This window comes from Ornithodoros turicata, unplaced genomic scaffold, assembly GCF_037126465.1.
Source record: "Ornithodoros turicata isolate Travis unplaced genomic scaffold, ASM3712646v1 Chromosome23, whole genome shotgun sequence".
NCBI lineage: Eukaryota > Metazoa > Arthropoda > Arachnida > Ixodida > Argasidae > Ornithodoros > Ornithodoros turicata.
The window spans coordinates 467,124-539,212 of record NW_026999342.1 but is presented as its reverse complement, the minus strand read 5'-3'; the positions used below and the strand labels follow the sequence as shown (position 1 = coordinate 539,212).

The following is a 72,089-nucleotide window of genomic DNA, read 5'->3' as shown; positions in this document are numbered from 1 at the left end:
GAGGACGGCACGGCTTGGAGCGCCATCAGAACAGCCACTAGCTCTGCAAAGTAGATCGGGATGTAGTCAGGGAGGCGGATGCTCCTGCGCACGCCCATGGATGGTATGAAGAAGCCAATGCCCGCTTTCTCGTTTACGACAGAGCCATCAGTGAAGATCGCAAGGTGAGAGGAGAGTGAACTAACGTGACTGTCGAGGAGCGCGGAGAGGACTGCAGGGGGAGGAAGGTTGGCGCGACCAGGGTTGGATAGGGGCACGACGCGGATACTGATATCCGGAGCGGGAGCAGCGGGCGATGGAATCAACCTGGATAAGCTGACCGGCATCGCATAGAGCTGGAGGAACAAGCGTTCGGCGAACGCCAGCTGCGGGTAGATCCTGGGGGTCCACCGGAGGGCGCGGAAGGACGCGATACTGGTGACTCGGAAGGCAACGCGAAGGAAGTGCTGACTAGAGAAAAGAAGTAAAATACAGCGGAGGGTTAGGGTGTTGAATCGGGAGGACAAAGGAATAAAGCCACTCACAGCATAAAGGTGCGATATGGGTGTAGTGATTGGTACGCCCAGACAGAAGCGCAGCGCCCTGCGTTCGAGCAGCAGAAGAGGTCGAAGCTGCGTTTGCGGACGACTGGAAAAAATGGGACAGCCAAACTCCAGGATAGGGCGAACGTACATCTTGTAAATATGCAGGAGCACCGGACGGCGGAGGCCTGATCGCGTGTTGCTGAAAGAGGCCAAGAAGTTTAGGGCCCGGGTAGCCCGGCTCGCGATGTAGGTAACATGAGCCGAAAGGCTGTAAGACGCATCATACCAGATCCCTAAATACTTTAGTTTGGGAACCTGGGGAAGAGCAGAGTTGCCGAGCAGCAATTCGTACGAGACGGAAGCCGGAGTTCGCCAAAGGAAAGAAAGGATTGCCGACTTTCCAGCGTTTATCGAGAGGCCGAGGGATAGAAGCCAAGAATTTAGCGTATCAAGGTAGTGCTGGAGCAAGGCTTGCAGCGCGCGCGGAGACGACGCCGACGCCAGAAAGGCAATATCATCTGCGTACACGAGAGTCACAATGTCAGGGTGAAGCGGCACGGAGCGTAGGAAGAGATTAAACAAGAGAGGTGAGAGGATACATCCCTGCGGAACGCCCCTGCACTGCCGATGCTGAGACGAGGAGTACGAGCCATCCGAGCAAACGAACATGCGGTTTGACAGAAAGCACTTAATCCAGCGGCCGATGTAAGGAGGAAGAGCACACTCTAAATCGTTTCACAACTTTAAAGGTGTAAAATAGATGTATTAACAAAGATCACACCCCTTTCACACCCTACAACTTTGTTTTGGAAGTTCCTGATGGTGTAACAATGGTGTACTACACCCTCAGGTGAAATATGGTGATAAGTGTGTCGCCTGGGTGTAGGAAGGGGTATGTTTATTCTCGTTCACATGAACAAAAGTAAATGTATACAACAACCGGGAACGGGAAGTTGCATTACAAAAGTGCATGGCGTGGATTTACAACACGTCTACCATCTACAGATTTAGAAGATCTGTTGAGATAGTGCCTAAATTTCTTAAAACACGTTGCTCCTCATTGCAAGACAGAACAAATGCATGATAGTGCTCATACTCAACTGTAGTTAATGTTTGTATAAGAAAAATGGTATCAGAGTTAATATGATATATGTCTGTAATCTCAACGAACACGGGTAAGTCCTCCTCGGAAGATTATTTGGCAACAGCACAGCCAACAGCAAATGTGTTATCGTTATGATCTGCACTTTTTACATAGACAATAGATTGTGCGTGAATATCACGGTCATGAATATAACTCTGAATTGCTTCTGGGGCATGTTGAAGTAGTATCTCCTTGGAACCATCAGTAGATGTGGCATTTCTGATGAAGGGCTGCGACCACACATACTTTTGATAAAATTGATGTCTTCTTGCTAATAATAATAATAATAATTTTTATTAGTGCCCAAGAACGGCCGCTAAGGCCTTGGTGTTGGCGCACACAATACACATAACTCACAGTAGATACAATACAGACATATATATAATACATATACAGTGGGATACAAACAGAGGTACATTACAAACATAACAGGCATACGTACTTACATATTTACAGACAAGTATACCAGGCAGTACATGCAATGAAATTTCAGTAACAAAACTACAATACATAGATTACGCGCAGCACATAAGTTATAAGATGGAATGAGACGATATACTGTACAAAACAAAGGAAATAATATCACGATTGAAAATTCACTGATGAAGGAAAGAAATAACGTCGCGTTTAAGGGATGCGCTGGAGGCGTGGAAAATATCACATGTGGGGGGAAGCGAGTTCAGAAGAATTTGGCATCGGGTAATTGGATCGCTGGGGCAGAAGCGTTTAACGTAGAAGACTGGTGGATTACGAAAAGCCGCGCGAGGAATACAAAAGTTTAGGAGGCTCAGCAGGAGTGGCGAATCAACACGGGCATGAACACATTTGTACAGAAATAGGGCGTCGGCGATAGAGCGACGTGTGGCAAGTGAGTGAAGGTGAAAATATTGCAATAGTGTGTCATAGTCATACAATAACTTTTTCGTAAAAAGCCATTGTGTATGATATGGAGCGCTCGTTTTTGTACAGCCTCAAGACGCTTTGTATCAGTACCTGAAAGTGCGTTCCAAGCAACAGAGGCATATTCAAGCCTGGGAAGAAAATAGGACTTCTAAAGTTTAACGAAGACAGCAGGAGTCTGAAACTCCTTGCATGTGTATGACAGGAGGCCCAGCGTGCGAAGAGCGGAAGAACGAACCGCTGCGACACGTTCATGGAATAGCAGCTTGGCATCAAAAATAACTCCTAAATCTCGGATACTGTCAACACGACATATCTCAATGTCGGAGAAGTATCGAAACACAGAGGTATTTGTCTTGCGTGTGAACGAGACAACCTTCGTCTTTGCGCTGTTAATTTTGAGACCGTTGGCACTGCACCATGACAGTACACTGGATATATCTGCCTGTAGCTGTAAGCAGTCGGAAACCGAAGAGATCGCTTTCATTAATTTGGGGGGTAAGGGGGGGAAAGGGTTATGTTCTTAAAATGTTGAGTTTTTCTAGCAACATCTTAAAATGCTGGTCTTTCCCTTCGAAACGCATACACGATACAGCTAGGAGAGGACCAAACATCCTGATGAGTCGCGGATAATGAACAACGTACAGGGGTTAGGTATTTGTGGGTACAACACTGCAAAGCCTTGAAGAAACGCATAAATGCAACGTTTTAAGTAATGAACATGCATATGCGGAAGGTGCCTGCTCATGAGAAGGTCTACGGTTTCACGAAAAGCTATATACAGCTGCCATGCTTCATTGCCATGCACAGCTGCCACGCCATACATGATTTTCTGTATGTCGGCTGCGCATGTTTACACACACATTTAATCAGCTTGATATACATACATATATGGACCTCAATGTGATTATATGCAATATGCTGGTAATTGTGAATACACGGTTACCAGCATATTGCCACGAACCCAGCAGTTTGATTCGGCGTTACAACCTTTACACCCCAGTTGCCACGAGGGTGTTAAAATACACCTTAAAAGGTGTGCGCCATGAACATTTTGATTTACACCCTTTAAGGTGTAAAAAGATTTAGAGTGCAAGGGAGTCCAGCGAGGAAAAAAGCAGGGACAGCTCGACGGAGTCGAACGCCTTCGCGACGTCCAGTGTGACTAAAGCAGTATACTCAGAGAGGAGCCTCGCCTTCGAGAGGTGGTTGTTGATGGCCACGTGGGCTATCCAGATAGAGCTTCGCGGGCGAAAGCCGATCTGAACCGGCGAAAGCACATCGTGCGCCGTCACAAACCGCATGAGGCGATCAAAAACGACGCGCTCAGCCATTTTGGCGAAGAGAGATGTTAGTGCAATAGGTCGCAGGTTGCCCAAGGTGCAGTCTTTCTTGGGATCCTTACGAATAAGCGTAATCCGTGATAGTTTCCATATGGGTGGGATCCAGCACTGACGGAGCGATGTCTCCACCAGAGAGATCAGCAGGGATGGATACGTGTTCCACAGCAATTTCAACATGCGGACAGAAACCCGGTCCGGACCCGGCGCCGAGGATGCAGGCAAATTGCGAACGCGCGAGTCAAGCTCATCGAAGCTGACTGGTGCAAACTGAGCGTCATCAAAACTGCCACTAGGAGCATCAGGTAGAGGCGAAGCGTTCGTGAAGCGCACCGCAAGACCTTCCGCACTGCGCTGCAGCAGATTAAGAATGTCAGAGGGGATAGACAGACGGTGAAAGGACTCTGGGGAGGATCTGGTTCTTCGCAGAAGGCGGTAGAGGGAGCGCCGGCGAGCAGGCTGCGAAACAGCCGAGTGAAGGGAGGAAAGGAAAGTTTCTTTCGCCGTACCAATGATTTGCTTAAAAGACGAACGGCGGGACTGGTACAGAGACCAGTTGCGGGGCGAACGATTACAGCTGTACTGTTTCCAGGCGGCCTTTCTGAGGCGGAGAGCGCGTGTGCAATCGTCATTCCACCAGCGCGGGAAAGTAGAACGCGTTCTTTTTGGAACAGAGAAGGAGGACGTCGCGATGGACTCGTCGATGACCGAGAGAAGTTCTGTACAGGAAGGCGGCGAGTCCACAACGAGATCCTCCAGGTGGGCAGCCAAGAACGTGGCGGCCTTCTGGTGGTTGATAAAGATAGCGGAGGAGAAGTTCGGGCCAGAAAGAGCCACAGGGGTATGGCAGATGAAGTAGAGCGGAATGTGATCACTGCAGTAGCCGTGGCTGAGAGGGGACCAGGTGGAGACTGAGCATCTCCCCGACGACAAGGTTAGGTCTATGGCGGACTGATGGCTTCCTCTAAAAAATGTGGGCGAGCCAGAATTTGCTACTGAGAAGCTCCTACCTGTGAGCCAGGAGAAGAGACGATTGCCGCGAGAGTCTGTACATGCTCCCCAGGACTGGTGGTGGGAATTAAGGTCGCCAGCAACTAGACAGTCATTGGAGCACCGAAGCAGACAAAGATCCAGTACGGCCGCTGCTGAAGGCACACAACCTCTGGATAAGTACACGTTCAAGGGATATGCAGGCGGGCCCTGCGAGGCCGCAATGGAAATGACGAGTACCTCTGCTATGTGACTGTTATAGGCATAAGCTACCCCACAGCGAATCGGTAGAGAGCTTCGAACGAGCGTTAGCAAACCACCACCTCGAGAGGAGCCGGAACATCAATCCAGACGAAATACACGAAAACCAGGAATAATAAAATTGTCATTAGGTCGAAGCCAGGATTCCTGTAGCAGGACAATATCAGGAGAATTGGAGGCAATAAGAAGGTGCAAATCAACTAGAGACGATAACACGCTACGGCAGTTCCACTGAATAACGCTAAGGCTGAGAGTCATTGACGATTGTTGTTTGGACTAGCTGGGTCAGAATATCCTCAGGCTTCCCTGCCTTATCCCTGCGTTTCCGCCTTTTACGTCTTCTACACGATGGAGAAAGCTGACCTGCCTGACCTTCAGCCGAAGGCGAGGGGCCCGCAAGGTCCATCTCAGAGTCGTCAGTAGAAAGAAGAGATGAAGCATCAGGAAGCGGCCTATCCGGCAGCTGCACTCTGGTGCAGGCTACACCTGATGCGCCTTCCTGGGGTCGAGGCTCGTTAGCAGCCGGCACCAAAGTCGACTGCAAGGCACTAGCGACGGCAGCGGTGGGAATGAGAGAGCTGAAGAACTTTTCCAGCGCCTGCGTAACACAAGTCTTGATGAGATCAATGAGCAACGACTGATTAAGGGCTACAGGGACAGTGCTAGCGGGGCTGGCCGCGGACGCATAGGATGCGCCGCGCCCAGATACCACGCGTATGGCATCCTGCCTCGAGCAATGCCGCTGGTCCATAACAGACAAGAGGCATTGCTCGGACTCTCTAGCCGGGCATGAAGGAGAATCCGCAAAATGTGATTGGTGGCACTGACAGCAGGTGATCGTTGGGGACGTACAGTCGGGTTCATTGTGCTCACCTCCACACTTTCGACATCGAGCCTTGGAGCGACAACTACGAACGCCGTGACCGAAGCGATAGCAATTGGTACATTGACGGGGGTGCGAAGTAAAAGAGAACACGGGAAAGATAAGAGGCCATACTTTACGTAAAGCCACCAAATGAGACGATGACTGTGGGCAAGGAAATGCGCTGCCCCCCGTCCACTTTAGAACAACGCTGCACGGAGATGGCATGCACAGAGGAGAATGATTCCAAAAGGTCTCCAACCGCAAGTGAGGTGTCCACACCGCGAGTGCATGACGCGCGAGCAATGACGCCCTTAATCTAGACAAGGTGAGAGGGGATGAACGACTTCACCGCGGAAGACCCGAAGTGGGAGCACGACAGGAAGTCGACGGCAACACGAGGGCTTTCAGTACGGATCAAGACGCCGCCCGACAAGTAAGGCTTGGCCTCAGCCACATCGCGGTATGATGATGAGATTGCTTCCATTTGTGAGTGCAGAAGCCTATGGTTTCCCAGTCGGACCCTCGAACCGTCGGTGGGGACCAAGGCCACTGGGATAGAGTGGACGCCAGCTGTCTTCAAGATGGCCACATCTTGTTCGGATGCAAAGGTCCGCGATGCTGTCCACGAACCGTCAAGACCGCCCACAGGGGGCGTTGCCATACCGGCAGCCTTCGCTGCTTTCACAACTCCCGGCAAGTCCAAGGGGAGAAGTAGGCACACCCAAGAAGAAACGTAGCCGCCCTTTCCGGGAGGCTAAAGAAGAGCTCTTTGCTCGCTTAGCTGAGCCCAAGTCCGTTGTCTGTTCGACCGCTGTCACAGACCGCTGTTCGACCGCTGTACGGTGACTGTGTTCTGTTGACTTCGAACGAACGAACGAACGTCAACGCGTCGTCGTCGTCGTTTGCTTCCAGAACAAGGGGAATCCCACGTCATTCTCCTCCTGCTACACTATTGGCTGAGAGCGCGGCGTCTCGTTCCCAGACGTCTTAACCTCTAACGGCAGTCAACAAACCAAGCGCACTGTCGTTAAAAGCGACATGGGAATACCAAAACTGGCAAGTATCGCTCCTGGCGCTCGTTATCGCCTTCTACCGATACTCCTCTATCGACACCGTCGCTGGCGCTCGACAGCGGCACGGAATAGGGCCCCAGGACCAGCCTTACGACTGCCAATCACTCCGTTCCACACGCTACGAGTAGCAGTCCAGAATTCTGAGCAGCAGTACAGCAAAGAAAAGCTTGGCGAAAGTTATCAGAGCTGATTGATGACGTTTTTATTCTGCACTGGGCAATTGCTGCTGATAGCCGGGCACCGCGCGCCCGATATCTGATATAGAAATTCCATTTCTCGTCTGCCCACGCCTATTTCCATCTTCTTTCCTCCTCACCTGATACTTTTCTTTCAAGTTGGCTTTCTTACATGTTCTTCTACTATCAGGCAAAACATGCATCAGAGGAGGTGTCCCTGAATTCTGGTCATGGAAACTTGCTAACTTATCAAACCGAGATGGAAAGGTCTCTAGGCTCACATGTTTACTGATCAAGGCAAGGGAGTGGGTTAACTTAAAAAAATGTTTGCACCCACTTGACCCAATCTTGATCATACCCACACCATCACAAGCCGTATGTATGTATGCACATAAATTAAGCTTTAAATGCAACACGTTGCTCGCAAATGCAAAGGCACTGCAGCTCTGAAAAATAGTAACATGCACTGCCACGCTATGAAATAAAAGGGGTAATTTATTCATGTGACTCGAATAATACTGCAATGTCGCACAGCAGTGTCGTTTCCACAAAACCCCCACATGTTGCAGGATGACCCCCACAGGAAAACCCCCACATCTGCTTGGCCTTCATGAATGTCGTTGCACTTGGACGGCATCAGTGATGTCTGTGATTCCGTGTAGTAGAAAAACTGTCTTCCCCATGTTTTGCCCCCAATAATGGCCTTTTAATATTTCAGTTTGCTGTGCGCAACAAAACATATGACTTATGGTAGCACTAAGGTTAGCACACTAGTGTTACAACTTTTTGGTTTTTCCAATAGGCTCTGAAAACACCTGCCAGAAAGCTTTAAAACGATTAGATTTTTTGAAAAGTGTTGATTTTTCTGAGCCTGAGAGCATGGTGTTGATGAATTTCATGTCCCACTCACTGCTATAACGTTCACACTGTAAGGGCAGACTCGAAGAACAAACAGACATAGACAAACCCAAAGACATATGTTGGTTAGCCGTATAAGGCCACCAAGGGGGGGGGGGGGGTGTTTATTATACAGAAAAAAATACGAGGGAAAGGCTAGCCTGCGCTACGGCGGCTTGCTGTTACCAGGAAAAAAAGGGGAAAGGAAAAGAAAGACACACAAAAAGAAAAACGAACAAGCAAATCACCAGGGGCAATGTGATAAACATGTACAGTACTATGGCTATCAGGTAACAGCTGTGTTAGTGAGCTTGACATGTCTTGAAGCGGGTCATCGTTGCACAAGCAAGATTAAATATGATGAAAGAAGGAAGTCACTGAAAAGGTTAGCCAGCTGTAGGACTCGAACCCACATCCACATGTTCCAGCCTCAGAACATCAATTGTCTCATGTTCAAGAGTAAATATATTGCGATTTGCAATGTCTGGTGCTAACGCCAAAAAAGCATCGTCCAAGTTCAGGGCAGTTAATAAGATAGACCTCAAACAACCGACAACAACTTGTCTGGTACCTGCTACATTTTAAAGGGTCTCTGACCAGAACCTGGTCAATGTCTTTGTTTGTATGGATACCGAACGTACATGGTGCCTCCAAGTTACAACTGAAACGTTTCGTCTCTGCGGAGCCACCAACTATTTCATACAAGGAGCCGAGAAGCGGTTTCGATTTCTGCCCTCAACTCGTGCGATCAGCGCAAACCTCTAGCTATTATGCAGTGATTTTCCCATGTGTATGACGTAAAATGCCCGCGACGTTTATTGGTGGAAAGTCCACACCAGAAGTTCGGGTTGTTTCCGCAACTTTCGTATTGCTGGGTGGTTTTTCAATATGGACGTGGAAGCACAGCGAAGTCAACAAGTCAGTTTTTCAGCTACCTTTCAGCAGCTGAGAGGCACCTGCTACGTGCAGCAGAGTTTGGAGGCCTTGCATGCTTTCGAAATGTTGAGCCGCGAATCTACTTCAGCATGAAGAGGAAGTTCCAACGACAGACTGTTGGATGAACTTTCAGCATCCATCATGATGAAGCACATGAACAGTTTGTGTAAATTTCGTGTTTGACGGCGCCGCATCTGTGACAGGAACTTGATTTGGCTTCACCTATACACTCCCGGGTTGTGCAGGGTAGCTATGCCTTAGGATAGACTGATGGTAGCAATGAAAGCTGTCGGCTTTCCGTTCGCGTAAGTGCCGCCTTGGGAACGTTTCGTCTGAGCGACGTTTTCACACAAAAATGTGAATCGTGCGTATTTGTATGCCCGAACTAATGTCAGTGAGTAGAACGCTGTGCGTTGAAGGGCCGGACAGTTGTCTGTGTTAATAGGATGCATTGAATTAACATAACTTAAAACTAGTTTCATTCCTGTCGGTGATGAGGAACCCCGTATACTAGTTGTAACGTAGCATTTTATAGAAAAGAAAAGAATGCATGAGGTAAAAGTTGTAACCCGGTTGCATGATGTCAAGTTTTATTTGCGACCCAGACCGCTGGTGTGCATAAGCTATTATCAGCCGAATTATTTATTTCGGATGAATAAATTGCCATACCCTTAGGAACAGTTTTCAATGCCTTTCAACTCTTTTACTATCAATGTTCCACACCTGAAACCTCACGCCTCTCAGCAATGCACTTTCAGATTTTCTATCATCGCAGCTGCCGGCTTCGCGCGAAGGCACACGATCGGCTAAAGGAAGCAGCAGCGAGAGAGGTGCTAGAACACGTGCTATCACCTTTTCACCTTCACAAGCTTATCTCTTGGCGGCAACTAGCAGGCTATTTTCGCCTTATCATGCTGGAAGCTGAAAAATCAGCACGCGGGATGAGCGGCGATTGTCAGCGGCAGTGTTAATTTTTTGTGGATAACTTCCGAAAACCGCTTACTTATTAGTGAAACGGTGTGACCGAAAGCTGGGGCTTTCTACTTGAAGTAATAAAATACATTTTCCTCACTTTGTAGATTTTTCTCAGCCTAATTAGGTCAAATGTACCGAATAATGGAGTGCAATGATGCACACTACTGATTTAGGTGGCAGACGCTTCTTAGCTAACGCGTTACACGCTTCAAATTTTTATCTTGTCAACTGTCCCGTTGTCTTCGTTTCAACTTGACAGTATCACGTACAACGGCGTGTTTGGACATCGAAACACTCGCTACACTTGTTGTTACGCTCGATAAGTTACCGAAGACTTTCAACACCGCCAACTTAGACACTGTCACTCAGTGACCGTCGCGGTACCGGGAGCACATTGTTCATGCTTGAAGTTGTTCAAGTAATGCAGATATTTTCGCATGCTCGTGGACGCCATGGTATGACTGACCCTAAGGGGCGAGCAACAGAAACCGGCCGATAAGTAATGAATAACTACCGATCCGCACCTTGCATGTCTCTCTCGAAAAATGCAGTTGTACCCGTAAAACTATTTATTTGCTTATTCCGTGTATCCAGCATTGCACGCAGCGTATGATTGACCACCAACAACAGCCTTCTCTTGGACAATAGTCCACAGTAAGATCCACTTTAACTGACCATTCGGCCATATTATGTCAGAATAACGCCACGCAAGCAGCTTCGATACATTCCGGGAGTCCTTTCAAACACGTACGCACTTGTCAAAATCAGGTTGCGAGGTCTACTGCTATAGCCTGTATCTCCTTCGTGACACGCGCTGTAAAAAAGCTCTCCAAGATTTCAAGTCTCAATATCCTAATGTACCTGTCGTCCAAACAATTTCCACCTACCATCGGAACTGTCGGTTCCCGGAATGCACGAAGTTGTCGAATGCACGTGAGGGGAGCTATTTCTGCAGCCGATATCTCCCACGTTACTCGCGTTATGAAAAAGTTCTTCCGGATTCTGGGACTACATGACTTAAGGTACCTGCCGTCCAGACCATTTTACTGTAGACGCAAAACTGTCGGCTCCCTAGCGGTCACCTTTTCCCCATAGGGATCAATGTGTTAGCGATAGTCATTGGGGAACCAAGACGAATGGTGCTATCGCCATGAAATTTTGTGAAGGTAGTCACCATGAACCCTTCACTTCATATCCGGGAGAACTTTGCCGTCCTACGAACGCGAACAGAATTATAGGCAACATTGTCTGCCAAATACATGTATTTCTACGGGGCCTGTGCTTCAAGCTTCCCCTGATGCCCAGACGAATATGGTGAAGTGTGCTTTACGTTTTGGCACAGATTGTTGGGAATGTGTAAAGCGGCCGGAGTGGTTCATGCATAATAATGCCGAAAGAAGACGAGTGCTTATGTTGCAAGGAGGATCATATTTAGAACTTCGAGGGCAGCACGAACCTAGCGCTCATATTCACAAGTAAGACGCGTGTCTCATGCACAATCATGCTCGTTGGTTTCAATACAAAATAGTTATTCTGAACTTTTCGTTATTGTTCGTCACATATTCAGAAAGAGTGCAGCTGAATTAATACTCGGCGTCCTACTAGCTTTAGCTTTGTTCAAAGCTTGCGTGTCTCATACAGGAAATAGATACACTACATACCAACAGTTCGTGAGATAGGTGTTGCACAAACTTGGAAAAAACAAGACCATCGTTATACCAGTCTGCGCGGTGAACAGGATACGCAAAGCCTTTCCCATAGTAACTACTACATGCTTTAAATACCCAGGATACTAGGTGGAAGTACCCCCTACAGGGGGTGCCCTTGCAATTCCAGCTGTAGACACATGTCGGTAATGATGTAACTATAATAATGACCCCCCCCCCCCCAACTTTTTTCAACACCCCTCCATGCTTGGGATTCTGGATAAACCACTGTGCTGATCTCTGACACAAAGCACCACTCATTAGCCTGCTCCACCTGGTAAGAATTACATTGGGCTCTCAATTCCACCACAGACACAAATCCAATCCTGTTCTGACACATCCTTTGTCCACCCCTTCAGTCAGTAAGTCGTAAGTGTTGTTCGAACTCTTACTGTCTGATAGCACCCAAATAGTATTGCTTAAGCACCTCAAGTATTTTAATGACCGTTATGTGGAAGTAAATCAGACTGTTATGCAGGTTACCCTGTGTGTGACCTCCGGTTCTTGCTCTCAGTCCTCCAGAAGTGCTCACTACACAAGTTGACTATCAAAAACATCAATCTTCCATAGATGATGTAAAGCACCAGCTCGCTTGCTTCCTAGCCATTTTTTCATTCTCAAACTTCCTTTTGTGTGCAAAGTGCGCACCCAGTTCGAGTAGGATGTCGACCTTGTGGAACCAAGCTTTGTATCTTGGGCTGCTCAAATACTCAAATCGGCATGTTGTAGTCAAAGATGATGTAACGTGAAATGTGGTCCATATAGTTTGTTGTAGCACTCAGATAACATCTTCATAATATGTCTGCAGAGATTGTTCCAAAATATCATATGTGATGCAGCGTCATACATTATTGGGCTTCTGGGAAAAATCATGATCCACCTGATACAGACGGCAGCATTTGTAATGGTGTCTGACACATTTTTAGCAGCCACTGTTTTAAAATATGCATTAAAAATGCTCCAACTATGAAAGTATCACGAAGTTCTTCATTTCATTTGTTTACTTTAAACACCCTTGTGAAGGGATTTACATAAAGGGGGGAGGTTTGTATCCAAAAAAGACAAATACCAAAATGATGTACACAAAAATACACAAAATTCGTTCACTCACCACCATGAAATTCATTCGATCTGAAAATGATCATAGCACTTGGAAATAAACGACGATATATTTTGTTCTGATGCTATGCGGGCAGGAAGGTCATTTCAGTTTGACACCATAAGCTGGTGCGGAGTGTAGAAGATTTGTGTGTGTGTGTGTGTGTATAGGTGGAGCAAGTACTTTGTGCGGGTCATCAAGTTTTGGAAGTAACTTGTGAGGGGATTGACAGTAAGTGGGGTGGGGAGGGAGGGTGACCGTAATATAACTTATGAAAGAATGCCAGGCCTGATACCTTTCATCTGGTAATCAAGGAATAAGAAACATTTGGGCTTTAATGGCTGAGACGCTGGAAAAAGGATGATAATCACGAGCAACAAACCGTGCGGTTCTGTACAAATTCTACTTTGTCGGTTAAGAGATGGGTTCCAGAATGCAGAGGCATATTCCAGTTCTTTTGAACATGGCAGTTGATGTTCCGAGACTGGAACACATAGAAAGGACAAATACATACAAAGCATCAAGTGCCTAAGAAATGAATGATGAAAGAAGGCAGTCACTGGAAAGGTTAGCCAGTAGTAGGACTTGAACCCACATCTTCTGTATTACCGATCCAGGGCTCTTACCAATTGAGCTAAGCTAGCACGCCTCTCCAGTGACTTCCAAGGGTGCGGATGTACCCTAGGAATAGGTTTATGGGCAGGAGAACATTAGTCACTGTCATTATACAGGCATAGCTCTCTGTCCAGTATGGTCACCGCAGAGCACATTTCCAGGAACTCACAGGCACAAAACTTGCATAATAAATATGTAATAGCCTGAAACAGCTATTATATATAATAACTAGGACATGGAACTCCAATAGCAGATGGTCTGGCAGTACGCCACGGGTAATCTTGCCATCACTATATATTTCCCAAAATGCTGGAAATAATTAGATAGAACCACTGCAATGAACTGCTCAATTTCCCACCTCAGATATATTTTTAGCACCCTGTCTTTCATGTTTCAAAATATACATGCATCGAACCTGCAGAAGCTTGTGTATGTAAGTAGAGTCACACATGTCATGTGCAACAGGCAGGTCTAAGTTGTATTGAGATATGTCGAGTCCTTACGCGTGCTCACCACCTGTAGATTCCTTTAAAGGGAACAAAAAACTTTTTGTTAGTAACAACTTCGCGCTATATACCACATTTATAAAAGGAATTGGTCCCGTACCTGACAGACAACTGTCATGACCATTACAGATGTCTTCCTCTCCTGTTCCTTCCACATCCATGAAGTCATCACCCTAACATTGTTAAAAAAAGCCATATAAATTTATGAGGATCTCATTTCATAGAAAATTAAATGAGGCTACCATGCACGAAAGGCATCAGCCTGATGAGGTGCCTAGCACCAATACAGTGTGCGTTAACTGAGATATTACAACTACGAGCATACAGCAAATCACAACCACATAAATAAAATACACAATTGCACCGAGCTGTGCACATTTTCACACACACAAAAAAAATACATAACAGAGTGGCCTGTCTTTAATAAGACAAGTTTGTGTAACTCTGTTTTGAAACTGGACACAAGAAGGCCATTTCCAATGAGCTGAAAATTTTTTTTTCGGAAAAGGAACGGTTTCTGCTGATTTCCATAGTTGGCCGTAGCAGTGGAACCTTGTAAGGTGGTACAGTGATGGATTTCATACCGTAACGGCAAGTGTTTGGGATGGCGCTAAAAGATCCTGAATTTGCAAGGCAATTTTGTGTAAATGTCTGATTTCCAAGTGAACACTTTGTCTACTTTATTTTGCATGTCTTGAAGGAGCTGAGGGGCTGGATGGATGGATTGATTGTAGTGGCACCCCTGGTGGGCCTCTTTGCAATTAGGGTCCAGCACATTGCAACTGTAGACATGGTTGTCGTACACCAGGCTTTCTTTCTTTTTCTCTTTCTTTTTCTTTGTGCACTGCAATTTTATCGTAGTTGCCCTCTGTGGTGTTAATTCAGATTAGACAACAATAGTACAGCGTGGGGTAAACTAAGGATTTCAACTGCGTTGGTTTAGAATCCAGAGCCCTTCTTTACTATGTGCTGTATGCTGCATATTATAAGGAAAACAAATAGAAGAAAACTTGTACCTGATCCCTGCCTTGTATTTCCAACATTTGGCTCCACATCTCGTCCAAAGAAGTCATGAACTACATTGGTGCGCACTGCTGTGACAATTAAAATGTTACACCTAGATGCGTAATACACAGCTTCATTTTACGCACTGTGGATGTTGCTTACTGCATTGGCATGGCTGCATTCTGAACAACACTCGTAATTGTACAGTATATCTTTTGATTTAGTGCGTGAACTTCAATTTTCTCTAATCCTTATTTTTCTTTGTTGCGTAAATGGTCTCCTAACATCTGCATGCCACAACGTAATTCTCACAAGGAGAGTAATCACTGTATAAATTATACAGCAGACACTAACCTCGTCACGTCCAGATGCAACAGTCTTGGAAGATAGATTCAAGGAAAGCTCTGCGGACTGCTGCAGGCGGAGGTTCTTTGTACTCAAACTGAGGGGTCTGTCTCATAGTCTGCATTATTCAAATACGATTGGCAAAATCCGCTACCAACAATACCTGCCGCTGCGGTTGAACGCGCAGTATCGTACGGAATGAATGAATGCCCGCCGAGAAATCTCGCTTAGACGGCACAACCAAGGCATGTCAAATGAAGTCTGTGTACCTCGACAAATTGGTCGTTGTTCCAAAAGACATAAATAAAGAACACTTGGAAATACACACACTACACTAACGCTGTGAAACAGCGCGCTGGATCCCGAAAGTCGTCGTAGGTCGTAGCTCGTAGCCTCGTAACTAGTTCCTCTTTCCACGGGAGTCGCTAATTGGATTATAGCAGTTATGAAACAGGTCGCAGATTTCGAAGCATATACATACTTTTTATTTCCAGACATTGTGACAACAGTACATCGGCGTAAAAATGTTGGTTCCTGCTGAAAGTTGTTGTTGTAGTGCTCGATGACGTGACTGCGTTCTGCGCGCTGATTGCATGGGCGATTGACGTCATTCCAGTGGGATGACCAGATGAGTTTTCTATCATGCCCAGCAATTCGGGACAAAACGTAAAGCAGGCTTCACCTGATACTGCTCCCATAGACGCCATGTATTAGGAATAGAAAAACGCGTGCAGCACGTTCCGTTGTTACCGCTTTGCATTCGTTCTCTAGTGGGACGTTGCCTGTGTCATAGCGGAACATTTGGTGCAAGTTTCGTTGGCGAATGTTTGGGTCTTCGAGGTTCCATTTCGGTTCCAAATTTCGTACATGTAAAGAAGGCTTCTCGTGATGCACTAATGCGCTGGTTGGAGCCCTCGACCAGGTGAGTTAGCGCAAATGCACCATGCATTTTGCAAGAAACGTGTGAGTTGAATGCTCTGTACGGCTTCTCATACACCCAACAAGACAGATAGGTTCACATCATTTATTGTGGATGAAAACAAAAACAAATACCATCTTGCTATCGCGAGACTTTTCCTCCAATACAGGTAGCATACGAGAAAATTGGCCAGTGGCGCGCAGACAAGGAATGTGGTGATATGAGCGGTGGTAAAGAAGCTCTGAGGCTGATATTAGAACACTCGGTTGATTTCTTTCACCTCCCAAGAATTTGGGACTAAACGTATAGAAGTCATCACCAACTTGCTGCGGTGGGACGCCCGCATTGAAAATCGAGGGGCGCGCGTGCCACATTTTGATGACACTGTTCTACATGGATTCTGATTCTCGTGTGTTTATTGTGAACTGAGAATGCCAAAACCACAAGACCAGGAGGCCAGGCCTGCCATTGGAGAGCAGTGTGTTGTTTTTCTTATGGTAATACTTTCAAACGCAGATTTGTGGTGAATCTTGTTGGGTCCCTTCGAGATTCCTGACTTTTCTGCTTGTCGAGGGACCTTCACTTGGGAGCCCCAATGTGGGGGTTCTTCTGCACACTTCAGCATGAACTTCACGCGCTCCAAATTCCGATTGCGTGGATTCGAAATACGGAACAGACCGAGCTAATCCTATAGCACAAATTCCTGAATAAGGTTAGAAAGGGACAACGAAAATCAACTGGAAAGATGGTGATATGCAATGGGTAATGGTAACATTCCACCTGTATCCAAAGGCCCGAATGCACAGAACCGGCCTCGACACCTTTAATGATCCTAATGATTTGTCCTTGAAACAGCTGATCTGCGCAGCTATATTTGCGTAAGGCAGATGACTTTCTGTTTGCGCCACCTGGTTACGCGCGTTTCGGAACGTTTTCCCTCTGCTTGGTTGATTGCACCAATTACCCAATATTATTTATGTGCCCTTTGTCATCCATTGTCCATCCTCCCGTCTCATTTTGTACATTCTGCAGCTGCACGTAAAAGAAAAGAAAGAACGAAAGCGTTTCAGCCATATGTGCGCAATTGGCACATCAAGCGGAAGACCGGCTGTCCAGCATCGTACAAGAATCCTTAAAAGTCAGTCATCATAGTGCAGCAAACAGACCCAGTAAATTTCTTTGAAACATATCTCTTTGCATAAAAGAGATATCGAGACGCTTTTACAGCATCCTGCTGTGTGCTATCAAGGAGTTTCACCAGTGTATACATAACGTGTTGTGGTGGATCCGCGTCATTTTTACCTCACCAGTCAAATGTCAACCACCTGCAGTGCAACTCCTGGGGCCTGCGCATAAGCATCGTGATAATGTTAAGTAAATGTTGAAGCCCTGTACGAAGACCGGTTGGAGCTTTCCAGATAAATATTACTATTATCGCACACACGATATTGGCAACTCTTGAAGAATGATAGCGAAATGTAAAGTCAGCAAAAGTAATAAATAGCGTAGTGCTTTTTTATGACAGTAGTGTTGGCTGATTTGATTACAAATAAGTCGAGAGGTGCATGTTTTCCGCATAGCAACCTACTACAACTACACCTACAGCAATTTACCTGCTGAAGCGTGAGGTGCAGTTCGATTATGTTTTATTATGTTTCTTCTTTTATGTGTGAGCGATATGGATCAGTTGGCACCACAGTGTTGAGGCGCCTCAGCCTGAACTTCAGTTTGGTTTGCTACAAAAAATAAAAATAAAACACATTTTTGCGTGGCTAACCTTACAATGGGCACTCTTCTCCACTATGTTGTCAACAGGAAAACAGGATAGTCTCACTCCCAAAGAAGTGTTTTATTGGGCTTCAATGCACGAACGGTGACCAAGGCAGCAATAAGCATGTATGTATAAGGATGTAAGAAGAGAAATGATTTTTTTCGGTTTGGGTATTGGACGCGACGCTCTGATCACGTTGGCTTTCGCAGTCAGTGAAGCTGCAGACTGAAATCTCAGTATACAGAAGATCACTATACAACGAAAAAACACATGTCGAAAAAAAAAGTCGAAACAAGAAATGCAGCGTGGGCTCAAATTCTGTCACTGAACGTACTCCGCAACATTTGGCTGCGCTTCGTTATGTCCTTCGACGTTGTCAATACGTCGTTTGCCTCGAGTTCCGTGCACAGTTCATCGTGCGTCATGGAGTCCACATGTGCTGCAGTAGCTTCATGATGCAGCAGTTCCACGATGAATCGCGGCCTTTTTGTCCTTGTTGCTTGAATACTGCCTTCTTCCCAATACGCGTTGTCACTCTTCTGATACCTCTTCGCAGCAGGTGTCCCTGAGCTTTGTTTTGTTCTTCTTTGGCATTGAAAGTATATGATACTAGCTCAATCCACTGGCTTTCTTTGCTTCTTTTTCGTTATCAGCTCTTACATCCCTTCCAGAAGAACAGGGCACAACGAAATCACGCTGAAATAGCTGTCCGAATTTCCTTCTTTCCTTTTCCTTCGTGAGTTTGCTCTCATGACCACAATTATCTTCTGCCGCAGTGCTCGCAATCAGATTTTGCTTTGGTGGCGGACATACGCGCTGGGGATCAGACCCTAGCACATGCACAGCATACGCCCCTTGTACTCCTCCTCTCATTATTGAACCGTATGTACTCTTCTTGGGGTACCTTCTATGCGAATTGGTACGTAAGGGAGGTGTGAGCCGCTGCAAGCTTTCGCACCTTGGTATAGTTTCGGTAGTATGGTCCCCGTCATTAAGGTCGGGAGTTCGCATTCAGGCTTTGACGAGCGGGAGAGAGACGTCCCCACATTTTCTTCAGGCCGCCTATACGCGGTGGAACGAGTCATCACGAAAACGGTGAGACACTCCCTGTTACATTTAAGAGAATGAATCTAATTTTGCAATGCTGCTTTTCTGCACAGAAGAAAGGATATCTGATTCATTGGAAAGGACGGTCAAAGTGGGAGTGCACATACGAACCGAGATCCCACCTTAATAAACTATGTCTGGATGCACTACGGAACCCTCCACGGCCAATAGGTGACCGCCTGCAGGCTGCAAGAGACGAATTTCTCGTGTGTCTCCGGCAAAAACTTTGCTACACGCGAAACTCCAACGGTCTATTGAAGATTCCTTTTGAACTGGACATTTACCGCTACGTGTTCAAAGGGAAAGGAACGCCAGTTGGAAGAGGATGGACATTACTTCAAGATCCGAACGACTTCGAGCGTCTGGAGCTTCCAACCGGCTGGACGGTATTCGTAAGGTCATCTGGTGAAGGAACGCAACTTCGTTTCCCTGTCCGTGTGAGACCAGTCTTCAGATTATCAGCACGGTGCGCGTTGGCTGACTGTGCATTCCCTCTGGAGAGGCTGCACATGTACATAGCAACAGGGGTGTTCCGAAAGAATTAAATTTGTTGCCATGGACGAGGGCAGGAATTTTCGTTATGACATGGTGGGGGGAGCAGTTGTTGTTCGGGGGAAGCTGGAGGACTTTTTCTCCCTGATTGGGAGCAAAACCAATACAATGGGGAACATCTTGGAAAAACATTCGCAATTGGTAGAAAATGAACTTGCAAACACAATGTTCCTTAAAAAGTACGAGCCTTTGCTGCGTAAATACAGAAGACTAAAAGGAAGAAAAAAGTATACCTTTGCTCAAACAGAAAGTAGCTTTTCGCTGCCCCTTGTAAAACAAGGTGTGCCGTCAAACACTAACACGGAAGACAAGGGGACTACGAATGCAGAAGTTCAACAGTTGAAGTGCGCACTGGAATGTCTAGAAAATAAGAATAGACAGTTGCAATTGAAGCTAGACGCCATGTCTTGCAGTGTTCAGGGTCATGAACCTCAGATCGGTAGCTCCAGCGCTTTTCCAATTTCCAGTGTACCGCAAATCACCAAAGCCGTTGCAGAAGGAAGCAACAAAAACGATAGGCGTATCCTGCAAACCTTGCTGAACCCCGTTGAGTCAAGCGTTGAACCCATTTTATCAGACGCTGGTCTAGAAATCACAACAACAACTGTGAAGGACAGAAGTGGACGCTATCACCAGTTGCATCACACTGACCATCGCATCTGTTTGGACGTAGGCGCGCCAACTCTTCCGTGTTCTTCGTACTTCAATATGACAAGAGCGGAGCAGCAAAACATTGAAAGTGTAGTTTCAGTTCTCGATGAGTACACTGTGAGCAACACGGCGTGGTCACATTTGAGGCGGGTATTCCCTCAACTGCCTTCGCGGACCTGCATTAGCGAGTGTCGCGATTTTTTGGACTTCTCTGTGCGTATTATGCGAACTCCCGGCACTGACCCAGGGGCACAGGTGTCGTTTAAGGCAGAAATACGACGACATGTTTTGAACATGTCCGAGGACTGTGGACTACAGCAGTACGCATCTGCAACACAGTTGACAATCAAAGTCGAGGGTGATGGGTGTAATATGAGTAAGACCACAACATGGACAACGCTTAGCTTCCTCATAGTTGATCAGTCTCTGCCCATGCAAAGTCCTAAACTACATCGTCTTCTGGCAATCGTCAAAATACCGGAAAACTACTTTGGAATTCGAAACACGATGATCCATCTTATAACAGAAATAAACGATATCGCAGAAAAGGGTGGTATCGACGTAGACGACACCTTTGTGAGAGTGCAATTGCACTTAGGGGCAGACATGAAATTTATTTTACTTGTTCAAGGAATGCAGTCAGCCTCTTCAAGTCATCCATGCCCAATATGCAATGCCGATTCCAATCAACGGTGTGACACCACTCTCCCATCTAGCGTGTTCAATAATCCTCCACTCTTAAGGTCCCTGGCAGGCATGAAGGAAGACTGCGACCAAATGAGAAACTCAGTCCGCCATCCCGCACTTCTGTCCATAGAACCTCGTTATATCATTCCTGACGTTCTACACATGAAAATAAGAATATTAGAGCGACTTCTTGAAAACGTGCTCTGGGAAATGCAAGATGTAGACGCCACGAACAAAGCGCGTGACCCCAAAGCAAAGGACGAAGCCGTGGCAAAGCTGCTTGACATAATAAAGGACTGTGGTGCAAATGTTAAGCTGTTCCGCGAAGGCAATGCAAAGCTCCTTAAATTTACTTCTTTAACTGGAAGTGATGCAAATTGCTTGCTGCAAAACCTCCCACAGCTCGTAGCTCCTCTCCTCTACGAAGACACTAAAGATGAAGTCGTCGAGTTGTGGGAGATCTTCCGGACTGTAATCACCGAATTTGAAACGGATACAACAGGGAATGACCTGAGTGAACAGACGTTGAAGTTCTTAAGCATATTTGTGCATTTGGGACTCAACCGCAAGGGATACGGACCGGACCGTGTCACTCCATACATACACACTTTTTCTCGTCACGCTGCAATGGTCCATAAGCAACAAGGCTGTTTAGGATGGTTTTCCAGCCAAGGCCTAGAAAGAAAAAACAGCATCCTAAAAAAGTTGCACCACAGCCACACAAATAAATGGGACGCTGCGTGGGATACCCTGAAGATATGTAAGCGAATGGAACAAAGTTCAGGGCCACCTGTTGCGAAGAAGTACCAGAAGCGTGACAACGCATATTGGGAACAAGGCGGGATCCAAGCAACAAGGCGGAAGAGGCCGCGATACAGCGTGGAACCGCTCCAGCACGAGGCAAGTTCAGTGGACGTGGACTCCATGACGCTCGGTGAACTGCGCACGGAACTCGAGGCCAACGGCGTAGCGACAACGTCGAAGGACATAAGGAAGCTCAGACAAATGTTGCGGAGTACGTTGAGTGACAGGCATTGAGCCCACGCTGCATTTCTTGTTTCGACTTTCTGTGTTTTTTCATTGTCAAATTTTTCACTGCGAAAGCCAACATGGACAGAGCTTGGCGTATAGTACCTGAACCGAAAACATCATTTCCCTTCCTACGTTCTTATACGTACTTGCTTAATGCTGCCTCGGTCATCGTTCGTGCATTGAAGCCCAATAAAACACTTCTTTGGGCTTGTAACTTCCCTGTTTTCCTGTTGACAACATAGTGGAGAAGAGTGCCCATTGTAAGGTTAGCCACACAAAAATGTGTTTTATTTTTATTTTTTGTAGCAAACCGAACTGAAGTTCAGGCTGAGGCGCCTCAACACTGTGGTGCCAACTGATCCATATCGCTCACACATAAAAGAAGAAACATAATAAAACATAATCGAACTGCACCTCACGCTTCAGCAGGTAAATTGCTGTAGGTGTAGTTGTAGTAGGTTGCTATGCGGAAAACATGCACCTCTCGACTTATTTGTAATCAAATCAGCCAACAGTACTGTCATAAAAAAGCACTACGCTATTTATTACTTTTGCTGACTTTACATTTCGCTATAATTCTTCAAGAGTTGCCAATATCGTGTGTGCGATAATAGTAATATTTATCTGGAAAGCTCCAACCGGTCTTCGTACAGGGCTTCAACATTTACTTAACATTATCACGATGCTTATGCGCAGGCCCCAGGAGTTGCACTGCAGGTGGTTAAATTGCTTACATTGCTTGAGACCCGTGTGCTTCGAACTGTTGTTCGATCAACCTGAAGATAAAAAGGAAGATATTGTGGGATCTGATGGTGTCTGAGGCAGCGTTGCTTCCCTCTTACGCGTCACTGATAAGTGATAACTTTACGAGGGCGTTGTATGTTTCCTGATTGACATTTGACTGGTGAGGTAAAAATGACGCGGATCCACCACAACACGTTATGTATACACTGGTGAAACTCCTTGATAGCACACAGCAGGATGCTGTAAAAGCGTCTCGATATCTCTTTTATGCAAAGAGATATGTTTCAAAGAAATTTACTGGGTCTGTTTGCTGCACTATGATGACTGACTTTTAAGGATTCTTGTACGATGCTGGACAGCCGGTCTTCCGCTTGATTTGCCAATTGCGCACATATGGCTGAAACGCTTTCGTTCTTTCTTTTCTTTTACGTGCAGCTGCAGAATGTACAAAATGAGACGGGAGGATGGACAATGGATGACAAAGGGCACATAAATAATATTGGGTAATTGGTGCAATCAACCAAGCAGAGGGAAAACGTTCCGAAACGCGCGTAACCAGGTGGCGCAAACAGAAAGTCATCTGCCTTACGCAAATATAGCTGCGCAGATCAGCTGTTTCAAGGACAAATCATTAGGATCATTAAAGGTGTCGAGGCCGGTTCTGTGCATTCGGGCCTTTGGATACAGGTGGAATGTTACCATTACCCATTGCATATCACCATCTTTCCAGTTGATTTTCGTTGTCCCTTTCTAACCTTATTCAGGAATTTGTGCTATAGGATTAGCTCGGTCTGTTCCGTATTTCGAATCCACGCAATCGGAATTTGGAGCGCGTGAAGTTCATGCTGAAGTGTGCAGAAGAACCCCCACATTGGGGCTCCCAAGTGAAGGTCCCTCGACAAGCAGAAAAGTCAGGAATCTCGAAGGGACCCAACAAGATTCACCACAAATCTGCGTTTGAAAGTATTACCATAAGAAAAACAACACACTGCTCTCCAATGGCAGGCCTGGCCTCCTGGTCTTGTGGTTTTGGCATTCTCAGTTCACAATAAACACACGAGAATCAGAATCCATGTAGAACAGTGTCATCAAAATGTGGCACGCGCGCCCCTCGATTTTCAATGCGGGCGTCCCACCGCAGCAAGTTGGTGATGACTTCTATACGTTTAGTCCCAAATTCTTGGGAGGTGAAAGAAATCAACCGAGTGTTCTAATATCAGCCTCAGAGCTTCTTTACCACCGCTCATATCACCACATTCCTTGTCTGCGCGCCACTGGCCAATTTTCTCGTATGCTACCTGTATTGGAGGAAAAGTCTCGCGATAGCAAGATGGTATTTGTTTTTGTTTTCATCCACAATAAATGATGTGAACCTATCTGTCTTGTTGGGTGTATGAGAAGCCGTACAGAGCATTCAACTCACACGTTTCTTGCAAAATGCATGGTGCATTTGCGCTAACTCACCTGGTCGAGGGCTCCAACCAGCGCATTAGTGCATCACGAGAAGCCTTCTTTACATGTACGAAATTTGGAACCGAAATGGAACCTCGAAGACCCAAACATTCGCCAACGAAACTTGCACCAAATGTTCCGCTATGACACAGGCAACGTCCCACTAGAGAACGAATGCAAAGCGGTAACAACGGAACGTGCTGCACGCGTTTTTCTATTCCTAATACATGGCGTCTATGGGAGCAGTATCAGGTGAAGCCTGCTTTACGTTTTGTCCCGAATTGCTGGGCATGTATATGCGTACGTTTTCTTGGTTTGACGCTAGGTGTGCGAGCGGCGGCGTGAACCGCGACGTTCAAAATTCGAGTTTACGAAAACTACGAGGTGTTGAGGCATGCATTTTCGTATGTGAAGTTGCTTTTGTGTATTCTATCGGTAGCCACTGCGGAAAAGTCTCTCCAGCTTCTGGTCAGAGATCCCTTTAATGTAAGTACTCTTTCTCTCTACCCTCTCTTTCTTACTTTCTCTTTCTCTACCCTACTTTCCGACGTAAGTACTGTAGAGACCTGTAGGGGCGCCACCGGTTGGCCAGCACCAGAGCCATGTATGCCAAAAGGAGTCTGGCCATTAATGGAACATGCCTATACCTGGAGCTCCACCCACTTTTTGAGCTCTCTGGCCAATCACGAGCCAAAATACAGTTCGCTATTAACCGCAGGCTATCCAAGCTATATATTACCTGTATTAACTGGGTGCCGACATTTTCGGGAAACTGGATTGGATTAGATTGAATAGGATATTCCCTGACGACCTAGCAACATAATGGATTTTGCGTCCACTTTTAACGGCGCCATCTGGATGGTGAGGGGCACGCCGGGAAGACGCAGAATAGCAGAAGGCAGAAGGCAGAAGTAGCAGAAGCAGAAGTGCTTGCTAGCAGAACTGATTGCCCGGCAGAACAGCTAGTTGGAACAGACTGCCGGTATTATACGTATTTTAACTATGAAACATAACAAGACTGAACCAAGAACGGGCAAAGGTGTGTATATGAATAAAAGTATGTCATAAAATGAAAATTTTTGGCCATTTGTAGCGTTTTTCTCGCTATTTGCCTGTGATCGCTGCCGTTACTAGGCCTAACAAGGACGACGAAACATATTATTTTCAGGTAAACATCGACACTGGAGTGTAATTTAAAGGTGATTTGCAAGATAATTGCAACAGAATGTACACTTACGGAATAACATTGACGTAATTTGTGAAAAAAAATTGTCATGAAATCCTCGCTTCGCCGTTCCAAGCTACGCCGCCATTTTCGGGAAAATTTTGGTGTCATGGCGGCCCGTATAGAAAACAGCAGTCATTGAAAAACGCTCAATTTGATTGACAGGTCGAGCCCCTTTTTTAGGCTCCTCCTAATGGCCAGACTCCCTTTGGCATACACGGCACTGGCCAGCACGAGAGTGCTGTTGTGAGAGGGCGCCGCTGCCAGCGAGTGGCAAGGAGGAGTCCGGGGGAGGAGGACAGGAAGCGGATTAAAAAGGGAGCGCGGCGGGGTTAGAGGGAAGGAGAGACGGGACGTTGACCGGGAACGACTGCTGTAACTTAGTTGAAGGTATGAGATAAACCTTTGTTTTGTTATTGAGTTGGCACAGCGTTTCTTCACGGGTCGGACGGCCGAGCACGACCCGAGAGTGGGAATGTATCCCACAACTGGCACCCAACGTTTCTAGGGATATGCTCGTACGTTCGGTGGCGGAGGGCCAGGGTGAGCTTTGTTTTCTTTATAATTCTATCCTTTTTGGGACGGTTTAAACAGCGCCGTGCTGTTGTCGCGGTGCCGGTTGGCTTCCCTATCTTGGCGATAGGTTAGCCGGAAAACCGTGGTATTTTCTTTTTGAATTTCCTTATCATCCGAGTCTCATGCCTGCCGCACCACCGGAACGGGTGGGTATGCCCTATGTTGTTGAACTTGCCCGTACGTCCGGCCGTGTTCGGAACGCAGTGTGTTGCTTAAGCTTATGAGTTAATGGGGATAGCGGGTTACGTTCAAAATTGTCAGGTAGGGGATTAGTATCGAGGGTTTCTTTTTGTTTTTTCCGGTATCGTGGTTCTTCATGGTGTTTATTGTGAGTTTTGCAGTGGTTTCACTAGCTGTCCAGGGCCTGCCTGGCGCCCAGCATGCTCCTCACAGCTATGGGTATGAGTCCCGCCCCCGTGGAGATGCCTCACCGATCGGTCGCTTCCGTCGGATGGAGGCCTCTTAGACGGTAACCCGTTCTCTCAGGCCGTCAACTCGACGGGGTTATGGTGTCTGCAGTGCCTTTCCCGCAGGACGTCTCTGTTACGGTGCCTGCAGGGCCGTAATTTGACGCTGCATTTATCGGTAGAGTCCATTAGCAACGTGCAACCGAGCTGTGCACGCTAATGACGCAGTGCTTCGATGCTAGGTTGGTTTCGCCGCCGTAAGCATAGCTGCACGTGCCGTTAAGACTTGAATTCTGGTGCCTTCCTTTCAGGGGCACGCAGACGATAAGTCGTTATCAGACTTCCTAACCAAACGGCCTATCAGACCGAAATGGAATTCGAAATTGATGTCATAATGACGTGCATCCAGCAGGTTGCAGTGATAAGTCACGCGTTGCACGGGCTATTCCCGCCAGTGCCACACCCCCGCTTTCGCCCATATCTTCTAGCAAATCGCTTGCATAGCTCTGAAGCGATAGCGTGGAAAGATCGTACTTTCACGATATCTTTCTACTCAATCTCGTGTCTGCTAGATTGAGTGCCGGCTTTTAGCTGGTTGGAATGAGCAAACCATGCTCCTAGCCTTGATGCAATGGCGTGGGGAGATCGTAATGCTTACGATGACTTCCTTACCCAAAGCCCCGCTTCGCCAAAAACTGGCGTTTGGACCGCATTCCGCAGGTCAGCAGGTGCCGTCTCGGTTGACTGCCGGCATTCAGCTGGTCTAAATAAGGTCGAGCATGATTGCAATGTCTCGTTAGCCCCCGAGCATTTGATCCCTTTGTATTCGGACAGAGGATCACCGGAGGTAAAAGATTGGCCCATCCTTGCCTTAAACATGCGGACACTGCTATTTAGCTAGTGGATTTCCGCTAACTCCCTATTACGGTCACCATATCCAGGTGCTCACGTTATAGTACTGTTTAGTGTGATTGCCGTTACGCGGTATTCCACTTTTATATTCGGGGAGTGCTTTTTCAGGCGCTCGCAGTGTGGAGTTTTCCCTCTTACTGCTGTTCCCTTTGTTTTTTAGGTTCACTATGCAACGTCGTCGACAGCAAGACAAGGTCGCCAGGGGATCCCGTTCTTGGTCCAGGGCTACTGGTACGACGGACCAGCCACGATCCAGGTCCCCCGGTCCACGACAGAGATCGGCCGCTACTTGGACGGTAGTGCACCAGGGATACCCCGTGTCGTGGGCCTCGCATTCAAAGTGGTCGTCTCAGCCACGCCCACTCAGGACCGCCGACCCCGCCACAACCCCCCTGCCTTTCCGGGGACTAACACTCTAGGAGAGGAACACTGCCGACCCGTTGCAGCCACTTTCCCCGGACGAGCAGCGGCTCTTGTGCTCCGTCTGCTAAGTTCCAGAACTTCACCGCTCCACCCACAGACGCAGCGACCTCCACCGGTCCCGTACTGTACAAGCACGACCCGAAGCCGTCGACGTTGCCTCTGCGGTTGCGACGCTGCGTCGTCTGCGTCCTGAGTTGCTGCGCGAGGAGGTAGCGCCAGCCCCACCCCCTTGCCCTGAAGATGACTTCCTCATCGAACTTGACCCCGAAGAACAACTGTAGAGACTACTTGGTCTGGGTTTGTGTAGGGGGGGATGTAGAGACCTGTAGGGGCGCCACCGGTTGGCCAGCACGAGAGTGCTGTTGTGAGAGGGCGCCGCTGCCAGCGAGTGGCAAGGAGGAGTCCGGGGGAGGACAGGAAGCGGATTAAAAAGGGAGCGCGGCGGGGTTAGAGGGAAGGGGAGACGGGACGTTGACAGGGAACGACTGCTGTAACTTAGTTGAAGGTATGAAATAAACCTTTGTTTTGTTATTGAGTTGGCGCAGCGTTCCTTCACGGGCCGGACGGCCGAGCACGACCCCGAGAGTGGGAATGGTTCCCACAAGTTTACGAAGACTGTTCTGCAAATCTTGCAGGTTATGCTTTGTGGTAAACAAGCCTGATCAATGGACGTACTCTGATAACAACATGGCAGGATGCAGTCTTTTCGTGTTGTCTTCAACATTTGCCCATTGCTCAGGGTTGTTTACCATGCAGTTTGTCCACCAGCTGGCCTGCATTTATGCTGTTCTACCAGTGGTTGTAGGTCGTGTTATGGTTGTTGGAACTCAAGGAGAGACAAAGAGAACCGGCTGGTTTGACGGCGAGAGCCCAACTGATTTATTTTCCGCGGCTACGCGGGCGCGAGATGATGAACGAGGATGATGATGGCACCGCTGGGGCTGCTACATGGTCATGTAACCAAATTATTGTTTGGGTAGAAATCCAGCGAACCGGTAGAGATGTAGGAAGGGAGTTGCTGGTCCCTTCCTACAAATTATTGTTTGTTTGTTACTGTCATGCTTCCTACTTATAAGAGCAGATAGCACCTGTCGTTGCTATACTAACTGAAAGACAGATGAAGAAACACTTACAATGTTGTAACACAAATGTGTTTAATAAATTCCATGTCTTGCAACCATGGCAACCATTTTGTTGAGTGAAATGATCAAGCCCACACATGATCTGTTGTGTTTGTTGTTTATTATACTGAATATTCTTCTTATACGTGGTCGCAGACATCCAGCGCAGGTCTCATCCATCATACAGGTTACAAAGCGCACTTTTCGTAAAAGCAAGGGATAGTGGTGTAGGGTTTTTACCGAAACCGCTGTCTTTTCAATGCATGCAACACTTGACAAAGCACAAGCATGCGTGATGACAATGAAAACATCATAACCACCAGGTCTATCAAAACAACCCATTTGTTTACATCGATATATTGTACGTATGTGTGTACGCATGCTGGTGTTGGAAGGTGGGTGCTGGACAAGAGACTCTCCTCTTGATCTCGGAGCTCTGTGGGATCGACCCCCTTTTTGTGCATAAAGATCAGACAGGCACCTAATATTCTTTCATGAGGCATATTTTTACAGGATTTGCATGAATTTTGATTACTAGTGGTAACGTCTTTGATATGAGAAGCATTTGTTATGTGGCATCAATATGTTTACTAGTAGCGTCACTACCCCTCCGATACAAAACACACCTGGCCTCACATCATGTGAATCAGATATAGAGAAGTCCTGCCAGAAGTCTGCTTACCACAATTTAAAATTTTGCAGTTTAGATTTCAAAAACTGCAGTGCTATGTGGAATCAACTGCCAAAGCGTAAACACCCCATTTAATTATTACTCCTACTTTTGTTGTCCACGTCCCATTTCTTTTGGACTTCTTTCGCGAAGGTCCCCAGTATGAATAATTCGTAAACAGTTGGTGCTATTGGAGAGCTTTCTTATCGGTAAAGATCCTTCAGGCACCGGCCATGAGCTGTGCAGTGGCTCATTTGCATATGCTCACTAATTAAATAAATATCCTAACTTTTTTTATTTGGACACTTTCGGTACGTACGTACTTAGGCCAGCTTGCACTACACTTCTGCTAGGGTCCTAATCTTGAAGAATTTCCTTTAGCGCAGCCTTGCTAGTGCTTGTGCCACATCCCACTGCCGTAAACTTTCCTATTGGCGAAATGCACTGCCAGAGCTGTGCCACAGGAAATGCCTTAAGGTTGGGATCCTTGTAGAAGTTTCATATAAGCGGGCCCAGGACATACAGCAAAAAATATTCCGAGAACGAACTGCATTGACACTCAGTGACTTTTTCGAGTTATCAGCTGGATTCTGTTTACATATTTCTTGCGTGAAGCAGTGTACAAATGTGCTCTTTGGATGGTGTCAATTGTGTGTTCATCCGCACAGTTCACACATAGGGGGCAGCAGTTAAGGATCAGATGGAAGAGAGAATTCGCTCTTCGTTCTTTTTCTCTACCGAACTGGTGCACAGCGCTCGTATCGTCTCATGATGCAAACGTGCTGTGTCACCTACGGAACGGCATCACCACTATCGCTGTTTGAAAGTAGGGTAGAGAAGGATTCCAAAGCGTGCCTTGTGGCTGTTCCTTAAACATTGTTCACACAGGTCAACTTTCCGCACTAACTGCAACCAAAGTTTTACGAGCAATTTCGAGGTGGTGCCATCTCCGTATTCACAAGTACCAACTAGGCAGCTCCACAGACAAACAATCTCACATCATCTTATTTCACCAAGAGTACAACATTCTCTTAAAACATGCCAACTGGGATGCTTCTGCGGCTTTCACTTTTTTAAGAACAATTATTTTTCAGCTACACCTGCACAATTCGTAACCAATGCAATTTAATAATAGTAGTACAGCACTATGACACGAATAAAATCGCAACACCATTGGAAGTGAGGGCATAAGACACGTGGCAATGCTCCTCTCGCTGACTTGCCAATGCAAAACCTATTTCTGAAGGTTTTGCTCGGTGACAAATTCCCTCCAACTTGAGTTGGTCATGAATCTGCAGTTGGTGCAGAAAGTTGGCCTGTGTGAACGCTGCCTTATCGATCGTCACCCCTGTTTGTGTGGCAGGCAGATGAACATGCAATAGACACATCAAGTGAGCACATGTGTAAACTGCAACTAATTGATAACTTGAAAAAATCACCAATTGTCAACGTAGTTTGTTCTTTTTAATATTTTTCACTGAAGGTGCCGATACGTAAAACAGAGGTTCCAAAAGTGTCCAAAGGAATTTTCATTTAATTGGCGAGCATATGCAAATAAGCCATTGCCTGCACAGTTCATGTCACCGTTTACGGAGTTTCCCAACTCCCAAGAACTCCCAAGTTTACGGAGGTCTGATCTGATTTCCAGTACTATAGCTTGCACTAGTGAAACCCAGCCTAAGACATGGAAAATTAATTTCCCTCAGGTTTGATTGAAATACATGTGTTGAGTGTGAACCACACACACACTGTTTCCTGACTGTAGGTCCTCTATGCCCACTCCGAAGAAGTGCTCGATGCAGAGACAGCCACACTTCAAAGTCAGTCTCACCCAGAGTACACTACAATGCTTGGAAGGAAAGAGGAGTGAGTGATGCTCTTCAGGAACACGATTACAATCTCTAATGCCTCTTGATTACAAATATCCAATCATTACATTATTGTGTATCATACATTATTCTTTGTTTGACACAATATCGTTTTCCTTCACTACAAGTCAGGCCACATCTGTCGTTCGATTGACTCGCCTGCAAATTTGTTGCTGATGATTGCAAAATATAACTGAATTTACGAAAATTTCCTAGAGTATAACTATTTTGAGATATGTCTACTAGCGTGTGCTGGCATTTCTAACTACTTATTATCCGTATGGAGATACAATACGTACAACATTGTCTTCGTTTTTGCACAGAAAAACAGATAGCCTGTTAGTGTTCCTGTCTTCAGCGTATGTCTCACCCTTAGCAATATACACGCTACAGCAACACATAGCATGACACATCGTATTGACAGTTCAGTACAGTGGATCAATTCTACGCACTCTGTTTACTCACGGCATATTAATTACCAGTGGAGGCTCCTAAGTGCCAACTGTTTTGACGCAAGAGACCAATCATGTGCTTTGAACGTGGGCCGCTGTAAATAATAAATCAGACAGGGAAGGAACGACATTGCCATTAACAGTACGACTGGACATACTGTTGCTTACATGACAGTTTCCGAACGTTCAATAACCGTTGTTGCCCTCTTGCTTTTTATGGGGGGGGGGGGGGGAAACGTTTATTAAAGCTCAGCTACGCCGATTTTCGAGTGTTACAGAATGGAATGGTACTCACACGATGTGTTCATAAGGGAACACTGATTATGTATGCAAAATAGTTATCCCAAACTCCTCGCGGTTTTCCGAAAAAGTGAATTTTTAGTTTCACTGACATCCCGTCTTGTGGCCCGCAAACCCTGTGTCGACGACACATTCGTGGTCTGCCCGCGCTCCGGCTTGGCATGACTTTTGGCTTGGTTTCGTCCGCCAAGCCGGCCAGTTTCTTCTGCCGAGCCGTCTGCTGCGCAGATTCACATTGGGGAAGTGATAAACAGTTCGCTATTAGGGAGCCAGTATATTTCTGGACCCACGAGGAACGTGAGTTTTGCTTCCTTCGACTGCAAAGCATTTGCTGCATAGGCCAGTACAGACTTCCTGGTGTGATTCGTGTTCTGTGCTGCGTGCCGAGAATGCGTGAGCGTTTTGCTCCCGTCTGCAAGAACACTTCAGCATGCAGTTCCAATGTTTCAAACCACAATTTTCCGAAAGGCGAAAGAGAAATCTATTGACTGCAACAATCGGTTACAACTCCGACTAGGTGCCACATTCGAAAGCAGCGATTTGATCTGTTCATCTGGCTCATACGAATGTTACGGAAGCAATACGCAACTTGTTTGATCAGACTGCAACAATAAAAGAGAGCCAAAGTGTGCTAACTGCAAATCCAGCCATCCCGCATCATTTTCTTTATGTCCTGTCAAGACCGCCGCCACCAAGAGGCACCAAGACCGAACCCTACGACTTCCGTCTGACGCTCCTAGGGATGCTAGTGCCACACTCCCGTCTCGTACAAATGCACAAGAATTTCCTGCACTACCCCCTCGATCTGCACCAGGTAAACGAGGGTCGCTGAACACAGTCGCGGCTGCGCCTATCACAAGCGCACCGCCTCCTCGTCCATCAAGACAGATTACAAACACTTACGCCAGTGTGACGGAACCAGAACCCTCATCTGTAGCGGACGACGACAACGACGACAACGATGGCCACGCGCGTGGAGCACCGGCTTCAGTTCCACCGGCGCGGCCATGGAGATAGGCCACCGTCACCGCCTCTCCGTGGCACACCATCATCGCCGGTCGGGGCTCATGTAGAGGAAGACCACCGTCCTCTACATTTGGTGACCCGGACAAAGAACATCACGTCCGGAGCAATTCGGCCCTTCACCATCCCAAATTTCTGACCACGCCATCGAGCAGCACTACCTCCGGCACACACGGCCCACCTTCACTCCTACCGCACTCTTCGCTCTCTCTCACCTACGCTTCTCTCTTCGCTCAAGTCTTCTCACGCTTCTCACTGCCGGCCGCGACACTCGAGCCTTGCGCTCACCTGCCGGTTGCGGCAGTCGCGGCAGCCGACGCCTCGGCACACTTAAGCCCGTCTCGGCACCTCACTCTCTCCACCTGGGACTATCGAGCTTCGGCTCCCGTGCCGGTCGCGGCACCCCAGGACCACGACACCGAGCGCCTCACCCTCTCTGCGACGGATCGCTGTTCCCGTCCACACCTACCACAGGGATGACTACCTACACACGGATGCTGTTCCCGTCTTCATCCCCTCTGAAACGCCGCCAACGTGTGCCGTGCCCCTGTTCCCGCTGTTCCCGCTGTTCCCTGTTCTTGCGATGCGTCCGCAACGCATCTGACGGCCGGGGGACCCCTGTAGCGGACGACGACAACGACGACAACGATGGCCACGCGCGTGGAGCACCGGCTTCAGTTCCACCGGCGCGGCCATGGAGATAGGCCACCGTCACCGCCTCTCCGTGGCATACCATCATCGCCGGTCGGGGCTCATGTAGAGGAAGACCACCGTCCTCTACACATCAACCTCCCAATATATGCATCCTCTGGGACTCTTCTCAGCGGTACTCGCTGCCCTTAAGGCCATTGTCTCTGCTTTTCCTGGTGCGTCGCAACTGCCCGAGGTTCAAGCGCTTCTGGCACTGGAGGCATTATCTTCGCATCAGCATGACGGAATTGTATAAAAACGCCCTGGCCATGCAGTGGAATCCTCGAAGCCTGCGTAACAAGCTCCCAGATTTTAAATTACATCCCCAACAGTACAAGTTCCCTTTCATAGCTATATGCGAACACGGCATGGATTGTACACATCGTGTCAGTGGATACACTATCTATCGCTCTCATCATTCCCCTGAGAGTAGAGCAGCGCTATACGTTCGCAATGACCTCGTTGCTGCACCCATCGGCTCAGTTTGCCATCGCTCTTATGATTACGTCACATGCAGGATCCGCATTGGCCCCATGCTGTTAACGGTCGTCAGTATCTATATCCGTCCCGCGGTACAGGTCCCGTGGAGTGACCTGGAACGCTTACTTGGTACTCTGGAAGCCCCGGCGCTTGTGCTAGGGGACTTCAATGCACATCACTCGGCCTGGGGAAGCCGAAGGACGGACAGTAGGGGAAGGAGGTTGTTAGAGGCAATGGAGAATAATAACATGTGCCTGCTGAACAACCGCGAGCCCACTTACATGCGATCCCCAATGTCACTTGATGTATTGGACCTCTCGTGGTCCTCAACCGACATAATTCGCCACTTGTCGTGTGCTACGGACGTCGACACTAGAGGTAGCGATCATTATCCTCTATATATTTCGCACGACAGACTGCCCCTCTCGGCAACTGCTGGACTGATTTCTTTCACAAACTGGAGACGTTTTCGTGCGGGCCTCAGAACATCTGTGCACACCGGTATGTCCCCAGAGGCTCTCTCTCAAGCAATAACCCGCGGTATTCAGGACGCGGTGGTCATGTCTAAAAGGGTAACAGGCCATATCGGCCATTCCCCCGCTATTAATCACCTTAGAGCATTACGTCGCCGAGCAGAAAGAACGGCTCGTCGGACAGGGCAACTTACGGACATTGTGGAATACCGCCGGATGAAAGCTAAAGTAACACGAGAACTTAAAAACGAGGACAGGAAGCGTTGGCGTAAGTTTTGCCACCACCTTTCACCGTTCGATCCGGCCACGAAGATCTGGCGGACAATCGGATCTCTGAAGGAGGCGCCCCCTCAAAAGAATCCTCTCGCGGCCTTGGCTATCGTTCAGCGTGTAGACGAGAACACGCTTGCGACGGACTTCTGTGTGGTACTAACGACTCCGGCGGCTGCCTCGACCACGCCCCTACACCACAGTTTTGTCCACAGTTTGACGGCTGAACTTCACCACGACTGGCCCCGTCCCCCGGAAGTTATGGACCGCGACTTCACACTAATCGAGCTAAAGGCAGCGTTGAAGCTTGTGAACGCCAGCTCGTCCCCTGGGCCCGATAAAATCACCTATGCCGCCCTACGAAACCTTGACGGGCGGTCACTCCAAGCTCTCCTTCATGTCTATAATACGTCTTTGCAACAAGGATCTTTACCACATACATGGAAGGAGGCCTTGGTTGTTCCCGTCCTGAAACCAGGCAAGCCCCCAAATGCCCTATCCTCCTTTCGCCCGGTGAGCCTTACAAGCTGTGTGGGGAAACTGATGGAGAGAATGGTTTTGCATCGCCTCGACTGGTGGCTCGAAAAACGACGTGCGTTCCCTCACGAAATGGCTGGATTTCGTCGCCACCGAAGCTCCATGGATCCAGTTCTCGACCTAGTCTCTACAGTTCAACATGCTCGAGCCCATCGACGGATCGTCCGATCGGTCTTCCTCGACATCAAGCGCGCCTATGATACCGTCTCGCACATTTGTGTGCTGCATGCCTTGCGCTCGTTTGGAGTATCCGGTCGGCTCTTCATCTGGCTCCAAGACTTCCTTACGGACCGAACTGTCGCTGTCCGTACGTCCCAAGGCCAAAGCCCTCAGCATCCTGTTCCTCAAGGAGTCCCCCAAGGAAGCATTCTCAGCCCGACACTCTTTAACGTGGTGATGGCCGGCCTACAATCAGTAATTCCTCGCAAAGTGTCATTCTCCGTGTATGCAGATGACGTCGCCCTTTGGACAGTAGGAAAATCACGCCCGGCTCTCCAGCGCCGCCTGCAGCTCGCTTTAAACAATATCCATACGTACCTGACGCACCTCGGGATGGACCTTTCACCCGAAACGTGTGTCGAGCTCCCTTTCACGCGTAAAGCTATGGCCAATTTCCCACTTTGGCTTGGTTTAAAGAAGCTAGAACCAGTACGCTTTCACCGCTTCCTTGGCGTGGTAATCGGCTCGGACTTGCGCTGGGCTCGGCACATTAAACACCTTGAAACTAAAGTGCAGCGATGGCTCCCCGCAATCCAACATCTTTCTGGCCCAGGATGGGGCTGTGATCAGCGTTCCCTGCTCGCGGTTCACGCGGCATTGGTGAGGGCGACTGTGCTTTACAGCCTTCCTATTCTGCACAGGATATCAACAACTTCATTAAATACGCTTCGGTCCCTGTTTGCTCGAAGCCTTCGTCGATGCCTCGGGGTTCCAAGAATGGCTGAAACACGACAAGTACTGGCTGAAGCTGGTGAGCTCCCGATTGAAGTTCTCCGTGAACGGGAAACGGCTCGGCACTACCTCCGTTTGCGTGCTCACATTCCCCGCCATCCGCTACTCAGGAAAATTCGATACCGCCCTGGAAGCGACTTCTATCGAGTAGCGCAGAGGACACGCCAGACTCTCACTGGCTTCATAACTAAGGACACTATACCGCCGGAAGCCCCCTGGTCTCTACCGGTACCGCCCACTTTTGTACGCCTCCCAAACCTTCTGCAAAGAAGAGATCAGGTCCCCCCTCAAGTCCTCCGAGCCCATTTTCATGCTCTGGTAGACGATAAGTTTTCTACGTTTACGGCAGCATATACTGATGGCGCATCCCGAAACAACAAGTCCGCCTCAGCCTTCGTCATTCCATCCGAAGGCGTCGTCCAAGGAAGACGCCTTTCACATCCAACCTCCTCCACAGCTGCGGAACTCTATGCCATCCTTTTCTTTCTACAACACATCGCTGATTTTCCACCCCGGGAATGGGCAGTCTTTACAGACTCCAAATCTGCACTTCAAGCAATTGAAACTTCCGACATACGAGGCCCATCCGCACCCCTAGTCACAGACGTGTTAATGGCTTACCACACTATCTACTCCGCAGGCCACAGGCTAGTTCTCCAGTGGGTTCCAGCCCATTGTGGTGTCGTGGGGAACGAGCAGGCCGACAGCGCCGCAGAAGCAGCACTCTCGTCTCGGAACCGGACCCGTATTGTTCTGCTCAGAGGAGACCGCCGTTCAATTCTGCGACGTCTAGTGACACCCCTGGCTTCCCGCCAACGGACAACCGACATTCTTCCCCCCTCTATGTTGAACAGAGTTGATCCCACGCTCGCTTTCCGCATGCCACGAAACACATCTCGTCAGGATGCTGCATTAATCCACCGCATGCGCCTCGATGTGGCCTTTACAGCTCAGTGGCGTTACCGCTTGAGACAAATTGATTCTCCCACCTGCTGCCACTGTGGTGCTCTTGAGGATCTGGAGCACATTCTTCTTCATTGCCCTCACTACGAACCTTCCCGAACCACACTCTCCGAGTCTCTTCGTCAGCTGGACTCTCGCCCTTTCTCCCTACCGAAATTGCTTGGTCCCTGGCCCAATCCAGCCCAGCAACGCTCTGCGCTCAAAGGTCTTCTGACATTTCTGGACACCATCGGACTTCGATCGTTATTGTAAAGGGGCACGTTATTTTATTCCCCCCATTCCACCAAGCACTGGGGTAGAGTATCGCCTGTTGCGATGAAACTCCCCACACTCCAAGGCCGAAAATAAAGTTGTTGTTGTTGTTTCACAAGAAGCCGAAGATGTCTCGTCCGGGATGCTGTGCCAGCCTTATCTGCAGCAGGAGATTGCAGGGGGAGGACTAGGCAGCAGATAAAGGTAAGACGCCTAATGTTAGACAAGTCAGTAATGCGGTGCAAATTGCATCACGTAGAAGAGAAAAATACGCTATCTGTCAGTTACTACTTCATCCTTTAGAGATTACGCCCCAGCGGGTGTATTCTCAGTACAGATTTGGAATTGCCTTATTTGTTAAATGATTTCACAGGCATTCTGGCACCACCGCAAAGCTTGCACTCCACGTCTCAACTATCACCGTCTGGGTTTCAAGCTGAAGGCTGTCACCAGTGCCAACCAGACGCCCCTTCAAAGTTCATCTGTTTTTGTTGACGGAGCAGTGACACCTGGTACTGAGACATTTCATTTTCTGATTAATCAAGTGCATTCCATCACTTGTGCTCGACTTCTTGTGTTCGTATACCCTTGCTGTTGCCCGCTAGCTTAGAGCAACCATGCCTGAGGTGCCAGCGCTTTCAGAGTACATTTAAGCAGTATCATCGTATCATATGCACGGCAGCACATCTTGTGTATTTTGAGTAAGGTATAAATTCAATGTTGGCTCAGCTGTTGTATTTTGGTCACAAATAAGGTGTTCTTCAAGAGCGCTCAAGGGCAGTTCAAGCAGTTTCATGTGTGCAACAGCACATAGTTTTTTTCAGTTTTGGCTAAGGTAAATCGAAATCTTCCAGTTGATGTCTTTCGGTCATAAATTATGTTTTTCGAGACATTCAAACAGCATCATGTGTGCAACAGTACATACTTTTTCTCAGGTGAAGTAAGGTAAATCTGTCCGCCGTGGTGTTCTGGCAGTGCAGCAGAAGCTTTTGTTGCATTCAAGTGGTATCATGTATACAAAAACTTGTTTTATGCCGTTCTGTAGCTGCTGTACTAATATTGTGAGTACAGAGACATGCCTGCAGAACATATCGGGGCATCTTGTGTGCTATTGTTTGTATCATCTACAGCAGTATATTGATAATGTTAATTATTCAATGACTTCAGCTAACATTTACATTCTTACTTCCAGGTAAACCTGTCACGCAGATGCCCTACCCCTTGGTATGCATAGTTCAAGATTGTACCGAAACAATCCACCTGGAGCCTTATTCTTCAATTGGCAGTGGCATTACTATCACAACACACCACATACTGCATGTCTATGGTGCGTGTACAATGTATCAAACCTATTCTCAGGTACAGGCCAGCTGGTACGCAATTACAACATGAAACAACTGACACAGAGACCGTAAAGTCATGCCTTTTCCTCCGCGCCTCGGGTTTCATGTTATTATCCTCACATGCAGCTCAATTCGCCTTGCTGTGCAGCATGAGCAAAAGCATATATTGTTTGTGGTCACACGACACGGAACATAAATACAGTGAAACCTTCCTATGTTGGACACCCGCGGTGCAGCCGAAGCGTCTCCTACTTATAGAGGTGTCCGAGTTACAGAATATGACGGTAACAAAAAATGGAAGAGATCACAGCTGTGAGAAATGTCCCCCTTCTTCAATTTAAGGTCCTTAGTGGTACCTGGTGGTGGTGCCTGGTAGTGGTACCTCTACCCACTCTTCACTGATAATTATTACTGATTTTAGTATATTCAATTCTGTTCGGATTCTACTCAATGGCATTACCTCTGGAGCTTTTCGAGCAGCAAGGACTTGTCTCTGAAGCGTCAGCCCACTTCTCATAGCTTTGGTGCAGTGCTCGTTCAAAGGCTCTAGACAAACTGAAGACAAGTGCTCACATAAAGAATTACAATGTAGACTGAAAGCACTTGTTTTTGGACTCTAAAAATTAAAGCAACAAAATGCTGAGACCAGTATAGGGGAAAAAAGGGGCAAAAGTCAAGGCCACTGGCTCATTTTGGGTCTTTTTGGTGCAAAGATGGGCCGATATTGAGGTAATTTGGTCAGGGTTTTGTCCGACTTTGCAGGGAAAACCCTATCCTACTTCCAAGATAGGGAGGTGTCCGACATAGAGAATTTCGTCGCCATGTAGTTTCAATAGGAGCCTGCCCGTGCAACGAAATCATGGGGAGTTGTCCGAGGTAGGTGGGTGTCCAACTTTGGAGGTTTTACTGTACTATAGAGCATTCTACATCATGTAATCTAACAGTTGTTCACGTTTGGATATTTTAACCATGGAATTTACCCTGCATGCAGCATACCATGTCCAAACACAAACAACTGCTAGACAGCAGCATGTACTGTTGCCGTATAGCACTTATGGCTTGCGTCCTGTGATCGGAAACAGTAGTATCTTTTTCTGCTACAATCGGTAAACTACAGTAAATATTTAGAAATGCTGTGTCATACCATAAAGCACTATGGGAAATGGCAGTTTGAAAAACTGGAGAAGACTGTCATTAGAATGGGCGACATAAATTTTTTGCAGTATGTGCTGTACCACCTAATGCACTGCAGGCCCACCACAGTATGGTAATGCTCTGAATACTGATTTGCTCAAAAAAGGAACTTGTGCATTTCTTGTACTAACTTCCCCTTATGCAAAGTAAAAGAAAAATGTTTTCAGCCAATGGGGAGGGAGAGGACATCATTCTGGAGTCTCGTTGACCTACAGTGTGTCGTGTGTGAAGGTCATTTTGAAGAGTGTAGGTTGTACAAGACTGTGTATATACCCACATTCTTGGCAGTGTTGACTAATAACCATAAAGTAGAGGGTACATTTGTTGCTTCATATATTTGTGTCATGGCAAAGTATGTAGAGATACATCTGTCTCAACATGCAGGTGCCAAAACTGCTTTTTGGGCCTAAAATATGACAAATCGTTGTCTGCTCAACACCACTAATCATGTGCCGGCCTCCATGACATGTCTGTGACATTCCAAGGTGATTAACATGTACCATAGAAGTGTGCAATGCTGAAGACGACTGTGCACCTTCTATGGATTCTTGTTTCAAGAAAAGTACTGTGTGATTTGTACCTTCACAATTGTACATAAAAATAAAATGTTTCCGGAAGGAAACATCATGAAGGTCCATGGCGAAAAACCCTGAGACGAGGGATAGGAAGGGACATACACAATGTCTCAACATAGCGTGTTTATGTCCCTTCTTGTATCTCCTCTTCAGGTCTCGCCATCATGGACACTTATCACCAGCTCGCTTGCTGTTGAACCGTTCTTTCAACGATAAGGGTCACTTTCATGGACTAGACGGCAGCCAACATTCTGTCAATAAAAAGAATAATGGAAGGAGCTCAATATGATCCTTAGGCTGTGTGTGGTCATTGCTTTCTGACAAATGGTGACTTAGAATTTCAGGACAGTGCCTGCAGTGGTAGTATTCTTGTGTTCTCACCCTTGACGCCCATTGTGTGTCATCGGTCACCTGTAATCTGCTAATATGCACATAGCTAAAACAAAGTATATCTGTATTTCTTTGAATACAGTTGGTACAGCACATTGTTTTTTACATGGTCTTTGGAAAATATAAATAAAAAAATTATCTACTCTGCAAGTCTCCTGTCAGCTCTACTGAGCAGCTTCGAATTTCACTAGAAGCCACGTGTGAAACCAAACTAGTGGTGAAAGTCCATATAGGTCATAGATAGATACTACTATTATTATTATTTATTTATTTATTTATTTATTTATAAAATACTACAAACCCTGAAAGGGTCCAAGTAGGAGGGGCACAGAAAGTCCAAAATAATTTACAGCAAGACACATATGTCACATCATGTAACTGCGTTTAAGCCTTTCACAAATGCCGTGACAGAGCGGTGTGAGACCTGAGCAGATGACAGAGAATTCCATTCTTCGACGGTTCGAGGAAAGAACGAATATTTAAAGCAGTCAGTCATGCACTGGAATGGTTTGAGTGTGCGCTGATGGCTTAGCCGTGTTGATCTGGGTGCGTGTGGAGTGATATAGTCCTGATGATTGATTCGAAATTGACCATTAGATCATAGGTCAGGCTTAGGTCCTGGTTGGTAGCAACGCATTTGAATCTTATTAAAAATTGGTGCAGGAGGTGACCAACATAACTAAATACACCAACTGACCCTCACAAATTTTGTAGTGTTATACTTTTGAAACAACATTAATACGCTGCAGTGGTCTTTTCTCCTTTGTTCCTTTTAACCTAGAAATATTAGGTCTTCGGCATCACCAGCCTTAGTTGCTGAGCATGCAGTTATTTACGCTGAGCACTGCGGTTTCATATTTGTTTCTCTCGACAAGCAAGCCCGCTTCCCCATTTTGATAAGAGTCTTTCAGCTTTGACAGGGCATTTGTGAACAAGGAAAACATTTGGACTATTGCGTATTTTGCTATGAAGTGCACCGTACAAGGCAGAGGACACCATCAACCATTTCCACCAAGGTTATTAAATTTGTGATAAAGTACATATACCTTTTGTCACTGACTAATTTGGTGGCAAAGTTACTTGAGTGACAGTTGTGCAATTTTAAGCACATGTTTAAAAAAAATAGGATATGGGAAGTGCTGACTGGTTGAACATGTGGAGTACCCAATATAATAATTGGGGGTTTACGTCGCGAGACAACTGACGTACACAGCACAGTGTATACACAGCACAGTGTAATGTTCCTTATTCTGGCAATGTTAGCATGGTTCAAGAAGTGAGAAATGTTGCACTACCCTTAATAACATCTGTTGGGCCCAGCAAACAGGATACATATACCCTGATCTGAAGACAGCATGCCTAACTCAAAAGCAATATGAGATCGACCCGTACGTGTTTATTTGCGAAACTACTATGAATGAAATATGGCCTGTGTGGTATAGAACAATGCGCACACTCAAGTAAACATGCAAAAAATACGTATAAGGGCTCTCGACCTACATGCCGCGATGCGCTCTACGAGATAAACAACACACTACAAAACTACATCCAACACTTTTTGTGCGGGGCAACTCTGCACTTTCATATAACCGACGAATGGTTCAACGAATGCAGTTCGAGTGGTCACGATACATTCCTACGTCGTTCATTGCAGTCGCGCTATGATGCTGCACAATATATGTATCTCGTGTAACAAGCCTGGCAATCGCACGATGTGCATGGGCAGAAATACGGCCTTCTTTCTTTGAAGACCAGTCCTCTGCAGGTATATGCTCAAACAATCACCAAGTCTCACGTTGTTGCTCAATCGCTCCCATTCCTGCACTTGTAGTAAAAGCAGCAAACGGGTTGACGTGAATGGCAGCTGAACGGTTGAACTGCGAAGTTCTCGAGCACATAATCACCATTTCACGCCCAAAAATGATGTTGAGGTGTGTTCGCAGTTCTGGTTTCCATCGTTCAAAAGTTCTCGGGATTACCTCGGAAGAAACGCTCATCGTAGCCGGCGGCCATAACTGGATTTCCTCGCAAACGGGAGAAGACGCCAGGGAAGTCAGAGAAAGCCTCAGCTTTCATCCAATCAGACGCACGATTCTCTATCTACGTAGATGGAGCAGGTTTATCCCATCTACGTCACAAAAATGGCTGCGCCCATGGCTTGTTTTGGTTTCTTTGACTAATTAATTTTCGTAATAGGAAGACAAAATTGACAAACGAAGGTGCGTTTCGGGGGCAGTTGGGTGTGCTCGTTCTGAATATCACAACCGTTTCAACACATCGGGAAATCGGCGTAGCTGACCTTTAAGAGAAAAAGAAAGGAAAGGATAGCCAGACAAAGAGCAAGCTTACTATTCCAAAAAAAAAAGCTAGAAAACGAAATAGAAAAGCAAGGAAGGAAAGGAAAAAGGAAGGGGGAAGGAGGTAACACATTCTCTGAATGTCTGTCCGGTTAACTATGATTTCGTAACGTTCCGTCTCATCTACAGTTCAATGGGTAGCCAAATTTGATCCACCGTTGCTTGTAATCCAAAGACATAGTCAAGAACTTCAAAATTACCTGTCTGTTCCAACCTAACCTTGTTGTCCAGCACATTTCACTACCCTCCGCCCTGCGCTCTGAGCGATGCGTGCAAATTTACAAATAGGCGCCGTCGGCGTCCGTACAGCAAACGCATCGGGTTTTCAGGGTTTCCTTCCGCCGCCGCTCTTCCGTATCGGTCAGGGTTTCGAAATAAGCCTCCCGGCGACGTACAAATGATTATCTTTTTTCTAAAGTGAAGGCCACTGCTAGACCTTTCCTATCTTGATGGGCGTAGTTGTGTTCTGTCGGCCCCACAGTGCGTGACGCGAAAAGCAATGGACACTTCTCGCTGGTCGTCAACTGGCTGCTGGTCGTCGTCAACTTCAGTGAGTACGGCACCTAACCCGCACGGCGAGGCGTCGCATGCGACTACTCATGTCTTCGACTCGTCGTGTGCGAGCACAATGCACTGAATAACGAACTTCTTGAAATCTTCGAACGCCGACAGGTGATATTGATACTGATATTGACTGGTGCCTTGCAAGCCACTGCCATTTCCTGCTCGCTTTCAGGAGTTCATATAGATCGCTTGCTACGTTTTCGCGGTTTCTCAGGAAGCGATCGTAAAACGACAGTAGGCTGAGGAAGGATTTTCTTTTGGTCTTAGACTTGAGTGGTGGTGCCTGTACAGCGTTTTGACCTTGGTGTCTGTTAGGTGCAGATCCTCCCCGTTAATGCAATGTCCCAAGTAAGTCACCACTGGTAAGGCGATTTTGCATTTGTGTCTTCTGAAACGAAGGTTCGCTCCTTCCAGATTACAAACCACCTGTTCCAGACGCCTGTTGTGCTCGTCCAGGTTCTTCACGCAATCAATGTTGTCATCTACATTTACTGTACAACTGGTATGGTACAGGAGCAGCGGAAATCCGCAGCCGTTCTCCTTGAGAACGTACCCCAAGAGTGTTTATTTCCTCCTCCTCTATTCCTCTTCTACCTCTACATTCTCCCCCGTTTTGTTGACCATCCCCCCGTGGATGGAATGGGATGACGTTGCCTATGGAGGCCGTTTCACGCGTACCTCGAGACCCCCTCAGCCAATAGCCTTCAATACACCGTTCTGACGCACAGTGTCCAGAACGACTTATGGCCCTTCATATTGGGCCCACGTACGAGGTAGGCCTAGTCGAAATAGGACGCGGTTGCCAACTCGAATGTCCGGTATGGAATTGCTGTATCGTTTATCGAAGTTCCGCTTCATAGTTAGGCGATATTTTTCACGCTGCTGTGTAGTCTTGAGATGCTATTCCAATCGGATCCATTGTGTGATACTGAGCGCATGATCGGCAAGGAGAAATGGAACCACTTTGGACGCAGCGTAGTGAGGGCTGCAACCGAGCGCGGTTGTGTGTGACCCGTTGTGGTGATGGACGGCTCCTTCCAAAGCACATTTCCACCCTCCACTGTACTCTAGATAAACTGAGATGTAGTGCTTAATGTCCCTGATGGCTCGCTCTGCTAACCCATAGGCTGCTGGGTGGTATGGTGTCGTGCGCCGAAGCGTAATTCGTCTCTATTATGCCCACACCCTGAGCTTCCGGCTTCGGAACGCTGGACCGTTGCAGAGATTATAACCTTCATGTTTCTTAACATATGCCGTTAGAGGAGGCTCATGACGCTCTGGGCATCTACCCGTCCAGGACAGGCTGCGATCATTCGCGTGCACTGGTCGATAACAACCTCGAGGAATGCCTGTGTCCTGGACACTCCTTCCCCTTTTTTCTTTATTTATGCAAAGTCGATGTGAATCACTTCAAATGGTATTGCGGAGTGTTCCGGTAGTACCATGGAATCAGTAGGTTGTCGGTATTTGGCCTTGTGTATTTGGCACTCATGGCACCTAGACACGTATCTTCGTACCGTTTTTCTCGTGTTCTTCCAAGTGAAGCGCTTGGCAAATTTATTGTATGTCCGCCAAAAGCCGTCGTGTCCACCCGATCCCTGGCTGTCATGATACAGTTGGAGGATCTTCGGTATCGGAGTGTCTGGGACGTGAACCTTGCCGTCCACGGGCTGCAACTGCTCAGATCCCTCCCATTGTTTGAAGGTGTTTACTTTCCCGTTAGGCTCGGTGTGTTTTCCTGGCTGGTCTATGACCAAGCGAGACAAAGCAGCCCCATCAGTGAGCTCTGAGGCACTCCGATGAGATGCTTTAAAATCGAAGTGTTGCGGCTCACATATCCACCTTGTGGTCTTTCCTTTGGGTTCTGCTAGCCGGAGGAGATGGGAGAGCGCCTGATTGTCCGTAAACAGTTGGAACTTGCGGCTTTCTAAATATGAGCAGAAATAGTCCAGAGCCCGTACGACCGCTAACGCTTCTTTTTCGGTTGTGGTATATTTGATTTCGGCGTTAGAGAAAGTGTACGAGTGGTAACCAACCACAGAGAGCTGGCGCCCTTTCGGGTTGCTAACGCGCTTCTGGTATAATACGGCGGCACTTGATGCCTCCCGTAATGGGAGGCGTCTGTCTTTAACTCAAACGGTAATGTGAAGTACTGCAGTGTGAGTACAGGGTCGGATGATATATTTTCGACAAGGTGTTGGTATACGGCTTTACACGCTGGAGACCAGGTGAGAGGGACATCATTTCGAGTCATCTGTGTGTGGCACTTGATTATAGTCGCGTAGTCCCTGATGAACGCCCGAAAGTGTCCGGCCAGGTCGAGGAAGACGGGGTTTCTGGAGCTCTTTGATGCGAGAAACTGACTCCTGCTTCGTGCTTCTCGTCGTTCTGCCCAGTACCCTGCCCAGAAATGTCACCCTCTCCTGGAAGAAAACACCCTTCCGGAAGTGTACTTTCAACCCCGCCTTACTCAGAGCAGTGAGTACATGTTCGAGGTGGGTCGCGTGGTCAACATCTGATCTTGAATAAACGACTATGTCGTCTATGTAGACCGCACAAAATTTCCCCTTGTAAGGCCGCAGGATATCATCCATGATTTTCTGGAACCAGGCTCCAGCGTTTTTCCAGCCGAACGGGAGCCGATTATATTCGTAGACACCAAAGGGTGTGACGAATGCTGTGTACTCTTTGTTGTAGAGGTTGTAGAGGAATCTGTCAATATCCCTTGGTGAGGTCAATACACGAGACCTGGATCCACCTGTATCGGTGATGACGTCGTCAATGCAAGGCATCGGGAAGGGAAATAGGTTTGTCTGTTGGTTTACCCGGCGATATTCTGCACAGAGGCGGAATGTCCCATCCTCCTTAGGTGCAATTGTTATAGATGATGCGAAGGATGAAGTCGACGTCGTATAACATGGGCCTCCAGCATCGCTTGTAGTTCTTTCTGATGCCATGCTTTTTATTTTCTCTCTCTCTCTCTCTCTGGGCATGGGGTACGATTTTCCGCGAACAATGGTCGTGTTGGCCAATATGAAAGGTACCGCATACCCATCCATGGGAGGTGGGCACCTCGCCAGACATTCTAGTTCCGGGTACAGGACCTTGACGTCGCCCACATTCTTCGGTAGTCGCAATGGCTGCCTAATGCCACACGTGAAACAGGTGTTGCTATCGACGGAAACTTGATCATTCCAGAAGATGTTTAATCGCATGGCCTCCATGTATGGCCGCGATAGTAGAAAATCGTAGTCCACTTCGTCCATAACCAATGCTTTTGCGGATAGCTTCTGTTTCTGGTATGCTACGTTCACTACTGTCCAGTCTTGCAGCTCGCGGCGAGAACCGTCGAAGCCTTGGACGGGGGCATATCGGTCGTCCGTGAAAAATAGCCCGGCGTCGACTAACTTCTTGTTCACAATACTAACAGTGGCCCCGCTGCCCACCAGCGTCCTCGTCGGTTTCCCGTTTGCATTCAGAGTGACGTACAACAGGTTTTCGTTTACAAGGTAGACCGTCTCATGTGTTGTCACAGGGCCGGACTGGAGACAATGATGCACTGTAGTTGAGCCATGGTTACCGTCGTCCAGCTGCTTTACGGCTTGACTAAGATCCCGGTCTTGCCCTTGACTCCACATGCCGCTGCGCTGTTTCCATGTGGCGGTATCCTTGCACTATTGGCTTTGTGTCCACCCCTGATCACTTCCTTCGGACCACATGCGCACGGCTGACTTTTCCACACAGAGGTCTTTAAAGGCTTGTAGCAGCTCCTCCGTCGCTCGCAGTGCCTTCGTCTGCACCTGTCGTTGGAGATCTTTAGATAATCCGAGGATCACCAATGACAAAACGGATGTGTCCTGCAGATTTGAGTCAGCTATTTGCAGTAGTCTGCGCTTCTCGTAAAAGTATTCTAACGGGCTGCCAGCACAGTACCTGAAGAAAATTGCGCGGTCCCATTTGTCGACGGTGTTCTCTTGAAACGAGGTCAGGAAGCTCTGCTTCCACTGCTCGCATCCCTCCATGGTGTGACTCAAGATTCGCAGTTCATACCAGCTTTTTGCCATTTTCGCTAGAAAGAGACTAAGGTTCTTCACCTTCTCTTCATCTGACGTCCACTGGTTCTTCTCACAAGCGTATTCGTAAAACGGGATCCACACCCGAGGACTAGTATTAGCCCTATCGAAGACCTCGGGTTTGACAATTTCAAATCGGGGCTTTGGTGATCTAGAGTCTGTTAGAGCCTGTAGTAGTTGTCGATGCTGCTGAGCCTGTTGTTGCACCGCTACTAGTTGAATTAGCACCTCTCGCATAGAAACGGGCGTGCTACTCCTGCGCTGAGTTACCTCAAACCTGGATATTCTTGATGGGAATTCGGTCATATTCATGTTTCTTGACTACATTCTCTTGCCGAATCTCCTTTACGGTGGACTTACACCTGTTTGTGACGAACTGAATGGTCTCTGGGGTACTGACGTTTTCCGGTACAGGGACCGGCTCATCCCCGTCCACCTGGTAATCTTCCAGTATGAAGGAGTCGCCGGATGGCCGGATATGAAACTGTACCCCCATTGTCCACGATAATCTTGTCGACCACGCCAAAATATACTGTACAACTGGTAATGGTACAGGAGCAGTGGAAATCCGCAACCGTTCTCCTGGAGAACGTGCTCCAAGAGTGTTTATTTCCTCCTCCTCTTTTCCCATTCAACCTCTACACTAGGTAAGAGCTTGTTCCCGGTATATCCGCCAGCAACGCGTCGATGACGCGCAGGAGTAGCAAGCCAAATATTGGCTGACCTCTCAACACTTAAAAACAACTACACGACGCGTATGAAAATTTCTGGAGCTGCCGCTACTACGAACGGAAGTCTTCTTACTCTGAATAGGCCCTTGATTGTACTGATAGTCAAAATCTCGGCAGCCTTACTAGTCAGTCGAAGCAGCTGATAGGCCTTTTTCAAGTCGATAGTCAAATACGTTCGAGGAGATGACCACCATACTGCTCGAAGGAGAATGGTGAATTCCCGCCACCTCACGTCCCTACAGTCTTCGCCCGAAGAGCCCAGTGCGTTCACACCTGCGCATTTCCTACTCGGAAAAACACTGACCGCATTGTCTGAACAGCCTGGAGGAGTATCAGTTCCGACGTCCAACGGGATTAGCGTGAATAATGGATCCACAGACAAAAGATAACAGACCAATTCTGGGAGCGTTGAAAGAATACATTCTAGAGTTGAGATCAGTTCATCAGTTGGGTGTTTACAATATAACCACAGGGTGACGTCGTGTTACTACAGGAAGTCCCGGCATTTGTGGCGCCGATTACACAGCTCTATAAGGGACGGGATGGTAAGGTGAGGTCGTGTGAGTGGCAATGGAACTCGCCGACCAGTTCAGCTCCTGTTTCCCTTGGAAGTCCAAGAAATGAATTAGGAGCAATAGCATTACGAAACATGAGCTCAGTGCATTGTGACTCATTTGGGGAAGGATGTTGCCGCATTCCGAGTGTTCGCCATCATTATGAACTTTTGCGGAACAAACCAAAGGGCAGACATTTCGAAATAGGGAAGCGCACGCCCTCAAAGTCACGGAAAGTGCGGCGCAAGGTCAAAGGAGACTCTAATGCGAGACACCTGTGTAGACAGCACTAGACGGGGACAGCAATTAATGGGCTTAACAAAGAGACTCTCTACGTCTGTATATACTTTTCTTTCATTTTCTCTCTGATGAGTTTCTGCAACATTTCTTTGGTGCCGAAACCCGGGAGTGGCTCCGTAGAAAGGGGTAGATGTTAAAAAGAAATGTGTGCACATTATTTCACAGAAGCTGTTTCATTGTAATATGTGACAAAACCATCTCGCTAATAAACTTAATAAACACAAGAATCACCGGAATTCACAAAAAGAGCAACATAAGAGACTCAACAACAACAACAACAAATAAGTAATGATGATGTACTGGGATGTTTCGCCGCTGAGGCAGCACCCTATGCAATTGCTTAAGGCGGAGAAGATGGTGAATGACGATTAATGTTCAGAGTTCACGCAGGAGCCCTGTTGCTGCTAGGGAGGAGATGAGGGCTTGAAGAGCTCGTAGCTGATGCGTAGGACTGACCGAAGGCCCAAGCAGTTGAGGAAGGGCAAGTGAGGGTGTCCCAGTCGCTTCACGTTGGCGCGGGATGACACCGAAATAAATCATGTAAAAATAAAACTTTTCAAAATAAATCCCTTAAAGATCAAACTTGCAAAACTAAACTCTTCAATATAAATCATGAGAAAATCCACGCTGTCGAAATAAACTCCGAAAAATAAACTTTGAAGAATAAACACTTCGAAATAAATATTTGAAAACCCAACGTCCCTGATGTATGGACAGCTGTCGGCTCTACATTCGAACGAAAAATAGTACACTCCTCGCGCTTGGGGCTAGCTAGGGCTAGAACTGTGAACAAGGATTTCGCTACACCAGAAGTAGGTTGTCTGTCTGTATGTGGCCCGTGGGTGTTACCAACTTACTGTGGGGGGGGGGGGGATGTTTTCTGATCTGGAGGCCGAGGATTTTTATTCTTTTTTTTATCTGTTGTCGTGTATCCTCGCCGGCTTTATCTTTCTCTTTCTTTTTCGTGTGTGTGCGTACTTTCTTGGCCTTTCGTTTACCAGTGCGAATGACCGTCGCCGCGCAATCCGACCACAACACCGCCATAGCCTTCTTCTCCCCCTTCCCTTTTCCGGAAGCCTATTAGCCTCGTTCACAGCTCAAGGGTCAAGAGTGCGTGTCCTGTATTCATACGCGCATCGTCCTCATCACTTTATAACTGGATATTCCGATATCCTAAGTCGTTATTTGAAGAAAAGTAATTGATAACAGTAGAAACATGAGTCCCCAATATTATGGTTTATTGTAACAGCGTTTATTTTGAGGGCGTGTATTTTTATGCTGTTTATTTCAGAAAATGGATTTTGAAGGGTGGAATTTTAAGCGTTTATTTTTTAATGTTTTTATTTTAAGAGATTTATTTCGGCGTACAGCCGTTGGCGCTGGAAGAGGCGTCGCCAAATGAAATACATCCTCAATTTCAATTTTCAATTTTTTTTTTCTGTATTTCCCAAACAAGTTGGTGGGGAGGTCAGGCAAAAAGCTGCTAGTGTGCAGCTTGACGCGGCCCGATCCCCTGTGTACTTTTGGCAGAGCCGCATACATCGTTCATGCAAAATGCATGCTGTCAAACATCCATCTGTTAACAATATTAAAAAGAAAATACAAGAAAATACACACATATACAGATACAAGAAAATGAAAAGAGGAAATTCCACTCAAGCGGTACTTAAGCAAAGCTGTAGGACAAGTATTTTCAAAGGCATACAATCTCCTATAAATGTGAGCCTGAAATAGTCGAAAATTTATTCAATGCATAATGCTCGTAATGAACGTAGAGGGAGAGAATCAATGTTAATATTGTTCCGTACACAAGAATTTATATGTCGCGGCAGCTTGTATGCGACCGACTGTAAACCAAAATTAGTACATGCTCGCGGGGTGAAATAACGTTCGTCATGGCGCAAAGTACGGTTGGTCGATCTTGTGGTTAAAGGGACTATGAAGTGATTTCTTTTCTCATTTTCATCAGAAAGTAAACCTTTTTCCTAGTCTAGAACCAAAATTTTACCTTCATCACGCGAGGAGTATTCTCGGGAGCGAATTTAAGCGGAGCGGCGAAGGGAGGACAGTAGGCACCGCGCCGTGGCGAGCTGCCGAGCGGAGACCCAGCGGGCAACTTGACGGGACCACGGCCGGCTCGGCAACACGTCATCGTGACGTGTAGCCGAGCTGAAGGATCCCGCCAGGAGCATGCGCCGTAGGATCCCGCGTATGCGTTCATCGGGAGTGGAAATCTCCATGACGTCAGCTTCCGCGCGATGGTTCCAGTTTATCGCAGTCGCATCCTGTGGTTTTCGTCGACATGCCGAGACGATGTTGGATAGTTGGTTGCCCTAATTTACGTCAATACTCGCCTGGTATCCAATGTCTCATGCTTCCCAGTGCTTCCCAGACGAGACGGACAACTTTTGGTGCCACGAAGCAATCGGACCGCCGGAGTGGAAAGACGATATGGTGCCATCGACTGCTCGTATTTTTAGCGGACATTTGCATGATCGAATTTACGAAGGGTACGCTGAATCTCTTCACTGTACTGGATAACAAGCTCAGTGTCGTCTGAATCAAGATGTAGCAACATGCCCACACAGGGGAAAGAACATCCACCTAAACGGCGAAAAAGTGTGAGTATTTTTCGTTATTTTGGCTAACAATGGTCTCTCAGTCCATGTGGTTCAAATGCTATCATAGATTTGAGGATTGCGTGAATGGGTTAATTCTCATCTGCGTGACTATGAACCTTGCCGCCGCTTACGGCACAGAGAGATTAAAAAAAGAAAATAGAAGTTACCGAATCTAGTCCCTAAACTCAGGTGGTGCACTGTTGATAAAAGTACATTTCGTTTCGCATGATCTTAGAAACCATACTTCAACTTCAACAGAATATTTGTGTAGTATGTTGAACATACGTATCCGTTCTTTTCTCTTCACTCAGCTGCTTTCATGTTCACAGGTGACTTCCTCAGCAGAGCCAACAACCCCTTAGGTGAGACAGCATAATCATTGTAACGCACTATTCAGAGCAGACAAAGGCCTGTGCACCCTCTTTCCAGATTCCTGTTTAATGCAGTGTCTTGCCTACCATTCGGGCTCTGTATATTGTTCACAAGATCTCTTTTACCTTTTTTGTCATTTGATTTACAGTTTGCTTTATCACGTGCACCAATATAATATTGAGGGGGACATTTTTTTGTTTACACTCCTTATCTTATAATCATTGCTCAGTTAGATTACATCATTTGCATTCACCGGACCTGGTCCATGTGTATGGCAGCAGAGGTCTTTCACCAGGGTAACGTGCCACGACAACTCCAGCAAGTGCTGTGCAGGTCATCTCTAAATTAAAGGAATCCACCTTTGATGCACTATGTCCTCATGAGATTTTGTTCCTGGTACAACTCTGCGCTTTGTTTCACATTACCAAAAAATAACCCTACCAACCATTATCATACCGGTGTACTGCTGTGTTCAACCAGTTCAACTTGCTCTTGGCATCCTGCAAGGCCGTGCAGCTACTTCAGCCCTTATTTGCTGGTAACACTGGTGCCAATACAGTTCTTAGATGAGGTGTGACAGTGTAAAATAGAACATATCCTGTGTTCTATTAAAAATAAAAATTATTCATGTATAGCATATAACGTGTATATGTAGATGTTAGGTCTTAGTTATTGTACTAATTGAGCTAAATGTCGACATTTCAGCTGTTTGAGCTTGATGCCCTCGTCCTTGACGCACATACAAGTGTTCCCACACCCTCGGAGGAGCCTGCATAGCCAGGACTCTGTCCCAGTGGCAAATGTAACAGTTCTTTCACAAAGGAAGCAGATTTCCGCCAGAAGACCAACAAGCAGTTTACTTGAAATAATACCAATTACTTGTTGTTTTTCTAATTGCAAAATATTGGGCATGCTACGTCAGTACTGTTTTTTTTTTTTTTTTTGCTTCTTTCCAGTTAGCTCAACTGGTGACTTGAAGCTTACGTAACACAATAATATAAGAGGGCATGAAGCAGGCGAACTGGTGTCCTGAGTTTGTGTCCCCCAGTCTTAGGGATGTATTACACAGTATTGGAAACCTGGCTGAACAATAAATTTGTTAAACGACAAACACTTATCAGATGTGCAGTGACGATGTGCAGAATACTCTTACACAATACGCTACAGCTATGTTTTGTAGGCACGGTGGCTGGAAATGCTAAATGTTCAGATTTACGACGTGCTCAACATTGAATACAGAATACGTGACGTGCTAATAAATACTTGCATGAAACATAATCTTAGGCAAACAAGAAGTCCTTCGACGGAAGGAAATACAGCCATTTGTAGAACAATAAATAAATAGTAAATCAAAATCGCCTGAAGGCGCGAAGCTGCTTTGAATAATAACAGTACTGATGACGAAGAACACGAGTTGAAACAAAGTAAAACAAAACATTAGACCACCCAGTCTTTTACGATAATTTGTGCAAACAAATCGAGCAACAAAGGGGGCGTCTTCCAAATATCACAGTCGCACTTCACAACGCACTTCCTTTGTTGTTAGATTGCCAACACGTAAACATAACTGCAACTGACGTAAATATAACTGCAACGCCAAGCAACCACCAGACAGTTTCCATTGGTGACGGCGATACAACCAATACACGTTGCGGTGAATTGCTAGGGGCCCACATAACTCGTCAGCAAACCTCTCAAAGCCACGGAGGTACTTGAGTTCCTTGTTGAGAACGGCCGCAGAGCAGAGGACGAATACATTCGACGAAAAAGTACAGCGCACATGTCATACTTGCCAGCTCAACTGTAGCAAACCATTCACACGCAAAAAGCTGTTCATTATAGCGTGCTATCCGAACGCATCCAACCAAGAAAACGTAATGTTCCAACTTGAACCCTCAGACGCGACCAGAGACCTTGTGACCTTTTATGTGCGACTGGACGGCGCCAGCCACAGCACGCTCGCAGCATTACTTGACATTGCGCAACACCGGTGACGTAACGGGGAACAGAAGTGCGGTCCGTACGGTTACACTATCGACGGGAGAATGTGCGCGGGAGAGGAGGAACGTGGAAGAGACATTTCGAGCGCGCGCTCCTCACAGAGTGGAGCGATTTCGTCCGGACAAATGTGTGGCATATTTGTTTCTCGGCGGGAAGAACAGTTTCCAGCGAAAAAAAGTATGGGGGTTCGGGAAATTTCATAATCCCTTTAAATTAGCTAGTCCTAAGAAAGTGTAATTATTTTGTTTCACTGAAATAATATATGTGGCTAATAAACGGTAATCATAAATGTGCATTATTTTAAGAATGTTAAACCTCCGGAAAAGAGGCCCGGTAGGATGCAAGAAAGGAACACCTGCTACGTGACGAATCACTCTTTTCTGACACAAGAACAATCTTTCAAGGTTTGTTTGTGTTGTCTTGCCCCAGACTAAGTGACAATAAGTAAGATGGGGATGAATAAGAGCATTGTATGCCATCAGTTTTGCCCTGCAGGGAAGAATGTTTCTATACCGAGCTATTATACCAATGACACGCGATATTTTATTCATGACGTATGTAATATGCTTGTCCCATGACATTGTATGAGTAAACCAGACACCAAGTGACTTTACTTCCTTGATAACGGGTATGACGGTGTTGTCAAGAATGATGGATTCAGATAATGTGACAGGCTTGCGTAACGGATGGAAAACGACACCTTTTGTTCTTATAGGGTTGATTACTTAGTAATTTTTGTCGACCACGTACATAGAATCGACAAAAACCAGTTCGTTTTCCTAATTAGGTTCGTGACACATTTCCCCTGTAAAAATAAACTGGTGTCGTCGGCGTATGCTATTATCTTAATATCATCAGATAAGGTGAGCAGGTCGTTGATAATGCCACGTATTATCTTTGAAGCGACCACACGGAACAGTAACAACGGACGGCGAGGCGTCGAGCGACGGGCTGAGATCCACGACACGCCGCGCTGATTAGCGAGCGATGCTTCCAGAAGCATCTGTTCCTTCGCTCGCATCAATCTCATGGACGGATCGACGACCTTGGAGAAGCTTCTGTACTTCCTCTTCTTCACCGACGCGCGCTTTCTACAATGTTCGCCGCTGTGTATAAAAGCTTGTGAGCTCCCAGCCGGAGCATTCTTTACCTTAGTTCTGTCTAAGAGCTACCGCTCTTGTGTTAGCCAGCTAAGCAGCTAGAATAAAGCGTCCGCCGATTATTCGCCGCCTCGCTCGTCTGTTTTCATTCGTGACAGTATAAATGATGAAACCCAAGGACCCTAAAATGCTGCCTTGCGGGAAACCTGTTGTTATGTGATGTGTACTAGAACGGTGACACTGGATGTCAACGAACTGCTTACGATATCGCAGGTAGGTACGTATAAGTTTCTCTGATACCATAATATTCTAGCTTTATGAGAAGGACATCATGATTTAGCAAGTCTAACGCTTTCGTGTAGTCGAAAAAAGCACCTAAGGTTACAAGCTTATTTTCAAATCCGATGAGAATGTGTTCTTTCTGGGTTAAAAGGGCTAGTTCCGCGGATCTCTGTCTTCTTAACTCGTACTGGGACTCTGAAAGCAGATAGTGTTTTTGGAGAAAAGAAAGCATCCTTGCATGAATTAATTTCTCCAAACCTTTTGCAAAAACTGGTAAGATGGATATAGGTATATAAGTTTTTAGCTCATTTACATCACCATCTTTGTGCAATACAATGACCTTTGCGATTTGCATTTCTTTCGGAAGCTCACCTGTTTGGAGTGCTAAATTGAAAATAAATGCTAGAACAGGCGCAATAACATCAAGTATGAATTTAATTGGTCGTATTTGAAAACCGTCTTTGTCGCAGGTGTTGCTGTTTTTAAGATTTCTAAAAACAGAAAAGACCTCTTGTGAATCAGTTGGAGATATGAAGAAACCTTGGCTTGGACTCTGCAAAAAATGTGCGGTAGGGTGGTGGGAACTATAGTACAAGAAACATTCGGTGGGTTTGATTGGGAGACGAAGGACGTGTTAAATTTTTCTGCAAGCTGTATGCCTTTCATGATCGTACCTCCTACAGTTATTTCCTCTAGGGATCTGTTTTCATGAGTGTACAGTGATTTAAGGCTCCTCCATGCCAGGCTTGGCTTCTGGCTAGTATTTCCAAAAACAGAGTTGTAATACGTCTTTTTGGCACTACGTAACTTCGAGTTCACATTGTTTCGATACTTTTTAAACCTGACAAGATCATCAGCTGACCTTGTTTTAGTAAATTTTGTGTAAAGCCTGTTTCTAGTGTTTATCATATTTGTTAGTTACTTCGTCATCCATGGTTTACCAAGTTTAGGAGATACCCTGTAAGGTTCTATCGGAAAATGCTTATCGTACAATTCTCGAAACTTACAAAGGAATTGCATGTATGCCGTCTCTGCAGTGCTTTCCTGGAAAACGTGTTCCCATGAGACTGACAGCATCTCTATATGGAAAGCCTCGAGTGACGACAGTCTGATAGGCCGGAGTAACACGTGCTCCTGGTTCTTTGACCACTTTTTGCATGAAGGTATCGTTGCGACAATCCGCGTATGATCACTGATGTCTACACTAATGACGAATGTAGAAGGATGTGATGAATCGATGAATCGATCAAGCAACGTTGCTGTACTATCAGTGATCCGAGTGGGAATTTGAATGATGTTACTGAAACCGTTCACATTTAGTAGCATTTGTAGGCGCGTTTGGTGACAAGATTTTCCAAGCATATCAATGTTAAGGTCGCCTCCCATAACAAGTGCATAATTGTTGTTGGTCACATACAAAAACACTTGCTCAAGAAAAACAAACAAGGCCTCAGTATTACCAGTAGGTGGCCTGTATGCAACAGAAAACACGTGTTTGTCAGTTCGAATTGTCACCACATCAAAATCACCAACACAAAGGGTGAATTCATCTACAAATTGACAATGAAATGAAGTTTTGACAAGTATTGCGACGCCTCCTCCTCGCCTCTGTGGTCTGTTTAAGCGGAACAGATTATATTGCGGCAGAATATATTAATCCTCGTTTGAACATCAAGTCTCCGTCAGCATGATGACATCCAGGCTATTTCTAAACTAGTCGGCCCAGGACGCATACTAATCCCCCTGTCCCCCACTCCTTCCTGCTGTCCTCTCTCCGTCTGTCCACATCTGTACGCCGCTCATAGCCACAGTTGCTTCGTGGCGCTAACACGCAATAAAAAAAATTCTAAACTGATTGAAAAAGAAGTCTAATTCGTCTGTCTTGCTCACGACTGATCTCGCGTTTAGATTTAAGCAATTAAGATGTGGCAGTTTCAGGTTCGATATATGCTTACAGAGGTAGGATGGGGTCACAAGACTTGTCATATTAATTATGCACTACAACACAGAAAAACAGGGGGGGGGGGGGGAATCCTAACAAATTCGTGTGAGATCAGTCTCTGATGTGAATCACGGATGATCCGTCCTCCTTACGTACGGAAATTCTACCCTCTCGACTCCACACGTATCTCCAATTGTTCTCTTTTTTCTTTGCAACAGTTTGACCCAACAACTTTTCCAACGTGGAGCATAAATGTTCGTTTATGAATATGGGCTGTCGTGCGCTGTGACCCAGATCTGCAGTTGTCAGCCGTGTTTTTCTCGCCTTGTGTAGAAAGTCACCACGTTTGTCTCTTTGCGCAAACTGGACAATGATATTGCTCCCCTCTGCACTTTTTGCACTGGGGTACGATGACAGGCTACTATGTCCTCCCGTGATACCGGCTGTGAAACTTTATCTCCAATGGACATTATAATGTCCATTGGATTTTCATTTGCTGTCACGGGAATGCCTTTTATTTCAACGTTTGAACGTCGGCTATACTGCTCAAGGTCAGTGATTCTCTTAACATTTTCCTTTAGCTGTTGCCTGAGTATGCCACAGGTATCACTCAAGGACTTGTTCTGGGTTTTAAGTTCAGCGTTTTCTATTACAATTTTGTCCAGTTTCTGAACAACCTCCTCAAAGCTTTTGTTGAAGAAAGGCAGAGATGCGTGGAATTCAGCTACTTCCTTTCGAATATCTTTCTGAAAGGAGTCCTGGAAAATTTTCCATTCAGATCGTAATTCCCTCTTAATCTCTTCGCTAAGTTTCGACAGTTCTCTTGTCATTGTACAAGCACTACAACGGTAAACAGCACTCACAAGCAGCAGCAGCAGCCAAAAAAAAGAAAACACATATGGTAAACTGAGACAGGCTATACAGTCAGGATATATAGACCAACCTGAAAATGTGCAGGCTGAATGTTAGCACTTCGTGCCTCAATGATGGCTGCGGCAGCCAAAATGAGCTAGGTCCGCCAGGCGTTGCTGATCGCTTTTGAAGAATTGAAAGAAGCGTAGATGGCAAATCAGACGTTCGCAGAAAAGAAAATCCGGTTTCCGGATAGAAATCCTCCCACGGCGACTTTCGATGCACTCAGCTCAAGACTGAGCGATGGAGCCGGTTTCAGCACGTGTCAAGAACGACGGAAAGACCAGACAGATCCTGAAAATGTGCAGGCTGAATGTTAGCACCTCGTGCCTCAATGACGGCTGCTGCTGCCGAAATGAGGTCCGCCAGACCTTGCTGATCGCTTTTGAAGAATTGAAAGAAGCGTAGATGGCAAATGAGACGTTCGCAGTAAAGAAAATCCGGTTTCCGAGTAGAAATCCTCCCACGGCGACTTCCGATGCACTCAGCTCAAGACTGAGCGATGGAGCCGGTTTCAGCACGTGTTAAGAACGACGGAAAGACCAGACAGATCCTGAAAATGTGCCTCAATGACGGCTGCTGCTGCCAAAATGATGTCCGCCAGGCCTTGCAGGCCTAACAGTCGATGAGAATCTGCTGGACAGTACTTGGAGTATTACAGCAAGGGCGAAAGTATGGGGTGAATGCGACGTTTAAACAGAGTCGACGGACGATAGACGTAATGATTCGACGAAGGGTAGACGGCATTATGAAGGACAGTGTGTGATCTAATGAGTGGAGGAGGGATCCTTCCGAGATGTCTTGACGCCATTGATGGGCGGCCGTTGCTGATGGAAGCGCCGACAAGTAAGATCGTCTATCCCCTTTTGGCAATATGATGGAGATCGTATGTCGACGGCGGTGAGCTTCTGCAGCTATTAAATCTGAGTCTTTATTACCACGTATACCGATGTGGCCCGGGATCCTCTGTAAAACCAGTGGGTGTCCCATGTTCGCACATACGGAGACTTTGCTGTTTCTTCGCTTATATATCTTTCTGACCGGAGGATGACGGCGATGGTAGGCCAACAAGCGCATTTGTGCCGAGTGGTTTATCTCTGACACAGAGCCTCAATCGGGATCTCCTTCGCTTCCGGCATTGTTAGTATAGCGCGGGACTCCTAAGCAAACCCGCAGACTGCGTGCAAGGTACCACGAAGTTTGGAGATCATGGTCCGGGACATGTCATGGAGAACAGGTATACCATAAAGCATTGGTCCCCTAACGAGCGCTTTATGCATCATGAGAAGGTCTCTTTCCTTACTGCCCCATCGTGCACCAGCAATGTGGCGGAGCACATTTCGCCACGCTGTGCCTTAGAAACGAGTGCCTTAGACTGCAGTCTAAAATAAGTCCTAGGAACTTATCGTGAGTCACTTGCTTCATGTGACTCATTCCAAGATGAAGCCGAAAACGGTGCATATCCTTTTTCCTAAATGAGAGAACCGCGCATTTTTCAGCTGAGGTGTCCATCCCTGCATCCTGGTAAAAGTTCCTGTTGACGCCCAGCCAGCGCTGCAACCGAGCCTGTATGGCAGCACGAGATTTTCCTACTGTCCGTATGCATACATCATCCGCATATATTGACAGGTTCACGCCCTTGGAAAGGCAGCCTTTGAGACCCACCAGAACAATGTTAAGGCGCAAAGGACTCAAACACTGCCCTGGGGGACTCCCTGCGGTAGCGTAGCCCTGCCTGTATCAGCCTCCCCAGTGTTGACAAATATTGATCTTTGGCGTAAGAAGTCACTAATCCATGGAAACGCCTTTTGAGCGAATCGGGCGCATCACCTGGCGTATCACCTGGCGCATGCTTTTCCCGACGTGAGGCTGGGGCGCCCACTGTGAAGCCCGGGCGGAAGCGCTTTACTAGGTGCTTCATGCTTCAGATAGAGCTCAGCCAAATAACTCATGATCGCGATAACTCACGATACGCACAATCACGACCGCCGATTGCGTGTGTCCCGCGCCTTTTCAAACTGCGTGCAGCCCCTGTGCGGTAATCTGCCATCATGTTGGCATCATCATGTTGGCAACGCGAAGGATCGCGACTACTGTGATCGCATTCACGCTGCCGTCAGATATCGTGAGCTCGCTTTAGGCTCGTTTAGAGTCTGACGTAGTCTACGCCCATGGCCATCCGCGTTGCACGCCGACAGTCAGCGTTGGCTACGCCACGCTTTCTCATCCTGCCGGGATCATAGTCCGACGGGATTCGGCGCAGCGCAACGGAAACAGCACCGGAGATTTTCGCATTTCGTAGTGGGAAAGCAGTCATATCTGTACCCGTGTGTTGGAATCCGACTAAAGACAATCCGTGTTCCCATCGTTGGGACTCTTATGTTGGTGTTACTGTAATACGTTTGGTACCCCCAAACATGAAAACCTGAACACTGAATTAAATAGGAAGTCGCTCGTCTTCCCAGTTGCTCTCCTTCTTTTGCTTGTCTCTATAGTCCATCCGTCGTTTATTATATAGGCACGGATGTTCCTTTCCAGTTTCGATCAATAGCTCAATGGGCGACGCCATGTTCGGAAATGCGAGTCCACCGTAGCCCACGCCGTGCACAGCTCGCTGGCCACCGCCAGATGTAGAGCATTGTTCTTCTCCCCCGCCGCCGGTGAGTACATAGTTCGACGACACTCGGCGAAGCGCGACTACGTATGACTTCTTATTTAATTCAGTGTTCATGTTTTCATGTTTGGGGGTACCAAACGTATTACAGTAACACCAACATAAGAGTCCCAACGATGGGAACACGGATTGTCTTTAGTCGGATTCCAACACGCGGGTACAGATATGACTGCTTTCCCACTACGAAATGTGAAAATCTCCGGTGCTGTTCCGCTGCGCCGAATCGCGTCGGACTATGATCCCGGCAGGATGAGAAATTGTGGCGTAGCCAACGCTGGTTGTCGGCGTGCAGCGCGGACGGCCATGGCGAAGACTACATCAGGCTCTAAACCAGGCTTTAATGCACTCATGCCGACGCGTCTCTCAGTGGTGCTAACGGGAACCACTCCGCACGGCTTCGAACGAAATCGTTCGCTATAACGCCATTATCGCGTGAGTCCGCGATCATTGTCTTTGCTTCGATGTCTGTCGCTGCGGCAGTCTAATGTTGATGTTCAAATTGCTGCACATTCGCACTTGCAATGGAACGTTTTGCATAAGCGTATCGTTATTTCCATTTCTCCCTGCCAGAGGCAACAGAGCATGCTATAAAGTTAGCCAATATGGTACCTGTGTTTCTGTAGTGCAATCGCGCATACCACTTAGTCGCACATTTCAAACTTTGATTTTAGTTTTGAAGTATAGGGAGGGGGGTATATGTTTATTCACACAAAAGGAGATGTCAGCCAGGCAAGTGCCGGCTTGCTACTCCTTAAAAAACAAAGAGAGAAAGGAAGAAAAAACAGGTGCGGGAGAAGCTGCGATAGGAACGATGTGCTGCGGGCGGTGAGGCTTGCCGCCTCTGCTTCAGACGGCGGTCATCATTTCGATGGCCTTGAGGTACTCGAAGAGTGCCTTGGTAACATCCCGTTGCCCAGGGCGCAGGACAGGCCCGAGGAGTGTAGCGAGCGAGAGGGGGTGGTGGCCCAAGGCTTGGGGGCGTCGGACGAGGGCGGCACGGGGCGCCGAGAACGTCGGGCACATTAGCAGGAGGTGGGCTACGTCAGCGATGGCGCCGCAGGCATCGCAGTTTGCGTTGCCGCGTCTGCCCACCTTGTGCAGGAGTGACGGAGTGTAGGCGACGTTAAGGCGGAGGCGATGAAGCAGGGTTTCCTCGGCCCTGGTAAGGTGTTGGGAGGGGTAAAGTTACATCGCGGGGTCGATGGCTCGAAGAAAGGTGTAGGTGAAGTATAGGCAGGCACGCGTGCGTATGCATAATGGTTTTGTCAAACGGTTCTGCAACTCGTCTGTTTGGATTTGCTCACTTGCTGCATTAATTTACCTCAGCAACAACATATACAACGATCATGTATAAGGAACTTCGTTTCGGGTGTTTTATGGCCTACTATCCCTCTGGAGTGAGCCTCAAATTAGATTCGTGTGCACTGATCCTTAGGCTTTTGGTAGGGGTTCTGGGTTTTAATGTTTAGTTTTTCACCCGTTCTGCGTGCAAAATCGGACTGATCAGTGATTATTTCGCCAGGCCACTACAAGCGACTGGCTTCTGATGGTCACATTTGAGATTGGAAGACAACTGGGGGAAAGCGGTGCAGGACTACCCCATGTATACAGTGAACACACTGCTCCAGGCTCTAGCTAGGCCGCTTCTTGATGAAATATGACTAATTTGAAACATTTCTAAACAAACCATTTCCATCCACCGCGTGAGGATTGTACAACTTGGGACAAAAGTTCACGGAACACCGGGTTGTCACATTTCTCCATTTGAGCGACACCCTAGCAGCAAACAGAGATGGGCGTACATATTGAGAGATGGATAGAATAGCCGGACACTCGTTTCCTGTTCGATCTCTTCTTGATATCTAGCAGGGGGCCGTTCCCATGAAGAACTACGCCAGTACCGTGTTCCGTAATCTTTTGTCCCAAGCTGTACCGGTCTACATTTATTGATGCTGCTTTTCGCTAAGTACCGAAAACCCGAAACCCATATCTGCTGGCTAACCTCTATGCAAGGAGATTGCAAATTGTTCAGCACTTTTTCCCTCCTCCTTCCTAGTACACACTAGTGGGTATTGTATTATGCACGAAATTTAACTTTCCAGCGTATTCGGACAGCTCTAATTGGTAATATGGCTTTTCTAAATAAATCAAAACAGAATAATTATTGTGTTCTCAGTCTGATATATGAGGGTTGGGGACCACATGTGGTCTATCGTTCATTGAACATATGCATAAGAAAGAGACAGCTCAGAACCGCCCCCGATCGCGAGAGCGCGATAAGTTATAATCATTCGTGTGAAGTCCGTCTGGGGGCGTGATTGTCTGCGATCGCCAACTTTTATCGCCTCGAGCCGTTTGATTACTCGAAGCTGCTGCAAATTTTGCGGTCACACTATCGCGATACAGGGCGCGATATCGGCTTTCGCGTGAGTTCATAGTGAGCGTGGTCGAAGTGCTCTTATCAGATAATTGCGAGCGTGAGTGATCGCGAGCCAAAACGCCGACCTCTGGGCTTCAAACACTCTTCCGCCGACTCCAGAAAATCCGCCCCCATTTATACCTCGACTTTGGAGCTATCGCTGTAAAATTGCGTGGGCATGATACCGAATGGGAAGCGCCCCCTCAATTCCGACTGTGGACTCCATTCAAGTTCCTGTTATCTCGTGTGTACCCCAGGGGTCGGTTCTGGGACTGTGGCCTTTTTTAATTTTTATAAATGATTTGCCTATACATTACCCTTGCCTTGAGTGTAGATTATTTGCTGTATTATTATTTTTTCAATAGATCCAGTATTTCTTATTAAGAATGTCTAAATAACTCACTGAGACTCACGACCTCTGCGTCGTTTGTGGCAAATGGAGTTGAACGTCAAGAAATGTGTACAAATGACGTTGAAAAAGGTGTTACAATTATTGTCTTCCTCTATTGATAACACTTACCTTGAAAGAGCTACACAATCCGAATATCTTGGAGTCATGGGGGGCGGGGGGGGGGGGGGGGGTGACGTTGCGATTCGATAGGTCTGCCTGTCTAGATTGGCGGCAAGTTGTTCGGGGAAGGGATGAAACGGGGGTGGGCGAAGGGGAAGAGGAAGGCTCACACCAAAATGGCAGAATGGGCCTGTTGGTACATGACTGAATAAAACCGGAGCACAAAACACGGACAAGAACACACATAGACGACACTTGCTCCACTATCAACAGATTCTTTAATGGCAGCAATCCTTAAATAGGGGTTGCCGAGGGGAAAGGGGAAAACAAAACAAGTCACTTTTCATGTTCTACATCTGCCTTCTGGATATTTAAATTCTTCGCGTGTCAGTGCCACAGACGGTTCGCTGACACAATTACCTTTGCCCAATCTCTCGATTAAAAAGGCTTCAAACACTTCCCTTTCAGTTTTTGTTTTGAACGTACCCTTTATCTGTGTTTTTGTGAAATCGGGTGAGCAACCACACTTCATTACATGCATCCCAAGTGTACCACTAGCTGTGCCTTTGGTGTTGTAGTCATGCTCTTTAAGACGTTGATTGATGCATCTTCAGATTGTCCTATATACACTTTTTTACAAGATAAGGGAATTTCATACACCACTGAAGAGTCACACTTTACATACTGGTTCTTGTGACTCACATCACACAACTGCACTGGTTTTTCATTTGTCATTGGAATTAATGATGACAACTTGGGCAATGAACTGAAAACTACTGGTACGCCGAACCTGCCTGCCATTGTTTTTGATATGGTGAGATGTTTTGTGCGTATATGGCACAACTACTGGTCGTACTGAGGGCCTATTCCGGTCTTTTTTAACACCTTTTACCTCTTTTTGTAACCTAAGCAATATTGAAGCTATCACATGATGAGGAAACGCAGCCTCAGTCAAGCGGGACACCTGGGTTAAAACACTTTTTTGGACCTGATGAAGGCATGGTTTCATTATAGCTTTTCTGATGCAGGATATGCCTATTCCATTCTTTACGGTTTTCGAATGGTTTGAACAGAATGGCATTAAGGATTTTTTGGACCTCTGTTTATATTGCCAGCATAAGTGGCTAGTTCCCTGAATCAAACATAAATCAAGGAACTGCAGCTTCCCATTCCCCGGTAATTCGTGGGTGAACTCTAACCCTTTAGCATGAGTCGAAAATACATTTAAAATAGTATGTTCATCAACTTGACCCTCAATAAATAAAAGATAATCGTCGATAAACCTAAACACTTTCCTGACTCCCGACGTTTGTAAAAGATGAAAGATTTCATTGTCTACACATCCCAAGAAAATATCTGACAATAAGGGGGCTAAGCAGGATCCTATACAAATACCTGACTTTTGAGTATCCTGACTTAAATACCTGACTCACTCGCCTCGTTCTACAGTTTCCTGCACTACAACCGACTGTGAGGGTCCACTGCCTCCAGAAAGTTCAGCAGGGCTTTCTGTACGGATGTGCGGAGCTGGAGGTTGCCGCGCGGATGGAAGATCTCCTCAATCTTTCCCACAGTTTCAAACTCGGCCGCATGCACTTCCAGTCCAAATTGTCGCCGATGCGGTACGCCAGAAACGGAAGAACCCATTATAGTGGTGTGTCCGGCTGTAGAGGAGGTGGAGTTCCTCTACATGAGCCCCGACCGGCGATGATGGTATGCCACGGAGAGGCGGTGACGCTGGCCTATCTCCATGGCCGCGCCGGTGGAACTGAAGCCGGTGCTCCACGCGCGTGGCCATCGTTGTCGTCGTTGTCGTCGTCCGCTACAGGGGTCCCCCGGTCGTCAGATGCGTTGCCGACGCATCGCAAGAGCTGGAGTTAACGGGCGACCGTGGTAGGCGTATAGACGCGGTGGCGTGTGGTCGAACAGGGGCACGGCACACGTTGGCGGCGGTTCAGAGGGGATGAAGACGGGAATAGCATCCGTGTGTAGGTAGTCATCCTTGTGGTAGGTGTGGACGGGAACAGCGATCCGTCGCAGAGAGAGTGAGGCGCTCGGTGTCGTGGTCCTGGGGTGCCGCGACCGGCACGGGAGCCGAAGCTCGATAGTCCCAGGTGGAGTGAGTGAGGTGCCGAGACGGGCTTAAGTGTGCCGAGGCGTCGGCTGCCGCGACTGCCGCAACCGGCAGGTGAGCGCAAGGCTCGAGTGTCGCGGCCGGCAGTGAGAAGCGTGAGAAGACTTGAGCGAAGAGAGAAGCGTAGGTGAGAGAGAGCGAAGAGTGCGGTAGGAGTGAAGGTGGGCCGTGTGTGCCGGAGGTAGTGCTGCTCGATGGCGTGGTCAGAAATTTGGGATGGTGAAGGGCCGGATTGCTCCGGACGTGATGTTCTTTGTCCGGGTCACCAAATGTAGAGGAGGTGGAGTTCCTCTACATGAGCCCCGACCGGCGATGATGGTATGCCACGGAGAGGCGGTGACGGTGGCCTATCTCCATGGCCGCGCCGGTGGAACTGAAGCCGGTGCTCCACGCGCGTGGCCATCGTTGTCGTCGTTGTCGTCGTCCGCTACACGGCTACATCCGACGCCAGACGCGAACTCCAAAAAGCAGAGCAGCGCCCTGGAACATCAGAGATACAGGTTGGAGTTATACTCCCATCAAAATTAAGTTAGTCAGCTCACAATGATTATATTGTAGCGAAAGCGCCCGAGAAAATTTGGGGTCTTCGAGATAGAATGCGTCATTGTATTTGTGCAACGATGCTCACAGCTAACGTGTCATTATAGTTATCTCTTATTCGATTATACCGACATCACGGCACCCTCATACTCATGCGCACATTAATTTGCTTGAAGACATTCAGATGATTTATTCATGTTTCGTGCTGTAGGGGAACGTCAGTAACATCCTTCCGCATGTTGCACACCGTAGAAAAGTCAAGCTTGTAAAAATTCCACACAAAATAATGTATAGTAAAATGGAATTAATTTCTCATTAATTTCTACGACTACGTTACGTATAATCATAGCCGTCAAACGTGACAGAAACATGACAAGTAATATGTGAGTTTCGCTGTAGGAGAGATGTGTTTCACCACTTTTTTCTGGGTTTTTTTTTCCGTACCGTGCGAGATTGGAATATTCTTCCGTAATTGTAACTGGGATTAACAGGTTGCCTTTGTTCTCTACATGCGTGGAAAAGTTCTAATGTTTGCGCCTTAACTTGTACATTTTACTATTTCCTTTTTCACATTTTTTTGCATGTTCGATCTAATGTAATGTTTTTATTGTTTAATGTGATGAGCCACTGTGTGTTGCACGACACAGTTTCTTTGTTCTGCCCTGCCTTGGCCATCAACTGTCGGCCGGCAGTATTAATGAAATTAAATAAATTATTTAATAAAAGTAATGTAACACTGTTGCGCTCTACTGCTTTGATTGTACATTGCTGTCAGCTAGTGATATCTCAACTACTTATTGAATTGTTGCTTGATTATAAATGTGGGCCGGATCTAAAAAACGAGTGAGTGATCTGGTCTGTTCCATTGGTCGGGTGACACACAACTCTTCACTCGTCGGGGTGTTGGTGATCCCTGGCTTGTCAGAGCACAAGACTGCCTTGCATAGTTTCTTCCAACTGCTCCCCCCTCCCTCCCAGAGGTAAAGCATCCCACGTAATCGTCATCGTATATTTCTTGTTGTTGACCTCGCCCGCGAACCTTACGGGGAGAGGGCAACAACAACAAATCAATAGACAATGTTTGCTTGCATACAAGCAGACACACCTTATGTGTAATGCACACTACCATCACCATCACCATTTTACGTTCGCTTGCCGTGCTTTACGTGGTAGCCCGTTTTGCTTAGAGGTCAATTCAATCGGTACGTTTTTGAAAAAAGAAAAGAAAAAAAATAGCGCACAAAAATTTTGAAACGGTGCTCCCGTTTCGAGATTTAGAGTGCACACGTGTCGTGAAAGCGAATCATTAAGACGCTTGATTTCATTTGATTTATTGGTTCATTAGAACAAAAACTGTAGTACACAGAGTGCACACTGTACTGTTCAACATTGAAAAGCAAATCAGACCCAGTCGATATCAGATGATCTGAAGAAATGCTACGTGCGTGCCATCTTGAAGAACAGTTTTATTTTTATTTTTTTTTATCCGCCATCAGCGCTAACAATGTCTGTCAGAATGTGTTTTTCACAGGTTTCCCCGATAACGAGGTACCCAGACGACCTCCGTATTCCGTCGTGAGCGTTAACGACAACCTCGTTATTTCAGACGGCCCCGCTCTTGCTGTTCCCAAACGATCAATGCTTCGTTTTGTGAGGCATCGTGTCAAATATAGGACACATCATTTAGGGGCCATCTAAAGTGATATAACGAGAACAGCATCTAGTTGTCGCAGATTTCCAATATCTGGAACATTGTGCTACAATCCTAAAAAATATATGCACAAGAAACACTAACTTTTGCCTCAGTGTCATTTCAGTTTTTAGATGCGATGTTCCACAGCTACAAAGGATACAGGGCTAACCATAAGCTGAGTGTCAACTGAGTGGCTTAGTATTTAAAGTAGACGCATGCGCGGGTGTGGCATGCGTCTACAGCGTCTACTGTGACGCATGCGCGGGTGGTACAGGCAAGTAGCAAATGCTAGCTGATCAGAGCACTGAATACCCCTAACCACCGCATGTTCGCTGTTCATTAGCACCGAAAAATTCTTGGTAACTGTGAGCATTTGGTGCTAATGAGCAGAAGGGCAGGAGTTACCCACAAATACCGAACACTTCTGAGCAAGAGGAAACCGGTGAACTTCATATACCTTTCTTCTCCATCCTACATTTCGAACAGCTCTGCCAGGGTCAGGGCCAGGAGTTTTCCCGGGTACTGTTCTTCGCACAGCAGTATCCAACTCTCCGATACAAAGAGGCTGCGCCAGTGCCTCTCGATCCACCTAAGGGAGGGCTGGGAGCTCATCCAAAAAGGCATTGTGTCCGTTTACAATCGGCGAATCAGCGTACAAGGCCCGCAAGAAATCTTCAAATCCGCCGAGAACCCCATCAGGGTCTTCAGTAACGCTGACATCAGATCGACGGAAACTGGAAGACAGTCTCTGCTCGGTCTGCCGGGAGGAATGTAGATATGTCACAACACCATGACCAGCGAGGGCCTGCGCTTGCAAATGGTTTTGTCACATTTTTCCAGGAGGTGACTGAAGGACAAGAAGGTAACGCTCCTGTAGAGTTTCCAAGTAATCTTTCATTAGTGGCGTCAGCGACGCCCCTCTTCTCACGATACGTATCGTTGCTGCCAGTCGTTTGAGGGCAGACGTCCGCTCACGTGCACGCTGACGACCCCACGACGAAAGTACGCCTCGCACCCAAACTTTAAAGGTTTCCCACTCCATTGCTGATGGAGTGCGAACCGAAAGGTAATCTTCAATTTTAGTCTTCACATCGGCCACAACTCCGTCATCTAGCAGCAACTAGGTATCAAGGCGCCAACGAATATTTCCGCCCACCAGAAGCTGTTTGATATTGAGGGAAAGGAATCACAGCATCATGATCACTCACGTGAACACCAAGCTGACGTGTGCTAGCTACTCTGCACCCCAAAATATGTGCCTGGAGAAAGGGCGGGACATAGAAGCGATCTTGGCGGCTCGACGATTGGCCGCGGGACCACGTAGCTGCAAACGTCGAACCGTGTAAATGTGTCCAGGCATCAACTAGGTCGCGTTGCTCCAATAATCGGCGCAGCTCCCTGGCATTCCATGTTGGTCTGCCACGGCCCGGCCCACGAACATCGCGATCTGAGTCCACAACACAGTTGAAGTCCCCACACAAGACGGCTTCAGACGAAACAAAACTAGTGCGGAAATTATAGAAAAAGGGATTGGTCTCACTCACACGGGCAGAAGGTGAAAAAAAAAGGTGAAAAATGTCAGTTTCCTGCACCCGACAAAGAAATCAAAATGAAGCGCACGCGCATCTGCATCATATCTCGCATAGCTGTGGGACAAGTTGCGATTGTGTATAACAACTCCTACATCGCACTGATGCGCAGAGCCAAAGCTGAAGAATGCGCGGACATTGCATCGTTGAGTGAATGAGATGACACCCGCGTAACTCGTGAAATTAGTTTCTTGTAGGAACAGCAGGTCACAGTTCAAGCGCGCAATTTGTATAACAGCTGTCTGCTTGGCCGCTGATCTGAGCCCTTGCGCGTTAAGAGTCAGGACATGAAGAGCCATAAGCGAATATAAAAGAGCACAAAATATCAGTCGCATGAATCGTCTTCAGGAGATACAGCATGAACAGCATGAAGCCTAGGAGAACCAGTCCGCGGCTTCTTGTGATGGCGTTTCGGCTTCCCGTCGCGTGCATCAGTCCCATCACCAGACGAGGTGAGGTTGGATTGGTGTTTCCTTACACAATTCCCAACAAGGGGCTCATCGCTGTCGGAACGTTGTAGCGAATACACTGAAGTCGAAGTTTCACTGGGGCAGGAGCTTGGAGGAGATGATCTTACTTCTAGCCCCTTCATGATGCCCTGGTCAGGGATAGCAGCCTCTACCACTACTTCTTCCACCACAGGGTAAGTTGGAGGGGGGGGGGCACACGTCGCAGGCCGAATGCACAGGTCGGGCACATCGGATGCGGCCGCTCTGTTTTCAAGGATGGCGACGGCGTCCACTTCCATTTCAGCGTCACCAGTAGTCAGCAAAGCAGAGACGCTTCCCGAAATACTGACTCCGCCATCAACGGCGACGTCGTCCGCTTGATGTTCAGGAAGGGTCTCTTCGGGTGCACAGGCCATATTGCCAACCTCTGGCAGAGGAGGAAAGTCTGATGCCTGCATTTGATGTGAAGCATCTTAAGACGATGCGGTAGCCCTGGGCAAGTCTTGTTGTAGGCCACGCGCGGCCGAAGAATACGAACGTCGCATGGTGCAGTCAACCGTTGCGTGGTTGTGACCACAGCGACGGCACAGGGCGCGACAACCCGCAGTAGCGTGACCAAACACGGCACATCGTTCACAACGAGGGACCTTACAGTCGCTCCGGATATGGCCCTCAGAGCCGCATCTGCCACAAACTTGCTTGATGTCCTTGTAATCTATCATCGCCCGATCACTCCCAACGGATAGGAAGTTGGGCACTGGTTTTTTCATCTCAAACTTGAACAGGCGGATGCCGTTTCGGATATTCGGACGATCTTTGTAGACCGGAAACGAAAACGCTTTGACTGTTCCAAACGGAGCAAGGGCATGAACAAGAGGCATCATCGGAGACATACTCGGGGTGC

At 47.2% G+C, this 72,089-nt stretch overlaps 1 protein-coding gene and 1 long non-coding RNA gene across 2 annotated transcripts in view; one reads left to right on the top strand and one right to left on the bottom strand.

Annotated features, from left to right (window-relative positions):
- LOC135373307 (uncharacterized) overlaps nucleotides 1-1,193 on the bottom strand; it is a 2,006-nt gene extending 813 nt beyond the window's left edge. The window contains exon 1 of the mRNA XM_064606530.1: nucleotides 1-1,193. This exon is cut by the window's left edge and continues 603 nt beyond it. Within this exon, the coding sequence (XP_064462600.1) occupies nucleotides 1-1,193 (1,193 nt within the window).
- A 24,534-nt stretch (nucleotides 1,194-25,727) lies between these two features.
- On the top strand, nucleotides 25,728-28,350 carry LOC135373296 (uncharacterized). The gene is made up of 2 exons (XR_010416408.1): nucleotides 25,728-25,887; nucleotides 27,553-28,350. It is a non-coding gene; the product is annotated as an uncharacterized LOC135373296 (long non-coding RNA).
- The last annotated feature ends 43,739 nt before the right edge of the window (nucleotides 28,351-72,089 follow it).